The 72,089-nt window shown below is 34.1% G+C and overlaps 1 protein-coding gene across 2 annotated transcripts; it reads right to left on the bottom strand.

Moving 5' to 3' along the window:
* Window positions 1-35,721: 35,721 nt before the first annotated feature.
* LOC149541620 (expansin-A13-like) lies at window positions 35,722-40,969 on the bottom strand. Of its 2 annotated transcripts, none has more exons than XM_089796803.1 (3): window positions 40,728-40,969; window positions 38,072-38,384; window positions 35,722-36,719 (listed from the first exon to the last, which is right to left on the bottom strand). In XM_089796803.1, the coding sequence occupies exons 1-3, from the start codon at window positions 40,891-40,893 to the stop codon at window positions 36,416-36,418; spliced, it is 783 nt and encodes a 260-aa protein (XP_089652929.1). In that variant the 5' UTR covers window positions 40,894-40,969; the 3' UTR covers window positions 35,722-36,415. The 2 variants fall into 2 exon arrangements, with proteins under 2 accessions (XP_089652929.1, XP_089652928.1); XM_089796802.1 differs by having other exon boundaries at window positions 38,072-38,387.
* Between the last annotated feature and the right edge of the window lie 31,120 nt (window positions 40,970-72,089).

Here is a 72,089-nt window from a genome sequence, read left to right on the forward strand (position 1 = left end):
ATCCATCACCTACATCATAATGCAAAAAGCTATTGAGATAGCTGATAATGGATTCTTTGCTTCTCACAATTACATAATAATTTCTATTCAACACTTATCCATAAAATGAGAATTTGCCAGTGCGAACAAGCCTTCAAGCAATTGTGATACTGGTGGCCCCACTATATTGGCTTCTCTTTTGACTATAGCTCCTCAATTATTCAGTGCCTCTTTTCCCTATGTTTTGCTTTTAATTGTTTTCATAAAAATTAAGCTTGTAGAGTCTTCAAGAAACCATTTAGCCAATGGGTGAAAGAATGGAAAAATTATAGAAAAGAGACAGTTCAAAATAATTCACACAATTAAAACTATGCTAGAGTTTGTGTAAACTGATACAACAATTATGTACCCCATTTTCTTCAATACAGATTCTATTCACAAATAAAACTTATCTACATCAATTGTACCCTTGTTTATCCAATGTGCTCACAAGTTTGAACCTCTTCACATTGATGCTGGTGGCATTCATGCCAGATCACTTAATGCTGATAAAGTTACAGACCCTTGCCAATGTAGTCATGGGTTTTGTCTCTTTTAATATGTGTAGAGAATCCTCTTTCATTAGATAACAACACTCTTATGATCTCAAATCAACCTAGACTGCTACTGTTCCCAAATTGGGACTATTTAAATCCGATGTAGAACTAAAACCAAATCTTGAAAAAGAAACCAGTATCATAAAGCATACCCCAATTTCATATTCAAACATTTAACTTCTTGAAACCAATAACCGATACCAAGAATTGACTTGGAGCAAAACAAAATTGAGATCTTTGAAATTGTATTGTAATTGGTGATGACTTCAATCACAACTCTCTTTTAAACTATTGTTAAACCATTTCATACTCATCGTGACCAGCCACCAAGGTAAGAACAGAGAAATTATAGATAGCTTTAGTATCTTCAAACCAAATAGCAATTAGCACAGGTTTTGAATACAATATAGTTCCATAAAATTTGTTTACTCCATCTATGATGATTCAAAAATTTAAGAACATAGAAATGTGCATAAGAACAATGAAGAAACAAAAGATCTGAATAGAATTAAATTCTACCATTATTCCATTCCTGATTACATTGTTTCTCCACTTTCCTTGATTCTCAAATCTTCTCATACTACTACTATTCAGAAAAATTATATATATTCCTCTTGGGTTTCTTTAATTACATATATCTAAAGATATTCAAAAGAAGGTAACCCAATAACTAATTCTTAAAACTAACTTTTAACTTCCCACTCCCAACTCATTATAATTCTAAATATATTAAAGATACTAGTAAAGTATCTTGGAGTTTATTCAAAACTCTTCACTTATAACCCCCAATTACATCATTAAATTAACTATATAAAACTAAGACTCATCCCAACATCATTAAAATAATCATTTAAAGTGCATTAGAATCCCAGATCTTGAAAATAATTGGAATCTCTGGATGCCCCTGTATCATTATGCCTTTTCCTTCTTCCTTGTAGCTCTTGTAGGTCCCTATTTAGCTAGTTTTTCTAGCTTAGCAGTAGGAGGAGTCTGATCTCCTTGTAACCTTGTGAGGTTGAGGAGTAACCTCAACTTTTATACCACCTCTACACTCTTATTGAAAAACATGTGTAGATGAAAATATAAGATTAGGTCTCATTTTGAAGGACATGTGTAGATGAGAGATGGATTGGTGTGAAATCAAAAAAGAAATCATCAAGGATGACCATTCATTTTGGTATGATCGGCACTTCTTAAGAAAAGTGAATAAAGTTTTTGTGGATTTAAGTCCTTGACAACATATATATAGTGCTAGTTACAAGATTTCAACTACTATTTATGTTTCTCTGTGTATATTTTTGAAGTTGGTATTTGAATTGAGGTTGGTGTCTCATGTGGTTGAAGATGGTGTTCCAAAGAGGGTTTGTTCTCTCTAGGAGTTGGTACTCTTGGTGAGTTGGTGCTAAATTTTGTACTGTTCATATAGCACATTCTATACCATCCACTGTACACCAATCTGCATACCCAGACATGAATCATTTATAGTTTGAATCAGCTTACCAATGCAAATTCAATTCCTTGAGTTCTTTTTCACATAAAACAACTTAATTGTTTGTTAAGTCTGAAAATGGATAAGAAAACCTCAAATCAAATTAGATAATGCAGAGCTTGATGATCTTCTTTTAATACCAAATATTCTTGCATTTAAAGTTTAATGAAACTTACATCATCACATACCATTTATTCTCTACTTAACAACATTAAATATGCACATTTCATGGCTTCCAAATAGCCTGATAATATTATGATGGATTGGATTTAAAATCAACTCAATTAAACCATCTTAGAGCTGCCCAAAGTAACTTTTTATAATTCATAGAGGATCAGCTTATAGAGCCCAAAACAAAGCACACTTTCAGATTTATTTAAATCTGAAAGTGACCACCAAAACAAGGACTATAATGACCAAGAAAAGTCTAAGAGAAATACATACCATGAAGCCGTCACCAAGATATAGTTTCAAATTTTTGTAAAACAGGTTTTGTGCATTCAAATTGTGCCTTGGGTGAACAAGAAAATGCCAAGTCAGTTCATGAACCTGCAACAGTTCAGTGCAGCAAGAAACTTAATTAAAATCAGATTTTAATAGAAAAATGTTATGGATCACTTAGAGAAAGAACTGATGCTATTCTTCTCATGTTGTTACATGAATTAGTGATTCTTAGAATTGTTAAGAAGCATTCTAATGTATCAGTTCTTTAGCTCAAAATAGGAAGTCGATAATCCAACTCAAATCAAAATTTTAAAATAATCAAATACCCAATGGATTCTCAACGCTATAAAATCTGCATTTCCAATGAAATTAGTCTATGTAAAAGAACCCGATATATTAATAGGAAGGCTTTGTTAGCGTATTGAGTTTTTCACTGTGAAACTATTCACCAAGAAATTAAACAAGTTCAATAGCTCTGCCACAAATTGGAAAGGACTGAAAATATAAAGAATTCAATGCTGAAACTTCACAGGATAATGGAACTTGTCATTTTAAAACTTGAGAAACCACATGCAGAAGACCTTTTTTATTAACTAAATCTTACTTCCATTACATATTGATTTTTTCCCACAGAGAGAGAACTTTGTTCTCTGCTACAGCCAAGATTGGCTTCACACATCACCACCCATAAATCTATCACAACAAAATACTTTAACTAAGAACATCAAATCAGTTCTTGATAGTCACCCAACTACTATAGCTGAATACTAACCACCATATGGGAAATGCATTTTTCATCTGTTTCATTTTTATATTTTTTCAATTGTATATTTTGAAATTCATCATAATGCCCAACATGGTAAAAAAAATTGTAAGTTGACAAAGCTTGTCACATTTTGATCTTTAGATGTAAATCCTTTTATTTCTTAATGTTTTGATATTTTCAGAAGCGCTCTTATACCATTGCCATTTTGGTAATGAAAGCTATTATGTCATGATCTTTTACTTGAAAGGGGGTTTCTTGAGAAATTCGGTGGTTGCAGCTTGATGGTTGTTATCTTTATGTTTAATGTGGTTTAAGAATTTGAGAAACAAAAGATAAAACTCTAGTTGAAGACCTAGCTAGGAGAGAAACAGGCTACAACTTGTTCAACTATATCATATGTCAGATCAATTTTTGGGAAGAAGTTACAAAAATGAGCAATGTCTAATAGTTGTGAATCTACAATCTATAATGATTCATGCCTTTCATCATCCTCCATCTCCACTAAATTGAAAATAGTTTCAATGATCTTAAATAATAGGGCTTTAGATAGTTATTAAAAAACATATCTTCTTTTCAAGCTTTCTATTATTCTGATGATGGATTCTCAATTTATGCCAGTGCAATACAAGCATCTGATTTGAAATGTCAATGCAAAAAAATTCTTCTCCCTTAACTCTCTGTTATACTGACGATAGAATGTGATTTAAAATGTCAATCTAGAAATGTTTATCTCTGACTCTATATTATACTAATGACAAAATGGGATTTGAAATGTTGATGTAAAAAAATTCTTCTATTCTAACTCTGTATCTTGATGATAGAATCTAAGACAAAAAATTACACATTACTTCATTTTATGTTGCATGAAAGTTGGCCCTACATTAGTGCATTTAGAACTTTTTTGTGATACTGTACAAAATCTGCAATACAGTTACTCCTCTATTTGAGAAGTATTTTCAGAAATCAAAGGTGTTGTTGATGTGGTGACTATGATGAGGGTGCAATAATAATGTGTGGAGCTTGACCAAAGACCAATTTTGCATATAATAATATGAACCATCATCTTCTATTATTTAAGCAGCGCCGAAGGCCAAGCTTAGAGGGATTTATGTTGCTTCACTAATGGCTAAGAAGTATTAGCCATAGATCAAGTTGATAGTGCTAACAGATTTACAACAGTTATTCTAGAAAACAAAATTTTGGAAGCTACAGTTAGTTCATATTTAAATCTCCAGATCTCCCCAAGCTCATCAAGCTCATTAAAAATAAGAGTATTTGGATATCGTGTCTCACCACTACAAACCATTATAATTCTGCCGTTGTACATTAAAATTCCCAAGATCTGATGCAGTTTACCTTGCGTCCTTGGTAGAACCCAGAGATACTTGATATTGCCATCTCTATTCAAATCACAGACAAAGACATATGTCCCATCTTTAGAAACCCAATAGATTTTCTGGTTCTGCATGAAAATAATTGTAAAAAGCCAATTGGCATATAGTCATAAGACCTTCTTTTCTCGAAGGGAGCATCTCTTATTTCCCTTCTCTTATTCACAGATTTATAAATCAGAACAACAAATTTCTTACTTCCGACAAGGTAAAGATTTCCAATTATAAGGGTTACCTGATAGGTTTTTGTCTTGGGATCACAGTTGAGATGAACAGCCACATCATCATTATAATCTTTTATGTAATATGAAAGTTTGGTTTCTCTGTTCAGTCTTACATCTTCAATATAATGGGACTGCATAGTCAGTGGATTGACCACTTGAAGGTTCCCATTTCTCTTACAGCTATACGCCAAGAGGCCTCCATCTCCAGCTCTTAGACACCACTGCAAGTCACTACATCTCCAATCTTCATTAAATATCTGCTTGTACCTTCATCTTCTATTGACATCATAGAAAACAAGACCTTTGGAAGATCCAATGGTTTCATCATAAAGTTCCATCACCAGCCACCTTTGTGCATTGCCCTACTCCCATAGATTGTGAAAGTAAGCAGATCCAAAAATAGTACGTTGCTATGAAGTAGAAACTATTTGCATTTGGAATAGTGTGGAGAGGAAGTTTGCAAAATATCAAGGTCAAGATTTCCTCTAGAATATGACATGGAAAAAAATATTCTTCCCATCTACTCTTTTGTTTGATCCATCATCACTGCTTGATGAAGCCTCCCCTCTATTTTCTATAGCATTGGCCTCATCTATGAAATCTGTATGCTTACTGGTTCCATCTTCAATGTATGAGCCTTCTTCAAGGGTAAGCCAATTGACATATGGTTCAGTTGATCCAAAGTCACCTTCATTTGGTGTAGCCATTGCCTTACCTTTGCTGTATGGAGACTTGCTTAAGCCTTCACCACTCCCCTCATTCTCTTAACTCGAAATGTTATCCAAGAAGATTTTCTTCTTCTTAATATTTTGGATGAACCTTGAATCATCAAGTTCTTCCTTTGAAGCCATCTTTGCACTCAATACCCTAACAAAGTGGTAAATGGACTTTATGAGGCATTTATGTTATAGTGATATCATTTCACTTAAATGACAAAATTTTCATTCTTTTATTTATTTTTGTACAAATATTTGTTTTAGAGGACATTTTTAAAACTTCATTTGAGGTTCAATATGAGATTTTTGGGGAATAAGCTATGTTAAAATGTTTTCTCAAAGCTTCCACATCGTTCCATCATTTTTTTCATAATAACAATTGTGGATCTTAGGTTCATACAAAATTTCTAGATTCAAAAGAGGATGCATGGAAACATATTTGTTTGTGTCTTGGTAGACCTGGAAGCACCTACTAGGATGTCAAGGTAAATGATGAACACCAAAGGCCTACTCTAAAAGTGGATCTCTCCTCTTTAAGAGTGGTCTTAGTCAATAATTCCATATGAATATGTTTTATTTGATTGAATTAATTTATCACTAGTATCGACATGATACCTTCATATCATTTGACTTCTTAATGTGATTCCTTATCTTCTAATTCCTCATATTGGTGCACATCAAACTACAATATTTGCCAATATCTTTCTTAATATAGTAATGGATGACTAAGATCCCAGATAGCAATGGATGACCAAGTTGTTACAGCGAGTATCCACCAATTAGTGCCAAGACTTTTGAGTGCTCTTAAAGGATTTTGATGTGCCTTGTTCTTGTTGACTTGCTATGCCCAATTCAGGCAATATGATTGACATAAGAAAGTAATGCCTAGCTTAAGATGGCTAGAAGTACGAACTACATAGCTATTTATACCATCAACTAAACATGTGGAAATTATACATACCAAACATCTACACCTTCTAGAAATTATAAGATCATTTTAGTTACATTTGAAAACATTAATCAAGAAAAACCATATGTGCAGATATAAACATTAATCACAACATGTCCAATTTATTTGCAGATATATTAACCTGTAAAGAAAGACCACGCTTGACAATATGAACGCTGAACAAAATGAGACAATGGCTACATTGTGGGCTTAGTTTCGAAGAAAACCTAATAAATGTTATTGTCCTTGCAAGAAGTGTAAAGGCTTAAAGACTCGAAGAATTCTAATCACAACAACCCAGAGTCATTGTAGGAAACATGGTCATGTTGAAGGGGGCCACAATTTTTGTCCATTGCTGGATGTGGATTTCCTACTGGAGGAACATGGAGGTGTGAATATCCAAGCTGAGGATAACACTCTCATGGAAGAAGATGATAATGTGCCAGAGGACATGATTGAAGAAGATGGTATTGGGGCAGGTGATGAAGAGGCTCACAATGATGGTACTAGCGAATCTGATAATGATGATGAAGATGGTCTTGATATACCTTTACTTGAGAAGGCACACAAGCCCTTATACGAAGGCTCCCAAACAACTCTACTCTCGGCTATAGTGTTGTTGGCGAACTTAAAGGTTATGAATGGTATATCCAATGTAGCAATGTCACGTATGCTAAGGTATGTCATTTTTGTCATCTTCAATGTTAGCATACAATTACTATTCATTATATTAACAGTGCATATTTGTTGTTGTAGGTTGATTAGTGAGTTTTTGTTACCACCATCAAACATTTTGCCTCGTTCGTACCGAGAATTATCTAACATTATGGATCAGATTGGAATGAAGTATTAAACAATACATGCATGTCCCAATGATCACATTCTATATCATAAACAATATGAATTTGCAGCAGAATGTCCTGATTGTCATAATAGTAGATATCGGTCAGATCAAATAACAAAAAAAGTGCCTCACAAGGTTCTTCAGTACATTCCCATTATTCCACGTCTTTAATGGTTATTCAGGTGCGCTACTTTGGCACAATTTATGGATTACCATGCACGCAATAGAAGTCAGGATGACATTATGCGAATGCCTGCCGATGGTTTTGCATTTAAAGAGATAGAAGAAACATGGTCACACTTTAAAGAAGAACCTCATAATTTGAAGCTTTCATTGGCAGCGGACGGTGTCAATCCATATGGAGATATGAGATCTGTTTACTCAATGTGGCCTATTTTTGTTATTAATAATAACATTCCTCCTTGGATGTCCATAAAGGGGGAGCACATAATGTTGTCAATGATTGTTCCAGGTATTTTTATCATTTTATAGTTATCTAAATTAATTTATAAATAGCGCATGAAAATGGTCATAATAATAATGTAATGTTTATTTTCATTCAATTGCTAGGTAAATACCAAGTGAAAGATATGAACGCGTATATTGAGCCCCTAATTGACGAGTTGTTGAAGTTATGGAATGGCATCACTATGTATGACATCTCTAGACCGATAGGACATCGACAATTTCAATTCCATGCAATACTTGTATGGACAATACATGATGCCCCTATGTTAACTCATTTTTGTGGTATGTTATATTATTAATATCACATATTTTTGGTCTGTTCTAGTGCTTACACATTACTATCAAATGTTTAAGTTGCGCATGATAATTGTACATGATCAACACTTCTACATAATCTTGTAGGTCTTCAGACAAAGGGAAAATTCGCATGTCCAGTTTGTGGTCCGAAGATGAAATCTCGTCATTTGAGAACTTTAAGAAAGCAGGTGTTTGATGAGTTTAGACACTTTCTCCACAATAATCATAGGTATCAAATTTTCAAAAAACATCTTTTCAATGGGAAAGAAGAGACATCATCAAGGCCACGAAGAATGACACCTCATTTATGGAAGTTGGAATATGATCAACTAAATTGTCGAGGTAATATCCGATTTGTCGTCTGAAGTTTAAAATTTGTATTTTGATATTGTCTTATATTTAGTAACATTGTAATTGATGCTTGTGAAGGTCGTCAAGGCATCAATGACCAACTTCCTAGAGGAATGAAAAGTTATCCTACTCAATTTAGTAGGTTACCGTACTACAACGATCTCCCAATTGCGCATTTGTTTGATGCTATGCATATTGGAAAGAATGTAATAGAGACACTATGGAAAATGTTGGATGGAAGGCATGATAGAGAACAAATTGCCAAAATTTGTACCGACATTCATGAATCCAATCATGCACTAAAAGCTTCCATTGAATCAAATAGCAATGGAGACTGCATAAATACAAGCACCCTTCCTTGGTTATTAACAGAGCAACAGAGTGATGCATTAAAAGAAGTCATAAAAAAAAAAAATTTCCAACAGGATTTGCTGCAAATATAAGCACTCTTCTATCAAAGAAAGGTGATTTTGGGCTTGGGTTGAAAACACATGATTGGCATACCTTCGTCAAGGTAAGTCATGTTCTCTATTTACAGTATATTTGTAAGATTGAATGTACTACCTATTGCATTATTTAATAATATATTGAAATGATCATTTTTAATGATTTTAGTTCATCCTACCTCTATCCCTTTCATAACAGTTTGACAACAGTATTAAACAAGTTATATATGATCTTGGAAAATACACGAGGTTAGAAGTGTTTTTTCTTAGATTTGTAGCTTTCTCTTAAATCTATTGTATAATTTTATTTGAAATTTTGTTTATGTGGTTTTGTGTGTTGAATCTCTTTTAGGTGGTTATCATCTAAAGAAATTGACAAAAAAGATATAAAATATTGGAAGAGAAAAATTCCACAGCTTATGTGTGAAATGCAAAAGTGTTTACCTCCAACATTTTTCAATGCTCAAGAACACTACCTCATACATCAAGTTGAGGAGATTGAATTGTGTGGACCTGTACAAGCTAGATCAATGTGGATGGTTGAGAGGCACTTGAAATTTATGAAGGGCTTGGTTCAACAAAGAGCACGTCCTGAGGGTTCTATGATAGAGGGATATATGATATACCAGACCATGGTGTACATTACTGAATATCTTCCAAAGTTTGCAGCAGATATCCATGTAGATCGCATTTGGAATCCCAACTCTATGAAAAATTCGAAGGGGAGTACCTGAGGGGGAAAGGTAGATTGAGGAGGGTGAGAGGTAATTATAAGTTTTTTTTTTGTAGTTTAATAATTATTATTCATCATCAATATATATAAGTTGTTTCTAACTATTATAATTGTCTTCTTTATAGTTGGTCGTGAGTGGGATGCACTACACTTGTATATTGCAAACAATCTTGATTGGATGACGGTATGGATTGAGTAGTCTCAAGAAAATGGTCGCTCATTAACATGGGATAGTGTTGTATCATTCATTAAAGAAACTCATCCTAATGGAGATCCCAATGTTACACAAATGGTACTTGATCTAATATATGGCTTAAGAGATACAAAGGTACGCATAAGATTACTAATCATCACACATAAGTTTAATATCAACTCACAGATCGATGAAAATAATCTTGACATGCTTGAATAATTGTAGGTCAAACACCACAAAGCTATGTACTACCATGGCTATGAATTCTGCACAAAAAAGTCAGATGAAATGAAGAAAACATGTGATTCCAGGATAAGTGTTGTCTTCGCGGTCACCAATATTTCATCTAGAACTGACATACATCCTCAACAATATGAAAATTGATACTATGGCATTTTGGATGATATACTTGAGTGCGACTTTAATTCATTCAAAATAGTTCTATTTGTCGTCAAATGGTTCAGGTTACGACTGAATCAAAATGATCCTGATAGGACTATTATTGAACATGATAGTGGATTTACTATGATTAATACAGGGTCATTTGAGCCAGTCGGAGATGAGCCCTATGTTCTTCCAAGCTAGTGCGAGCAAGTGTTTTATTTTGGTGTTCCACAAAAACCAGGTTGGTCATTTGTTGTTAGACATGACCCAAGAGGAAGGCCGGTAAAGTATAATGTGATCGAAGAAGAATAAATTGAAGAAGCAGAAGAGGAAGTAAATGATTATTAGGAACAACAGTTACCCAGTGGTGAAGATGAAGAAGATGGTGATGATTTTGGTCATGCTAACGATAATGGTGATAATGATGATGATGATGTTGATGATGATCATGATCATGGCGATGATGGTCATGATGATGATGGTGATGAAGATGATGATGATGGCGATGAAGATGGTGATGATGGCGAAGAAGATGGTGGTGGTGACGACGATGATCAAAGTGACAAGTATGATGATGGTGATGATGATGATGATGATGATGACATGGATGAAGATCATGATGATCAATCAAATGTCCAGCTAGGATCAATGTCAACTATGATGGGGTCTTGTATGACCAAACTTTTCTTTCTAAACCATATGTGCACATATAAACATTAAGTAGAACATGTCAATTTTTTTTTAGATATACACATTAGTTACACTAAATATTTAACTTAAGACAAATGATTTACATATACAATCTACTTTATTATTAATATTTTTTTTTGGTAAGTCTATTACTTTAATTTCGCTGCTGATTTCTAAGACTTACTAAATTTTTTCATAGGGCGATATGGATGCACCATCTCAGACACCTTTAGTAGAGGTAAACATTAAATATTGTAAATTTTAATGTTAATATAAACAAATGTCGTATTATTATGTTCTTTTCTTTGTGGCTTTGGAGTTGTTTTGATGAAATTTTACTGATATTTAATGTCACAAATGATAGGAAAAAGCTAGAATGACCGCTGATCAAATGCGATCTGAAATACGGGCTTCATATCTACATAACATCGCCCTTAGTACTGACCCTGTTTTCATCACCCAGAAAATCAAGCAAAGATACACTGATGAACTTGTTAACATTATCATCGAGGGTGACATTAGTGAGGAGAAAGAGGCACTGAGAACAGAATTGGGCCATAGAATCCAATCTTTGCAGGTAAGTAGTAATTCGACTAAAGCAATAAGAGAAGTTCAATAGATATGAATATTTTATACTATCTTATGGATCTTGATCTCTAATTTTATGTGTACGTGTATAGACATTTGTATTTGTGACATCACATGGTGAACATGGTGATGGTCGTTGCGCACAACCTTCGTGTTAGTAGCACTTTGTTTGTTTTCATCAACATTATAATAGTTACTTTTTTTTTGTGGACATTTCTAGCTAGTATCCCATTTGATCTTTATCCATTGCAAATGTCTTTGCTAACAATATTGTATTCCTCAGCTCATGATGACGTGCGGACTCCTCCTTCGGTTGTCGATCCACTATTGCCTACGACATTGTCGGCAACAAGGGCCATGCAAACATCCTCATCTGTACCCACTAGAACTAGTAAAAACTTGTTTTGCTAGATTTTGTAATGTATTTGTACAAGTTGATGAACAACGAAGTAGCATATCAGTGCTTAAATGATGTCTACAAAAGCCTGCATACACACAAACACATGCATACACACACCACGCATACATACATACATACATATATTGTACTATGTAGGCAAGATTTTGTGCTACTTTTTGAATTAATGTCAAATCAAAGCCAAAAAACTTATGAACACACCCCTGCAACTAAGCCACACACTTAGCAATCATAACAGTACCATACGGAACCGTACAACCCAATGTAACAACAAAATTACCAGTAAATCAGAGGTTTTTTATTCGTTTTGTCCAAGTATCGACTACAACCTAATCTGCCTCGCCTTTTGAGATCACACATGATATATATAGAGGCCTATAGGACTGTTGGAACAACCAAGTAGCCATTCCCCAACTTAAAACAAACAATAACAACTCTTAAACAATACCGAGCAACATTTTTAAAAGTTGTCAGCAACTTTTATATGCAACTTTATGCATTTTTGCAAATCTGACTACCTAATGAAAAAACATTTTTGCTGGTCAATTTCTTCAATTTGATTATATCCATAAGTATGCTTTATTTCATTTGGTGTCTACTTTAATTGTCATGATGTTTCAGTTGACAGACTAGCAAAGAGCAGTACTGCTGAAGTTGATCCATTTCCTGGAGCAGTTCATGTGATTAGTACTGGTTCATATGAAGGGACATTATTGCTGAATAAGAAAACTATGTTTCCGTTAAAAGAACGAAAGCTTCTAGGTGCTTTAAAATTGTTTTTATTTAAAGTGTAAATTTAATTTATTTTTATATTACTCATTTTGGACTGATAAATCCTTTATGTTTTAGTAGGTAATAATGTTTTCTTTGATCATCTTTTTCATATGACATTGAGACTATTCGGACCCACCATACGTAAAAGGTACGTAGTTTCATAGCATTTCTACATAATTTTTCTTTTCTTTCATTTACTGTAATATATTAAAGCTATTGATCTAACAATCTATTTGTTTTTAAAAAGGTGGAATTTACAAACCGTGGAATTAAAAAATCAACTCATTGCATCTTTTGACGAGAAATTTGGAAAAGACATGTTTGACAATGGCCTACTTCTCAAAAGAGTAGCAAAGCATTTAAAGACTGTTAGGGATCAATATAGAAGGGATCTTAAGGATAACCCAAAGTACGATCGTCCAACTATGATTCCACCAATGGAGTGGAATGAAATAGTAGAAGATGCAAAGGAGAAAAGGCTATGTGAAGATAGAGGTAATGAAGCAGCACAAGGCAAAAAGAGGTATGTCATGATAGTATTAAGTACATTGTAATCATGCACTAATTATTCATATTTGTAAATATATAATCTAAGATGTTTGAAATTGTTCATAGATTGCAGGACACATCTGTGGCTACAAAAGCGAGACTAGAAAAGTTTGGCCAACACAAACTTGGCTCTGGTGGCTATATGAATCTCCAGTCTCGAGTTGTAAGTAGGAGCAATGATATGAAATAAATTTTTTTAATATAATGTTGAAAACAATTTTGTTTAGTGAAACCATACATACAAAACTGATGATATTAAGCAAAAAATACAAGGCACAGAATTCAATGTGGAGGTCATAGATGAAGATAGAAAACTTGCCTTGAAGGAAGGCTATAAAGTCGTGGCTGCACGCCTACGCGAAGAATCTATAAGCCTTGCCCAAGAATCCAGATCACCAAATGATATCTCATAGGTAAATTGGTTAGATGAAAAGTAAATGAAATTGAATAGTTGATCCTTTTCTTTTTTGGTATTAGTTTTGAACGTAAATTGACTACATAAAAATGTGCATAACATTTTATTGCAACCTTCATATCCTACCACAGAACCTGCTCGTGACGAAGGCCATAATGTGCATTATAGTGGTGGAGGTATTAATTTGCTATTGGAAATTAATTATGCAATCAGAAATATGAAATGTTCTCCTTCCATTTATTCTAACAAATCTAATAGAGTAAATATTGTGATATTGCTATCATGATTTAACTGTGTAGTATTTGAGTCAAATTTATTGACTCATATTTCATGTGCAGTGCTCAAAATGAATCCATCACTCATGATAATATTTTTTTGAATATTTTAGAGCATGTTGAACATCATGTCGAAGGAGTGGAACATGTTCCAAGTGTTCAACATGTTGACATGGCGGCGGATCAAAATGTTAATGTACATGATGTGGCATTGTCAAGTAAGAAAAATGCATGTTATGTTGTACTAGTACTTAATTATAGACTGGTAACAGTTAAAAAAAGAAAAAGAGTATGCCAATTTATCCCATTCACTTGTTCTTGCAGCAGAGCCCCCTTTAGTGCAACAGCCTCCTACTCCTGCAAAGAGAAGGAGCCATCATAATTTGACATTACACGTGCTAGAAGAGGAGGAGAATGATGCAGATATGGATGCTCCTATGAGCGCTTTTCTTAAAAGAGCTCATAAAAACAAAAGGAAGAAATGATGTTTTAAAAATCTTCTTTGATAAACCTTGTTGGATAATGAAAGAACTTTGTTTTAAGTAATTATGTATGAATGATGCGTATTAATACTGATTTTTATCTTATGTTAATGAATATTGTTATGTCTTAATGAAGTCTTGATTAGTATTGTGTATTAATGAATTTTATATCATATTAATGAATGTTATGTGATTGTATTGATTGAATGTTATAGTTCATAAATGGATGAATGAATCAATGAAGTATGTAATTAGATGATAATGGATACTTTAGATTGATGTTAGGGGGAGGGGGGTGAGGCTAGATGAGCTTCCACCTTCACGTGGTTGGCCTTGTTAAGTAGAGAATATTATAGTATTCTTGAAACCAAGTAAAGCTCAAACTAACATAAAATGGACACTTCGCATGTGGTAGGTCTAAAATGATTCACGACTACTGCTACCCATAACATTAATACAACTAATCTCTTACCCAACATTCATATCTAGCCTTAAAGCTAGTAGCCCTCACTAGTCACTAATTTGGATTTCTCTCCAATAGTTCCCAAACAACTATGGAAATTAAAACCTGATTAAGATACCCTTTTGGGATCTATACATCCTCCCTAAGTTTCAATATCAACTCTTTTGGACCATACCCAAGATCCGATACCCCTAGCCTATCCACACTAGGCCTAATTCGCCAATTTTACACAGCAACCCACAACTCCACTGAACCCTACGATTCCAAAGGGTGAAACAGTCCTTCTAGGGGTTGAGAAACAATAGATTTTCAAGATTTTAAGGTTCTACCCTTTACACAACACATTTGCCACCAAACCCTTGGTTTTGGGGTCACTAATCTAGGGCTTGTTCAACAAGACCTCTAACCATATCACCATAACAAAATAATTGCATAAACAATTCATAATTGATCCCCCCATACACATTTGATCACCAAACATCTTCAATCTCAAAGTAAATTACTTTTAATATGACTAGTGTCTATATTGGTATCTACGGAATAGTATAGAAATTGTATGGACAACCAAGAATTGACAATTCAACATTTGTTCATTTTCGTTTTCATATTGGGAATTCAACATCAAAGTGTACTTTTTTGCATTTAAAATTTGAATATGTAATGATAATGTCAGTGATTATCAATCTCATATGATGATGATCATATGCAATATTCGGAAAACAAGTATGATTATGAGATATAGTAATGTGATTATTTGAGTTTTGAAATATTTGACTCTATATTAATGTGACATTACTATTATTATTTACTTTAGTCTTTTAGTTTTACAATATTACTATTTTGTATTTAGTATTAGACTCAGCAAACTATCAAAAAAACAAATTGCAGTCTCCAAATACCCCCCATCTCCCATTTTTGAAAAATTGTCGTACCGGTACCAGTATCAGTACCAGAGACCTCCAAGTCTCCCCATCTCCCGGTGACCTTGTTTTTACCACTTGGTGAACGATAGATCAGAATATATTAGAAGCTCAAATTTCAAATACTGCCGTTAATATGCTGATGCTATTATGACAGATTTTAGTATAACTTATTGTCTTATTTGCTGACTATTTATCAATAGATTGTAGTATAACTTATTGTCTTATTTGCTTACTATCTATCAATTGCAGAGTGCTATGTTGTCATCACAAGTTGTCTCAATAAACCTCCAATAGATACTAGTTGATCTAATAGGTAGCTTGTTCTCAAAATAATAGGCAGGAATATGCTAGAGTTCAGATGTCATTACTTAGAGCTCATATATGTGACAATATGGATTCCAATGCTCTTTTTTTCTTTGATTTTATGCTTTGGTCTAGATAAATGACGTGTTTTTTTCTATTTTCTACTAGTAACATTTAGCCGGATTGATCTAGAAGGAAAGCTTTTCATGGGTTATCGAAAGGCTTCTGATACTATATTAAACCAGGTTGGCTTTCCTGCTTATTGGACTTGCAAAGTAATGAAATGTGAAGTTATGTCATATTTCTTGTCTTAAGTCTGACTGGGTTATATGTTCATTATACAATTTAATCTTTCATATTATTATTTTGTGTGCTTTATTGATGATTACAATAGCATTTGGGTGCTTTTCCAATATTTCTGTTAGAAGAGTAGAGTACATAACAATTTGCTTGATGCATTGATGTCCTCTTTTCTTATTTTAGGAAGTTCAACCATCAACGTCAAGAATTGGGCCTTTTTTTAGTAGCGCCCTTAACTCTCTAAGTACAAAATTTTTTTCAGGCTATACACTTCCTTCAGTCAATGTAAAAGAAGAATCATTTGCAGAGCCTCTAACAGGTCAAGTCAATACTCCAAGCACAAGCTTTAGTTGGTATAAAAGTGACAAAGCTGGAGGAAAATCCAAAGATAGTTCAAGTCAATCCTTGTTGACACCAAAAAAGAAAAAAAGTTGCAATCTTTGTTCCAAGAATAAGAGACTTTGCATGGAGAATGGTGATGCGTTTGAATTGAAGTTGGCATGGGAAGAAGCTTAGGATTTGCTTCATCCTGCTCCAAAAGCTGTACCTAGCATTTTCATGATTGAAGGGCACGAGTTTGAAGAATATGAGGTATGGAGGCTCAGCTAGGATGGGTTTTAAATTTCATTAAACATAGGATGAGAAATTGTATGGACACTCTTGTCAGATCCTTTTATAAATTACTTCAAAATTATTCAATAGAAATAAGTAGAGCTGACTTACTTAGATTCCTTAACATTTCAAACATGTAAATATTTGATTTCAAACGCCCTTGCAATTGCTAAATCTTAAAATCCAAATATAAGCCAATGAAAAAGCTACGAATTCATCTAATGGGGCATCCCTTCTGTGTGAAATCATAATTTTAATCTGCCTCTATATTTCTTGTTTTCTGCCTAATATAGGTGCAACTTTTAAATATAGAGTAATGAGCTGCAACTGCAAGTATTGATCAATGCTTTTATAATAATTTTGAGACTAGAATAAGATGTTTTTATTTAAATTATCAATTCTATTGCATAGTTTTGATTTAGAATAACTAAGACTCAGGATAACAGCAATGATTTGAGCATAGGAGAACTTGGTATATGCCTGGTATGTATGTTAGTGTATAGGAGAACTTGGTGCTTGTTTTGGGAAATCCTTTATAGCAACACATTCTCCTGATTTGTCAATGTTTTCTTTATGTCTAAGGTCATCTGCCACATTTCAAGTTTCAAGCACCAAGATCGTTCTGACCCCTAACTGTGGCCGACCAGAATATTTTATTCGGGAATATATCAAATATATTTTTAGGAAGTAGGCTTGGCATGAGACGTAGTGCAGAGAGAATTTTCTAATTTTGTCCTCTCAATCTATGCATTCTTTTATTTGTTGTAAAGCCAATGTAATTTTGTCCTTGAATCTCCAATGTGCCCCTGATGAGCATGGGATGCTCCTACATCACAAAGAACTTACGAGCTCTTCAATCTTGAAAGGTTTCTTTTCAAGATGAAATTTTCCATCTTCAATTTTACCCATGTCAAGCACATCATTGAATATCTAAATCATGCAAGATGATGAAGCATCCATCATCTAGCCAATACCCAGCACTCTTATTAAAAGGTACTCTTATTTCATGAAAACTAAAATTTAAAAATTGCTTAACGCGATCTGTCTTCTGTGGGTGTTTGGCCTTGTTTTGTTGAAAAGTTTGAATTGCTACACTCTCTTTCAATCTACATTTTGAAAGAGACTCTTCCTGATGCAGAGATACTTCACACAACCTCCAAAAAACTATTTCCATGACAAGGAGCAACTTATAACTTAAGTGAATCTACAAATTGGGGACTTCCCACATGCTAGCTTCTATGCACAGTTCTGAAAACTCAAGCCTATTAATGACCAAACACATTCCAAATTTTCCTTGTATTATCATTAGATGGGTTTATCATAACCACAATCCTATCTTTACCCTACTGTCAAATCTGGACAGCGACTCTATGCATAAATCTTTGTTGCAGAACTTTACTTTGCACATTCTTATATATTAAAATTCAATAGCAACTTTATAAACTTACCTTGGAGATTCCTATACTTCTTCAATTTCATTCCCTATTCATTCTTGGAGGACCTTCACAACAACTTCTATATTGAGGAGAAACTCAACACGTAGAAAATTTAAGGCAATTAAAAATAACTCATTCATCTTGTACTTTGGCAAATAGTTTGTCACCGAGCTCCTGCATCCCATTCAAAGATACAACAATCTGCATGCTCAAAAACAAATATTTTTCATCAAACCCTCAAACAATGTCTTTCAGTTCCATGTAGAAAAATCTAACCATTATCCATTTGGTCAATCTGCACAAACTCGAGACTAATGATATCTAGCCCCGAAACTTGGATTATCTTTTCCAATATGGAAATCTAAGGTAATTAGTTATCTCGACCCTTGATTGAACTTTGGAGTACAATCTCCTTCAACATGCATTTTTGTTTGTAACGACACCATGATTCGACTGCATTTAACTATGTATTTTTTGATCTTGAAATGAGATGAACATGGTTGTGTAGATGACTTGATTATTTATAAATTTGCTAGATTTGATACACACTCTTTGTTGGATTGCAGGAGGCAAAATGGTTTCAAGCAATCTGAGATTGGTCCAATGGAAAGTCAATTGAAGGAAGAAAAATAAACTGGAATTCCTTGTGTCATGGTGGGATCTACAGATCAGACTCTCAGTTAATTAGTTTTTATTGATTTTCCTGTCAAAAAATTCAGATTTCAGGTAGAGAATCTGTAATCTCAAACATAAATTTGAGTGTTATAAAAAATAGTTGTGGAAAGAGTAACTTCAACGATTAGAACCATTTATAGCTTTCTTCATTTGTTCTGGGTAATATAGTTGATGAGGATATAACCTCTTTTTGTGGGTAATGAGGGGATGCATATGCATGTTATTTATTGTGATAGGCAGAGAGCGTTTTCTTTGCTCTTTTTTGCAGTGGAGAACGAACCATTTACTAAACTTCTAGTGGCAAATTTTCATTCCTGGCCTCAGCATGTTCGTGAGAAGAAGATTCAAATTGGTCTTGCTCCAGTTGCTATAGTTAGGATACACAAACAAACAAATGATACCTTGAAGCCTCAAAATGGTCTATCTATATATCCTCTTTGGCCCATAGGTAACTGGCCCACTAGAATAGATTCAATTGGATTTCCAGTTACATTAACTGCAACCAAGGATAGAGAAGCAATGATTAAACCAGTAATTGCAACACCATCCTGAGAAACACAATAAACATATTCAAAGGTTAATTCATTTAATATTCTCACAAAGATTCAGGCTATTATAATAATGATTGGTTGATGTATCAAAAATAATCTCTCAGTCAGAAACTCTTAGAACAAAGCAAGGAACCATTATTTTATTTCTAATCTCATTGTAGCATTCTTTTCTGACTGATCTAATACCTCCATCATTACCGCCACATTGAAACTGGTTCTTTTCCAACTAATCTAACATCCTTGTGGCTTTGAATATGTTAGGAATTCTCATCTACTCTCAACAAGTATTTGAAGGATGTATGAATTTGATGTAATCATCTAAATATCTGTCCTTTATATTGATTCTCATACCCTTGTGTGTATGCCAACTATATTGATCAACATGAAGGGATCTTGCAGATCAATTTGGTAATATGTCAGAGATTCAACACTCTTTATGCAATATTTAATAATGTTCCTGATTTTCGTCATTGCTATGAATAGTATTGTTCTAGCTATGGTTGATAGAATACCTCCTTTAGTTGGTGGTTGTTTGATCTATGATAGTGAATATTCTTCTGAATATAATTGGTAGATATATTCAAATGTCTATAATCTAATCCTATACAAGTGTTGTGCCTTATCTTCTTCTCTGTCTTTGTCAACAGTTGACTTTGATTGCTATTGATTTATTTTCTTTTAATTTTGTCATGATTTCTCCTCTTGTCTGAACATATCTTGGAATCTATGACCTTTTTCTGTACTTCTTCCTTGTGTAAATATTCAACAGTTAAAGTCAAATGGCTAATTGTTCAAATACATAGATCTAATGAATAAAGGGGGACCGAGGTCTAATCTCATATCCTCTCCAAAATGAGATTGAGAAGCTTTATATCTAGTCAATATGGAATGATGAGTCATGTTCCGCATTGATAAGTAGGAGATATTTTCCATAGCAAGTCAAATTGTGATATTGCTATCATGATTTAACTCATGAAGCACAGGTCAATGAGTTTGACTAAAAAAAAATTACACAGTTAAATTCTGATCGTGATATCACAATGTCCCATATTACTAATATCATGGCTACTTAGATTCTTAACAAATATTTCCTAAGGGTAATCATATTAATTCATACTATTTGGTTATTGTGTGTATCAATGTCTCGGTGTGCATTTGTAGTGGTAATCTTACTAGTTAGCAATTTGTATGATGCTTGTTGGTGGAATTATCATGTGGTAATGATTATTCAAAGGGATATCTGTTATATTATTAATTATGTGTATTACTAGGAAATTTATAAGGAGACGTCCAATGTAGATGACTATTTCAACATTGGTATATTGCATCCAGCTAGAAGCCATGTCAGAAATACAACGTTGAACCCTTATTTCAATGTTCATGTCCCATTATCTCAGAATCATTTTTGTCAGTCTTTTCTCTTTATGTGATGTTGCCTAGCCAATTCATATTATGCTTGTTTTATGGAAATATTATCCTTCTTGGAATATTCATGTGTAGGTCTGTGAAGGCTTCCCCAAATTATATTTGAGAGCAAAAGAAAAGTTTTCCAAGCTTTAAAAAAGTGGTCAACCAGAGCCACTTTTTATTCGTCCTTCTACACAACAGTATGCATGTGAAGAGAAGCTTGAAGGCATAGGTTTTGATTTGATTCATGTACCATTTATTTCTAGAAGACAAACGAAATCAGTACTAAAAGGAGTAGAAAGAGACTAGTTTGGTGTTTGGCATGTTTGTTTTTCTATGCACTCATCTAAAGAGGAAATTGTCAAAACATTAATGGTTCTGAATCCCAAAGAAGTCATTTCAACCACTTCCAACTGCAAAGCGACTGAATGCAGTATGTTAGTAAGAAAATTGAAAATACTCAAAAATGGTCTCAAAATGATTCAGGTTTGCAGTCCAGAACTAAAAATACATTCTGTCAAGCTGGTTCAATATCAAGAATCAAACAAGATAGGTTAATGATGTAACTGCATTTCATGTTTCAAATCAATTGAAATTTATTTCAGAATGAGAGAGAAACTCAGATTTGAGAGTAGCTTTAGAAGAGAAGCATTCTCACACACACATGCACTTTTCTTCACCACTTAAACCCATTCCTCTTTTTGGGATAACAAGATACAGTCTTCCGCCATCTCCACCTATGTCTTTTAGTGAGGAGGAGGATATTTTTAGCTCTTCAGAGTGCAAGACTTCAATAAATGATGCAGGACCTCTGTCACCTTCTCATTTGCCACAAGATATTAAGCATTTTATGTGTGGTGGAAAGAAAACATCTCAATTTACAGATTCAGTAAGGGCTAGAAAGCTTGATGATGAATCCAGAAGCTCCACAGATCATGCAGAGGACTGCACACAGTCATCTGGAAGGATAGCTTTGCATATCAATGAGGAAGTGAAGAAGCCACATGTATTAAGTGGCCATTCAGAAGAGAGTGAGCATCCACTTGACTATACTGCCCATCCAAGTCCTAAAAAATATGGTGCAAGTGACAATGAACAAGTAGGCTGCATGCAAATTTACATGATGGAAGAGAGCTTCTTGAGTTTTGATAGCCATTGCAAGCATCCCAGGTCACTTCATGATAATGTTAGAAAAATGTACAGATCATTACATGTACCAATTCCTTAGCCCCTTTTGTCATTATTGGACCTTGCAAATATCACCAAGCGACCTAAAATCCGAAACTCTCAAAGTTAATTAGATGAAAATAAATCACTGTGGCTTCTCATTCAAACTCCTTTCCTGTTCATTTGCTAGATAAAAATTGGACTCTAGATTAAGATAGTAGCATTTCATTCTATTATTCATTATTATAATGATTTTGTAAATTACCTCATTCTATGTACTATGATAATTATATTTTCTTATCAAGAAGGTATTCGTGACACTCAGTTGCTTCAGCTCAGTGGGGCTGGCTGTATACTAGTTGAAACATTATGTGACACACAGTTGCAGCAAGAAGTCTGCTGTTGCCAGCTGGACACAACTATTGTTGTAATTGTCAATGACCATAGCTGCAAAGGATCAGTTACGTATTTATGTTTGGTCTCCTTTTGTGTTCTCTAAAATGTTGTCTGTTATGAGCAAAGTAATTCTCTTCGATGCTATCTAAATACTTAGCTGCTTTTTGGCATGGAAATAAGAAGCTTACTTTGTCTGGCTGAAAAAATTCCTTATCAATCACCTTTATGATGGCAAAACTTTATAAAAAATTTAGTACTGAAGCAAAAGAGGAGCCATTCGAAGTTGGGCTTCTTAATTCATGTTGCTTTTGTAGTGCACAATTCATATCATCTGTGCTTTATGCATTTGATTATTTAACAACAACTGATTCTAATCATGTGCCATGCACATCATTACTTAAAAGGAACCAATCTGAATACTTGTAATTGACAACTTCCCCAATTAAATGCATTTTAACACAACTGCAATGCAATAATTTGCGGACAGATTGTGTCTGAATTCTAGCTAATTGGAAATGCATAGATTGCTAATGATTTGTATGATACTTTGTCTAATACAAGTTGGTTGATGTTCAATCCTGTACATTCTTATGTTTTTTGATTTCCCAAAATAAAGCATGTTCCCCATCTTAATCAGGACCATTGAAATGGTTAGTCCCGCTACACAATTGAGGTCAAAACTTCAAATATTTATACAAATATTCTTGAAATTGAATTTGACATTACTAGATCCAAAGTAGCTTTTGTTCCCATGAGCAAAGTTTTACTTCCCTCATGCTTATGATCTAAAATTTGAATATTCTCATTCAAATGATGAATTGGCAATACAATCTAGGGTGATACTTCATCATGTATATTCTCATTAATCATGTATCATTATATTCTATCTATTTATTTTTAGCTTCAATTTAATACCTTTTTTTCTCTCTCTGAAGCTCTTTTTTTCTTGCCTATAAAAAGACTGTCTTGTAATTTTTAAACGTAAAGAATTAGTTTCTGGCTAGATTGTTATTCATGATCTTTGCCTTTCCACTAGTCTATTGGCAGTTGCTTTGCTAACGTGCTGCTTCAGTGCTTGATATACACAAAACCTCTTGCAGCCTATCTACTCCATGGATCGCATTCTCAAAAATGTATTTTATCATTTCTCAGTAGATTTATCCTTAGACACAGGCATTGCAATATTAGTTGTGGCTTGCAAAAACAATAACCTATACTATTTGTTGGGTCTGCTTAGGTCAGAAGAAAGACTGTTGCTTCATGTGTGAGCTTGAGTTTCTTGTCTCGAGGGTGAGAGGAGGAGATGGTGCCTTATCACCAATTAGAATACTTTCTAGAATTAAAAACATTGGCAATCACCTTGGATATGGAAAACAAGAAGATGCTCATGAGTTTTTAAGGTAACATGAATTGCAAAGTGCTTAGAGTCTTTCAATTTTTAAATCATACCGACATATATCAAGATAGAAATGCTCATAGAAAGGAGTATTTAAGGATATGCTACAAATTATGTGCACACAAAAATTAATCTCCATTGATGTGCTTAAACATACTTACATGGCACACGCATGCATGCTCGCGTGTGCGCGTGCACACACACAGATTGATATCTTATGTTTCTTTTCCCTTTTAGATTTGTAGTTGATACTATGCAGTCGATATGCCTTGGTGAGCTGACTAAAAGAGTCAACTCATTGAGGTGACTAGGTGGGAGTGACTTGGCGAGCTGACCTGGAGAGTTGACCTAGGGGATGGGCTTGGTGAGAAAACTTAAAGAGTTGACTTGGTGAGAGAACTTGAATTGTCGGCTTGGCGAGCAGACTTGGGGACTTGGTGGGACATGTGGGCGAGCTAACTTGGTGGGTTGGCTTGGGGAGCCGACCTTAAAGAGTCAACTTTGTGAGTGTACTCAAACAATCAACTTGGTGACATGACTTGGTGGGCTTGGCGAGCTGACCTGGCGTGCGTACTTGAACAGTAGACTTGGTGAGCTGACTTAAAGAGTCAACTCGTTGAGGTGACTTGGTGGGGGTGACTTGGCGGGCTGACCTAGAGAGTTGACCTAGGGGGAAAACTTGGTGAGTGAACTTAAAGAGTTGACTTGGTGAGCGTACTTGAATTGTCAGCTTGGCGAGCTGACTATGGGAGTCGGCCTGGCAAGCTGATATGGCGAGTCGACCTAAAGTGGCGACTTGGTGGTGCAAGTTGGTGAGCTGACTTATCGAGACCACTTGGTGAGGTGACTTAGCGAAGCGACTTGGTGAGCTGACCTACTAAGTGTACTTAAAGACTGACCTTGATGAGGCGCTTTGGTTGGGTGACTTGATGAGAAAACTTAAAGTGTCAACTTGGCGTGCTGACCAAGTGAGTTTACATGGTGAGCGAGCTTAGAGAAGCAACTCTATGCGGCAAGGTGGTAAAACCACTGGGTGAGTCGACTTTGTGAGCTGACTTAATGAGTCAACTCGTTGAGGTGACTGGGTGGGGGTGACTTGGTGAGCTGACCTAGAGAGTTGGCCTCAGGGGCGGACTTGGTGAGCGAACTTAGAGAGTCGACTTGGTGAGCATACTTCAATTGTCAGCTTGGCGAGCTGACTTGGGGAGTTGGCCTGGCGATCTAACATGGTGAGTGGGCTTAAAGTGGCAACTTGGTGGGGCAAGTTGGCGAGCCAACTTAGCGAGGCCACTTAGAGACGTCACATGACAAGCTGGCTTGGTGAGCAAGATCAATGAGCGGACCTAAAGATTGACCTTGATGAGGCACTTTGGTGGGGTGACTTGATGATCGAACTCAAAGAGTCAACTTGGCGAGCATACTTGCACTAGTGCATTTGGGTTCATTTTTTGACCTTCATTGATCAAATTTTCGACCAAATTTGACCAACCCATTGGTCAAAAATTTTTTGGTCAAAATTTTGACCAACTCACTGGTACATGATTTGTCTCAGTCATATAACTAATTATATATTTTTCATATTAGTTATTGTCAGTGTTTTTCAGGCATTCTATAAAATAGTTCACATGCCTTGCGTATGATATGACATTTTGCATGCATCCTGCACTCTCTCTCATCTAGCTAATGATGGATTATGTAGAGTGATCTGAAACCATGATGCTAAAAAACACACAATCAAATCCAAAATGAACTTGCACTACAAATGGATTGTGGAAATCTGATATTGGTAAAATTGCATGCATGTCTACCAAGATAATCAAAACTTAAACATATATTTGTCCTGGTAGACATGCATGCAAAATTAACAATATCAGATTTCGGCAATCCATTTGTAATGCAAGTTCATTTTGGATTTGACTGTGTGTGTTTTTTAGCATCATGGTTTCAGATCACTCTCCGTAATCCATCATCAGCCGGATGAGAGAGTGCAGGATGCATGCAAAATGTCATATCATACGCAAGGCATGTGACTGTTTTATAGAATGCCTGAAAAAAAATCTACACCTACCTGTTGGTAGAAATTTCTACCTTCATTGGTCAAAATTTTTGACCTTCATTGGTCGAAATTTCTACCTTTTTTGGTCAAAATTTTTTACCTTTATTGGTCGAAAGTTTTGACCTTCATTGGTCAAAATTTCTACCTTTATTGGACGAAATTTTTTTCCATCATTGGTCGAAATTTCTACTTTTATTGGTCAAAATTTTCCAAAATTTTTGACCTTCATTGGTCGAAATTTCTACCTTTATTGGTCGAAATTTCTACCTTTATTGGTTGAAAGTTTTGACCTTTATTGGTCAAAATTTTTGACCTTCATTGGTCAAAATTTCTACCTTTATTGCTCGAAGTTTTTTCCCATCATTGGTCAAAATTTCTACCTTTATTGGTCGAAATTTTCTGCCTTCATTGGTCAAAATTTCGACCAATTCCTGGCAGAACTTGCACCATGGCTATGGAGGTTTTTCGACCAATATGTTGGTCAAAATTTTGACCAACCAGAAGGTTGGTCAAAATTTCAACCGGAAAAATTCTGACCAATGGGTTGGTCAAATTTGGTCGAAGTTTGGTACAAAATTGGGTCAAAATTTCGACCAATAATGGTCGAAAAATGGTCTCAAATGTACTAGTGTCAAGAATAGAGTTGAGAATGAATTTGGTTGAAGATTAAATGTTTAAGATCATATAAAGGAGGAGAATTTACTTCAAATGATTTTGACATGTTTTGTGAAGAAAATGGAATCAAAAGACAGTTATCAGCTCCAAGAACCCCTGAACAGAATGGCATTGTAGAAAGAAGGGATAGGTCAGTTACAGAAGCAAGAAGCGCTGTGTTAGATGAGAATGATGTATCTGAACCATTTTGGAGAGAAGTTTTGAATACAATAGTCTACACTATGAACAAAATGCAAGTCAGGAAAGACACAAACAAGACCCCTTGTGAGCTATGGTTTGGTCACTCACCTACAGTTAAGTATTTCATAATTTTTGGCACTAATTGTTATATCAAAAGAGATGATGATATTGGTAAGTTTGATGCTAGAAGTGACGAGGTATGTTTCTTGGTTATTCGTTGAAAAGAAAGGCTTATAGATGCTATAACCTAAGAATTAAGACTATTATGGAAAGTGCAAATGTGAGAATTGATGAGAAATTCAAGATACAAGAGAGAATATTTTATTACAATTCAGATAATGATGTTGTTACTAAGCCAAGGAATGATGAAATATTTCTTGAGACTAACAATGATTTGTAGAATGAAGGAGAGTCGAGGCAAGAACAAAGCTCAGAACTTTTAGTAGAGCCAAGAGTTGAGATAGCAATTCCTACTTCGAAAAAGAATATGATAAAGAATCATCCATCTGAGTAGGTCATTAGAAGCAAAGATAAAGATGTGATAATAACAAGCAGAGTCATTGAAGAACTATGTTAAGATGATTATTGGAAACAAGCTATGAAAGAGGAATTAGATCAGATATTAAAGAATGAGACATGGGAATTGGTCCCTAGACTAGCAGACAAGAATGTGATAGGAAATAAATGGGTATTTAGGAACAAGATGAATGAACAAGGAGAAGTTGTAAAGAACAAGGCAAGATTGGTATGTAAAGGTTACTCACAACAACAAGGAATAACCTATGATGAGACATGCTCTAGTGGCTAGAATAGAAGCAGAAAGATTATTCTTAGCCTATGCAACACAAAAGAATTCAAACTGTATCAGATGGATGTTAAGTTAGCATTTCTGAATGGAGAACTTGAAGAATAAGTGTACATTAAGTAGCTTGAAGGTTCTCCTTTGATAGATGAAAAGGACATAGTGTGCAAACTGAAGAAAGCATTGTATGGCTTGAAGCAAGCATCTAGAACCTGGTATGCAAGGTTGGACAAACATTTGAGAAAGCTTAGATATAGAAAAGGTATGGAAGATAGTAATCTATATTGGAAAGAAATTGATGACGGTTTGATGATTCTGGTAATATTTGTTGATGATATCATTTTTGGAGGAAATGATGAGGGAAGTGACAATTTTGCTGAAGAGATGAACAAAAAAATTGAGATGAGTATGATAGGAGAAATGAAATATTTTCTAAGATTAAAAATTGTGCAGGATAAAGAAGGAATCTTTATTTCTCAGACTAAGTACTTGAAGGATTTACTAAAAATGTTTGGTTTGGAAACATGCAAACCCATTGGAACACCTATGGTAATTGGACACAAGTTATCTACAAAGGATGAGACACCTATTGTTGAGTAGAAAAAGTACAGATTTATGATTGAAGGATTGCAATATCTGACTCACACACGACTAGATATAGGAAATGCAGTTGGAATTGTTGCAAGATTTCAAGCTGATCCCAGAGAAACACATTATGTAGTAGTCAAAAGGATATTTAGATATCTGAAAGGAACTTCAGAGTTCGGATTGTGGTATGACAGATCTAATGATTTTACTCTATGTGCTTATACTAATGTTGATTGAGCAAGCGGTATGGATGACAAAAAGAGCACTAGTGGTGGAGCCTTCTTTCTTGGAGGAAGATTGGTTTCTTGGCTAAGAAAGAAGAAGGATTGTAAATCTCAAAGTACAGAAAATGCAAAATATGTTGCAGCAACAAACAATTGCAATCAAGTTATTTGGATGAAGCAGATGCTGAAGGATATAAGGATAGAAATTAGTGAACCTATAGTCATACATTGTCACAACACAAGCATGGTAAATATGTCTAAGAATCTAGTGTTGCATTCAAAAACCAAGCACATTTCTATTAAGTATCACATGTTGAGAGAGAAAGTTGCAGAAAGGGAAATTAGATTGGAATATGCGAGCACTAAAGAGCAGATTGCAGATATATTCACTAAGCCTCTTCCCAAAGAGACTTTTGAGTATTTGCAAGGTATGTTAGGGGTTATGCTCCTTCCTACATCAAAGTAGATGATGCAAGAGCACATCAGTCCAGTGTAACCAAGCACCATTGTTGTCTGGACTGAATGCTAATGCTTCCTGTATGGGGGAGTATTTGTGATAAACAGAGTCATCTAGGACTCTTGTTGGATGTTGTTTTGAATAGTGTCTTTGGACACTTGAGCTAGTAAGAATCAGTTGTTGCTGAGTTTGATGGTTGCTAAAACCTTTGACATTGATGTCAATGGGGGAGAAGTTCAGCATGAAAAACATCATGAGAAGATCACGAGGAAGAACATCATGGGGAGAAAGCAAGAAAAAAGAAGTATAGCATGGAATGACAATTTGACAGAAAGCACATTGAGGTATATCAATGGGGGAGAATGATTGATGAAGAGGATTTGAAAAGAAAGATGAACAACGTTTTGTTGGTAGTCTTGGAACTAGATTTTTTCATCTATGTTTCCTTCAATGCCAAAGGGGGCTATTGTTGAGAGATTTTTGGAATCATGAATGCTGATGATATTCCTTTGGGGGAGTATTGTAGATATGTTACTATTGTGTTATGTTACATCTATGACTAAGTTTTTCATTGATGTCACATAGTAGTCTTCTATGGTATCTGACAGAAGAACAACGAAAAGGTCAAGTTGGTATGGATGGCTAGTTGAGTATTTTAACTATCAGAAGTTATGAGAGATACTTCTAAGTATCTAGCATATGTAGTTAACATCAGAAGAAGGAATGATAAGTTTGGAAGAAGCTATGTAAGTTTTAGTGATGTCTATTTTGAGATAGAGTTTATAGAGGCATGTTCTAGTAAACTTGTTATATCTCTTAACAGAGTTGTTATTCTAAGAATCGAGGTTGAGGATGTAAAGAAGAGATGTTGGTGATGATGTGGCTAAGTTCACTCGTCATAATATTGCGTGTACAAAAGGTTATTCAAGTTGCAAGGCAAAAGATTAATGTTATCGCTAAGTGTAATGTGTTCTTAATGTGGTCCTATAATGATTAATTAAGAAGGTCTAACAACCAACTTAGGGAATTTTTTTATGGACTTGGTATAAAGGAAGGACATTTTCCTTTATCATGGAGTATGGTATTGCATGGAATTGTAAGTAGTAGAGAGATTTGAATGCGAAGTTGAGCATAGTAGAGCAGAAGTGAAAGAAACTTCATTGTTAAGGTTTTGTTCAGTGATCTGAGGTTTGATATTTGGATCTGAGCTTCATGACTTGGTCTACAAGGTCTGACAGTGATTGGTTTGGTTAATAGAACAAAGGAACGAAGAACATAATAGTAAATTGCATGTTTGAGTAGTGAGCTCTTCTTGTAGTTGAAATTGCATGTTTGGGCAGTGGGCTCATCTTGCATACATTGTACTACAATTCCTAATAGGGTTGACACAACTCCTAATAGGGTTGGAATCTCCTAACAGGGATTCAGAATCTCCTACTAGGGACTCATATGTACTAAATGTTGTAATAGACTCCAAATAGGGTCCATCCTCTAACAAGGAATATTTATATTATTACATCATCTTGTGGGCATCACTCCCACTGGGGTTTTCCCTCTAATCAAGGGCTTCCCTAGTCAACATATCTGGTGTAGTTGTCTATGTGCATCTTATTATGGTTGTTGTTTATTTTGGTTCAATGGTTAAGTTTATTTAAGGAAGATAAATGTTTTAATTGTCAAATAATTGATTCACACCCCCCCCCCCACCCACCCCCCCCCAAATTATCTTGGTGGACTATTGTTTCAAACAAGTATGCCCTTGACCATAACTCTATATCTAAACCCAACTTAATAAGTAATCTTGGTCCTAACCCTAATCCTATGTTTAACCCTTCACTAAATCCTAACCCAACTCCTAATCGTAAGTCTAATTCTAACCCTAACCATATATACTACTTAATGTAATCATTTCCCCAACTATAATCTCTAAGCCTTAAATCTACCCCTAACCCTAACTCTAAACTTACTCCTAAAATTAACTCTAATTGTAAGTCTAACTCCTTCCAAGTTATTATAACTTTACGACTAACTCTAACTTTAACCCTTATCGCAAACCTAACTTTTGTACCTAACTATAACCCAAACTATAGCTATACCCCTAACTCTAACCCTAAATGTAAGCATATCTTTAACCTTAATAGTAATTCTAACCATAAGTGTACTCCTATCCATTATAATACTTTTAATCCTAAGATTTTCCCTATGTCTTACAGAAAACTTAGCTATAACAATAAATATAATCTAAAACCCTAACCCTAACTCTACTCCTATATATAATTATAATTATAATCCTAAACACCTATATGTTTGACCCTTATCCTAATTATAATGTTAACTCTAACCCTACTCCTAATCGTAAGTATAAACTCTAACCCTCCTTCTAAACATAACTCTTTCCCCAATCATAAGTCCTAAACCTTCAATCTAACCCTAACTATATCAGTAATCTTGGTCCTAACCCTAATCATATTCCTAACGCTTCACTTCTCCTAAGTCTAGAGCCCTAACCCTATCTCTTCTTTTAAGTGCAACACTAATTACAATCCTAACAAATACTCTATCATAAGTGAAACCTTCACTTATCCTAAGTCTGAAACCCTAACCCTAAGTCTAACACTAATTATAATCCTAATAGTTTTGCTATCGTAAGTGTGCCCCTAACCATTACTCTATATCTGATCCTAACTTAATGAGTAATCATGCTCTTAACCCTAATACTTTGTATAAACCTTCACTTATCCTATGTCTCACCCTAATCATAAGGTCCTAATCCTAACCCTACTTCTAATTATATTTGTAATGTTGCCTCTAATTGTAACCCTACTTCTAACCCTAAGAGAAACCCTAACCTTAAATATAAGCCTACCTATCACCTTAAGAATTACCTTATTATATCCCTAACTCTAAGCATAACCCTAACCCTACCCATGTCCACAAACCTATCTCTAACTATAACCCTAATAACATTTTTGATGGTATGTGTAACTGTAATCCTTTCCATAACTTTACTCCTAATCCTAACATGTTTTGTAACAATACCCTTAAAATAAAATAAAAATTAAACACAACATATAGTATTATAAATGAATTTATACCAACTTTAACAAAATATACAACTATAGTTAAAAATTAATTAATAATTTGATACTAACTTTATCAAAATGAAAAAATAAAAATATTAAAAAAAAATTATTGCACAGCGATTGCCACTAGCTTATATATACTTTATATATAATACGTCGAGAGTATCCCAAATTGGAAAAAGTAGCCTTGGAATTTAATAAAAATAGGTGCATCAAGAACAATTACTCTTGGCTTATTATATATATAACTATATATAAGCTAGTGTACATATATATATATATATATGTATGTATGTATGTATGCATGTATGTATGTATGTATGTATCTATGTGTGTGCGTGTGTGTGCATGCGTGCGCGCGTGTCTACACACACACACACACACGTATATACATATACATATATATATGTAGATATGTATATATATATATGTACATATATATATATATATATATATATATATATATATATGTACATATATATATATATATATATATATATATATATGTACATATATATATGTACATATATATATATGTACATATATATGTATGTACATATATATGTACATACATATATATGTACATACATATATATGTACATACATATATATGTACATACATATATATGTACATACATATATATGTACATACATATATATGTACATACATATATATATATATATATGTACATATATATATATATATAAATAATACAATGTGTAACACATACATATGTATGTATGTACATGTGCACACACCCACACACACACACATAGTCGTTAATCAAATTACAATACATTAGGAATATGTAATTATTGGATTTGTTTAATGATAGCTTATAGTGTTTGGGGAAACCACCTATATAACTATTTTATAAAGAGCGAGTAGGCATGGCGAATTTTTATTATTCGGTATAGTGTCATACAAGAATTGGAAGTTGTTAAGAATGTTCCATTAACATCACGTTGAAGACTGAAAACATAGATTCTGTCATCTGAATGACTATTTTAGAATGTGGGGAATTGGAAAGAATTAGAGCAGTTGAATAAATCACGTGAGAAACCTTCAAATAGGGTTTTTCAAATTTGTATGCTCTTTGATAGCTTCCATTTCTTAGATTCAAGTGTTGTGTAATGGTGTTGCTTCCTAAGGGGGAGCAAATGATTCCATTTTCATCTTCTTCTTGCTTGACAAATTTGACTTTGCCCCAAACATGGATAGGAAGTTTTGTTTCAAGAATGATATGTTGAACAAAAAAGTCATTGTGTGGATGCAGAAGCTCCAATCAAAACTTTATTCCATAACATGGGACTAGCTAAAGATTGGGAGTTCCAAAAAATGCTCCATTAGCATTGGAGTAGAGGATAAAGACATTGCTAACAAGAATCAGTACCACATGTTTGAAGTGTTAATGGAAATTTAGATAAATATTTCGAATGTCACGAATTTTGTAAGTAGCCTCAACACTGCCCAAATAACTACATATATATGTGCATGCATACTTACACATATAGCAACACACACACACACACACACACACACACACAACATACATATTCAAAAGCAATAATAATAAAAGAGAAAATAGAAAGAAAGTGAAAAAAAAGAAGTTTAAGAAAAAATGTGTGTGTGTGTGTGTGTGTGTGTGTGAGAGAGAGAGAGAGAGAGAGATTCCTTGATTTTTACTTTTAAATTTTCCTCCCTTCCATGTTTCCTTTCCTCTTTTATTTATTTATTTATTTTTGTTTATTGTTATATTTTATTATGTGTTTATCATTTTTGCTCTCTTTTTTATGTTTGTCATATCTCTTTATTTAGTAAGTTTGCATATTGCTTTTACTTTTATTAGTTTTCTATTTTGTTTTCTTTTATGATATTTGTTTACTAATTTTTATTATGTCTTTTTAAATTTCTTTTTTTCTTTTTTATTCATTCATTTCCAATTTAAATGTCACACACACACACACACACACACTTAGAGTCCTCTTTTTTAATCTTTTGTCATCCTCTTTCCCCTATCTCATTGGGAGAGACGACCCAGAAGCCGTCCACATTCCAATAACCGCTATGTCTACCATTATAGACACCCCCCCCCCCCCCCCCCCCTTGCTCATAAAAAGGCCCAAAAACAAATAGCACATGTATTAATAGTCGATCACGTGTGTACTAATAATTAATCATTTTCTAGCTTTCTTGGTTGTTGATTGGTCCATTTATGCAAAAAGTACTATTTTATTGGCAAGCAACTATTGGAGGGTGAATATAATGGGTTCCAAGCAAATGTGTTAAAATGACACGTCTGGACCACTTGGCACTCTACGAGTTCTATAGAGAACTCCATAAATGTGAAAAAACCAAAAGGTTGGCTTTAAGCTCTTGACTCACCTATAGAGATTCAACGAAAAAAATTTGGCAAATTTTGATGTACAGATTATGAGTTCTAGGTGCCCGAAGTTAGCCTAGGCGGCTACGTATTTCCTCATATTTGGTGTCCTTCCTTGCTAACCTTCTTAAGTCATTGCTTACAAGCTTTGTGTTTACTTTTCCTCTTTGTGACCACAAATTGCCAAATGAGGTTCAAATATTTGATTCAAAAAGCACACATCTTTTTTCCAAAAAAATGTTCTTACACAAACTAACAATAGTCACTATAACTTCTTATGTTTTATAATTATTTTTAAAACAAAACAAATTATGGATGAGAATTAGACCGAACCACGTACAAAACAATGACACATAGCATCGAAGTTCATGCCCATGTATAATAAGGTTGTAGTCAAAGTGATCAATATTGTTAAAGCAAATGTCATTAAAATAAATCAAAGAAATTAAAAGAGTAACTGTGATGTAGATTTCCTAGAAGAAATAAAAGATTTGAAAATAGTCTTTGTTCTGAATTCATTGGTAATCTTCATACATTGAAATAAGAATTATATGTATAATTTGAAGTTTAAAATATTTGAAAACATGAATTCAACAAAATAATATAACTTTAAGAACATTCACTTGAATATGTTAAATAAAATATTTTTTTGAACTTTGTTATAAAAATACTAAAATATTATAGAACCAAAAGTAATAATTTCAATGATGAATGTTCTAGATTGTAGGTTGACATTAGATTACAAATACCAATTGTTGACCTTCAATCATTAGGCATAGAGAAAATGAGATAATTCATATAGAACATAAATAATGAAAAAATATCCTTTCAACTATTGATGCAACTATAATTTGACAATTGTGTCATCCACAGAAGCCCACAAATATAAGTAATACCAAAGGTCACAATAAATATTTGTGTCAAAGTATAGTTTCATGTCTAGGGAAGGAACCAAAAGTATATTCTCTTTATATATCAAAAAGAATCAACATATTAAGATGTATAAAAAATAGTCAATGTAAGGAAATACTAAGAAATGTCTTTCCCATCTTCAAGACACCATCAAAACACCACAATGTTCAGCAAACATTCTCATCAAACGTTGTACAAATAATTTGTCTTCAAGACACCATCCAAACCCCAAAATGTTATATGAACACCCTCATCGAAGTTTAAAAATAATTTAAGAGAAAAAATACTTTAATTCATTTGTAATAAAATGTTACGAAACAATTGTCCTTTCCATCAGCAAAGTACAATTGCAAGTTTTCATCCTTCCCTACTTACCAAATTTTCACTCAGTTCAATAGTGAATGACCTAATTCAACCTAATGGGACACTTACAACCAGCCAAGGTGAGGAATACAGCCAAGGTTCAGTTTATTCCTCACCTTGGTCTAGAGATACAAAAACTTAAACAATATATGAAGTATACGAAACCAAGTCTCCTGATAGGGTCCTCAGAAGTCAAGCCTCCCATGCCAAACTGATATCGGGCTTGCCGGTGAGCCTCTTATTCTCCAAGTTCTTAGTTAAAAGGAACACCCTGTCCATCTTCAAATATCCACTACAAAATAGAATCATAGCTCAAGACCTCTGTATATTTTTGCCTTCACAAAATATCATATAAACATGATTCTGACTAAATAACATACAAAAGTAGTTCCAATAAACAAATAGTTGGTAGTCTGTTGTTAATGATTTTACAATTGTTTTATTTACGAGGACCAGTCCTTTTGTTTTGATTGCTTTAATATCAAAAACAAAAGTAACTCCAATAAAACACCAGTACCCTATCATTTATCTGCATTCTGAATTAGGCTGGTTGCTGTGCAAGCAAGGTCCCGAGAAGATTCCGACATTGTTTTACATTACATTAAAATTGTTTCCCTTTGTACGTCTGGCCAAACTCCCAATCAGAGGGAGCCACGTTGTAAGAAGTAAGAGTCCTGCCATCGCTGGTAGTGACCTCGAAGGACAAAGGCTGCCCCTTAAGATCAGCACTCAAGTGCCAATTCTGTCCCCAGTTCCTGCCCATGGGCAACCACCCAGTCTTTGAACCCTTGATCTTAACACCCATTACAGCCCCATCCCCTGCAACATTACTTATCAGCACCATATAAAAATGGTCCTGCCCATTTATGGTGAATCTCATTCCTCCTTCCTTCACACAGCTTACTCTGCACAAACCGAAATAAAACACAATCAGATACCCCAAACAGAACTTGCCTTTTATAAAGGACGTAAGATTCAGTAAGAAAGTGACAAGGACACAAGTTTTCACAAGGTTAGGCAGTCCCATGGAGCATTGAGATTTTGGTAATAGGGTTTGTAGATAGAAATGTAGAGACAGCAAGGAGACAATCTCTCTGTGCACTGTTCGGCCTTCAGAGATGCAAAAGAATGTGTTTTTAATAGGCTTAAAGTCTATTTTGGAAAGTTGAAAGTTTCTTGATGAATCTATTAGAGATCAAATCTAGTTTCAGGATCATAAAAGACAAACTGGAAATTGCGTACCTAGCGAATTTGACAGAATGAATACCTCTAGGCCTTGACTCCCAGAGAAACAAATTCAGCCTAAAACTTGTACTCTAGTATCAAATAACTAAAAAAAGTCATAAATGATAAAATTCTCTATTAGAAAAACTACCATGATCATAAACTGAAGTAAGAAAGTGATGCACAGAAATCTCTGTACTATAATGCAGTTCAGTGGAGTATTGTAAACTGGATAAGGAAAAGCTAATTAATGAAATATAAATAAGTGAGATTAAGGAAGCAATCTAACAGAAGATCTGATTGGTTCCTCCAAATTCCAAGGCATTTTTTTTTTGTTGAAAGTTAATCTGGATTTGGAAGGTTGATAAAGAGATTATCAGATTTCCAAAATTTATTATAATTACATTATGAGTACTAGATTTGATTGTGCATGTATTTTTTAAAACACTCCTTGATCTGTCATCAAAATGAAAAGAACAAGAAATGTAACCAAAATACATATACGATCAAATCCAGGAACTGTAAAGGTTGAAACAAGTTTATTCCCAACACTTAATCATAAGATTTAAAAGAGTATGTATACAAAACAAATTATTCCCTTATTCCCACAAGGTATATCATATAGTTAACTTGTTTTCTTGCTAGGTGAACTACTTGGCAGGAAGGGTCTAATTGCTAGGATGGCGTCACTAAGGATTCTCAGTACTCTTGAAGAATCGAAGATTGAAACTAGGACAGCAACGGTGAACACCAACCAGTTTATGGTCAGAATATATCATTATTTTTTCTTCTTTTTATAGTTTGGTGAATTTCGTTTTTTTAGCTAAATTTTTAATTCAGCTACCTCGACGAAGTACATTTTTTTGTTAGATACACGCAGCGAATTGTACGTAGTAGAATATGGAGCTCTGTTATAGAACCCTAAATTATTGATCCAAAACGGAAAAAGAAAATAGTTAAAATGCTACAGCTAACAAATTAGACCGCTCCAGAAATAAGAACCCAAAACAATTGAGACTTTTCCCTCTATTACCTTCTGTATTGGACATGCATGTTCCCTATCTTCCACGCAGCGATTTTCTCAAAGGCAGAAACAGGCAAAATGAAGTGCTTTTGCTGGGGGTTGCACCACCCTCCTGCATCTCCTGGGAGGCCATAGTTGGGTGGGCAGAAGTTAGTCGCCGTTACTGTAATTGATGTTCCATGGTGGCAATAAACTAAATCATCCACACATTTCAGTTCAAAACAAGCACCACAGGACTGCCCGCCTAAAAATAGATCACTGCTAAGAGCTGCCGTATTGATTCCATAGCCTTGCCTGTATAAATCTCCATATCCACAGGCACCTGCTGCAAAAAAAAAATATAAAGGAAATTCAATCAAGGAAATAAATTCAATGGAACCCGTGCCAATGACAACAGTGGATTCATGGAACTTCTGGGAAATGAAGATGCAAGGGTACTTACAACAATGCTCAGATTCGATCATTTTAGGTAAATTATGTTTAAAAAATCCATTGATCAGGTACGAGATGAAATTAGGATCATTAATTTTCTCTTGGGACGTTCTATCACTGAGCTATTAGTCAATCTTGGTTCGTATATGTCGTATTTTTCTAACACTTCCTTTTAATTCCTTTTAAGCTACACCATAGGTGCTCAGGGCTGGATCTGCTGACCTGCTGACCCGATTCTGGTATCATGCTAAGTTTTCTCATGGACCAATTAGGAGTTGAACTTGGTATCATTTGTTGCTAGAGTCTTCAGTTCAGATGTCACTCATTTTTTAACAAATTAAAGATGTCTAACAGAAAACTGATCTTTTAACACTGGATTATTCAAGAAAATAAGCCACAACCAAACCACAATGGAGTTCAACAAACCAAAAACCCTGGTCATTAAGAGTGCGGGTAATCAGTTGTGTAGCACCCTATCATGTAAATATGTGGCCATCGGTTTGAATTTCAGTTTGTGAAAAATAACATTATTTTAGAGCCAAACTAGGCGCTTCAAGTACCCAAAAAAAAAGTTTTACAAAGGAATATTGGAGACAATGAGCCACACCACAATAAGAGCCCATCAATAACACGGCTCACAAAGAGAGTCAGCAGAGTATCCCAACATGCAAGCAGTAAGTCTTAGTTTTGAATCCAACTGATCTATGAGAATAATTATAGAACTTGACCTGTAGTACAAAAATGGAGAGAAGCTATTTCAATTTGTAAATATCTGATGCGCTAAGGACAATTACACACAATATTTACTCTTAGGTTCTCAACCAGCCCTAGGGCTTGATTTATATTCGGATTAGAGCCTAACTGCCCATTATTGGAAAACGAGATAAAATTACACAAATTCAGCTTGAAAAACATTGATCTGATAGGAGGAGGTATTTCTATGAACTTGACACCTTGACTGCCATAAAAATAATGTCAAGAAGGTTAAGGGAGGTCATTGGTGCACTTGGTATTTAGGTACAGGACAACTGATAAGGAGAGGAAGTGTATAGGATCAAAAGAAGTCCAGAAGATAATGTTTGGAATGTGATTTATGCACTTGATCTTCAAGCACAGGACAACAACTGATAATGAGCGAGAATTTGATAGATCAAAAAATGAATGCTCAGAAGAAAGTGGTTGGAAGGAGCGAGAATTTGATAGATCAAAAAATGAATGCTCAGAAGAAAGTGGTTGGAAGGTCATTTATTCACTTGCTATTTAGGTACAGGACATCAACTGATAAGGAGAGAGTTTGAAGGATCAAAAGATAAAAGTCAAGAGGATATAGTTGGAAGGTCATTTATGCACATTATAATAAAAACTTTTTCTATTCCATTTGAATCTTAGAATGAGGACGTCAAATAATAAGTGGAAATTTTTTTTTTTAAGGTTCGGAGAACTTCTTTATATAAGAGTCAAGAATTGAGGGATATCTCTTTCGCCAAAATCTATTTAGGAGACAATTCCAGCTTCATTTCTTATAATATCGAAGTCATGCATTCAGCAAAACTTGATCCCTGATGGACTCATTTGAAACTATTCTATTTGAAAACTATATGCTTGATATCAACTCTTTAGATCCAAAATATCAACTGATAAGGAGAGCTAGTTAAATAGTTTGAAAATCTATTTACTGACTTGAGTACCTTGACTGGTAAGGAAAAATGTCTTGAAGGTTTAAGGTCTGAACGACCTCAGCCAACAGAGCTGAACAACCAGAGCATTTAGTCTTTCGACCCAAATAACCTTACTACTCTGATTAAAAACTCACGAATGATAATGAGATGCAGATGTGACTCTAGTCGATTGATTAGCTCAGTGGTGAGAGCATATTCAACTGGGTCGCAAGACAAAATGCTTGACAAAAACAAACGCAAACCTACTCCAATGCTAACCTCCAAACACAAGACAGTTTCTCAACGATAGTTAAGGGGAACAAAACACCAAGAAGATACAAAATGCAGGGTGCAATGAGCATGAACATAGACGAATCGAAGTTTTTGCCTTGTCCTGTCTATTTAGATGCTGGCTATGCTCTGGACTTAAATAATGTGCAGGAGAAAATCGATTTTCATTTCCATACATTTAACATTCTCTCCAATCTAAATGTGGCATGAGTGAAAAAAAACCCCAAATGCATAACCTAAACAAACAGAGCACAACATATGAGAAAAAACAAAGGCGTTTTTACCCATGGTTCCGAGGGCGTCTGAATCTCCGTAGAAAGTTGCAGAAGCCGTTTTCCACCCGTCTTGTTCTCCGCCATAAGAAGCAGACGCCGAAACCCAAATAATTGCCCACACAGAGAATATTATCACAGAAAACGCTCTGTTTACTAAAAACAAAGCAAACCACATTCTCAACTCCTTACTCTGTCTCAGAGGCGCCGCTGCCCACTGAAAATGCTGCTGAGACGCACCAAGAAAGTTCACTAAACTCATTCCTTACGCATTTGTCTTTTTTTATCTGTCCGGAAGTGCACAAGCTCTACCCCACACAGATTGAGCGCTGTTTTCGTCGCGACTCGCGAGCCAGAGGTCGCGTGTTCGAATCTGGGCACAGCCCAATTCCTCTTCCGGGACCGTTAGTTTTTCTTTTCGCTTTATTCGAGGGTCCCGCGCCTGTGAGAATGTCTGCGATACCTTGCTGTGACCCTGTAAATTTAAAATCAATTACACGTAGAACATTTTAAGTTTTGATTTGCACGATTATTCACGACATGTGAACCCACTTCGGTGGGTTGCCGTGGAAAAAAATGGTTTCTTTTTTGGCTTGAATTTCTTTGCTCTTCAGCTGTCATGATAAATCATTCCGCAACTGTACGACAGATTCTGTGTGTTTTTGGTGTCGACGTGCCAAGAGCATCCGAAGTTTTGAGTCTAGTAATTTGTTCATTATGAAGAAATAATTTTCTATGTTCATATCTTCAATAACAGGCATATCAGCTTAGGCGATCCATTTTCATGGTAAGCAATCAATTCAGGACATTTTGGATTTGGAAATAAAAATTATGACTTTTCAATTATTTAATATAAAAATTAGAATATAAAATAGAATTCGAAAGAATGTAGCTATTTGTATATCTTTATTATGTAGTTATTTTGTATATCTTAAATAAAGATAAATTAATATAGATATTTTGAATAAACTATCTAAAATTATGTGAGACATATATATTAACATGATTTTATTTTCTTCTTTTTTTTTTGATGGAGGGTTCAAACCTGCGAGGCAGTCCAGTGAGGCACAAGCTTGCGAGCTACCAACCAGCGAAGGCCACCATTAACAGTTTTAGGTACCCGATACAGGCCCACACGTGCCTGAATACTGAACACCTCTTCGGCTAAGAGCTAAGGACTGAGGAGCATCCACGCTGCCAAATTCGCCCAAGGCACGATCCCGGCCTCATCCCTTATGATGTCTATGGACCTTACACTCAGCAAGACTTGATCCCTGGTGGGATCTTTGTGAGCCATTCAACTTCACCAGTAGACCAAAGACCCGTTGACATTTTTTTTTTTTAATCTATTTTAAAATTATTTAAGTTTATATAAATTATATTTACTATATACATGTTTAAATCTTCATTATTTTTCTTTTTAATTATTTTTATTTCTAAAATTTGAATATTTACATATAATTTTTTAATTTAAATTTCAAACTCATTATTATTATTGAAAAAAATAAAAATAAGAAGTTGAACAATATATTTTATAACTTGTTTTTTTACATCTATCAACAATGCTTATAAAGTATTTGCTAGAGAATATAATTATGAATTTTTCTTAAATTATAATAATAGTAATAATTGAAAATGTATTAGCAACCATACCATCATTATATTCCACCCCTTTATAATGCCTTTAGAGATCAATATGATATTTTTTTAAATGTATATTCATTTAAATAAATAAGAAGTTTTCTCTAAGAATTGAATTAGTAGGCTATTATAAATGAATTGAGTTAAAAATAGAACAAATAAATGTAAAATAAAGAGAAGTTAGTGATAAATTAAGTTTTTAATAAATGACAATGATGGAATAACTTTTAGTCATTGTGTCCTTGCTTCTTCACGATGAAATTAAGATCTTCCATGTGCAATAAATAAAAAGTGCCCTTGCTTGTTGACTAGAAATTAAGGTCTTCCATGTGCAATAACTAATCATATATACTTGTGTGATTTTTACCTTCTCTTAATGATTTAGTCCTCATACAATTATCTTGTAAATGAAGTCAATGATTTTGCTTATTATTTTCTATATAATTCACAATCAAATAAGAGAGTAAACAAATTTACTAAGATGTGTTATTTTCCTACTTTTTAAATGAAACTTGCTTGAATAATAAATAAATTGTGGAATAATAAATAGTTATACTTAAAAGTGATATTGATTCATTTTATGAGAATAAATTTAAAAAGTTAAGAAAATAAAATGCTTGTATATGCATTGTTTGGAATGGTACTAAATTTCTCATAAGATATATAAATCCATATCAATCTTTTTATCAAATAATTTTTACTTAATTATACATATATATATATATATATATATATATATATATATATATATATATATATATATATATATATATATATATAATTCAGAAACACTATACATTATCACAAAAACCAATTATCTAACAAAATTATAAATAATATTTTTCTAACTTTAAAAAAAAAATCATCTATTTTAAACTTAAAATCTTAAAAAAAAACCTCACAAAGTAAATTTAAAAATACAAAAGTTTTTTTTGTCTAAATTGGTGAGCACTGAATATTAATCCTTGTTTCCACAATATTTGATGATCTCGTTCCTCACTACAATAAATTTGAAACAAAATTATAGTAGGAAAAAATCAATTCAAAACTGACCGAGCATAAGGAAATATTTTATTTTTTTATTAAATTGAAATAAGCAAGCATGATTATTTATAACAAAAAGCTGGCTCTCACATCAGATCCATCAGCAAAACATGATCTTCATGAAAACTTTTTCTTCCTGTATGCAATTGAAGTTTAATTTGTTAATTGGCAATTTTCCCCTTTAACTAGAAGATGCTACACATATCAATCAGCCTTAAAATATGCTCATCAAAGTTGGTTGTGATTGAAGAATTATGACATGTTTTGTTCTCAACTTCCATTCAATCATTCCTCTTTCTGAAACTGCTTTACTGCTTTATTTATGGGGTCTTTTCAGTGCTAGAAGATATTATTTTCCTTCAATCATGTTCCATGTTCACATTCAAACTTTTTCAATATTCTTTTATGGTACATTTAACTTTCCAGTCTCAATTTCTGTTTAAACTTTACTTTAGTGATAGCTTTACTGAGATTGTTTGGTGTGGTACATTTAAACCATTAGTCTTATTTTCTATTTTAACTTTATTTTAGTTATAGCTTGAAATGAGAATGTATTTAGAAATAATAAGGTCTAGTTTTTAATCTAGAATTTGGTGTCTTTGATTAAAGGAGGTTGGTATTTCTTATTAAGATGGTTATTTGCTGTGAGGTTTGCTGTTTTTTATGGGTTGAAGTGTACAAAAGTTATAAGTTTTTAATACAAAATTAATGTTTTATGAATGTTTTCATTCTTAAGTATTTTCAAATAGATCATATCTTCTTACTTGCAGGATCTTGCATGTGGGGTTAATTGAGCATCTTTGAAAATATAACTATTGCATAAAATCATGTTTTGTAGAGTAAAAGATTGTTGATATATAAATTCACCCCACCCCTTCTTTCGCTATAATCTTGTGCTCTTCACCTGCACAATAATATGTTAGCATATTAACATGGACATCGTCAAATATTTTGCCTTTTACTTACAAGCCATCATTATCATAGATGTAGTCATAAAATGTTGTCACTTCATCAATAAAGGCAAATTTCATCTCCACTTACATAATGTGTGCAAAAAAAGACAAATGTGTCACAATTCAAAGCATGGAAAAATACCAATGAACTTGCGATATTAAAGATGTTTGTGTTGCCAATAGGGAAAACAACCTAATAGCCGCCCAGACTAGCTTCATGCATCTACAATTCCTAATCCATATGTCGAAATTTGTCTATTTTTTTGGTGAACCTCCGTAGGTGAGTGAAGAGCTTAAAATTAACATTTCAGCTTTCTGACAAATATGGAGCTCTTTGTAGAACTCGTAGTGCGAGGTGGTCTAAAAGTGTCATTTTAAAACATTTGCCGAATAACTGCCACAAAGACCTCCCAATAGCCGTTATAGTACTTTTGGCTCAAATGAACCAATCAACAATCAAGAAAACTAAAAAATGAAAAAAAGCCAACAGCTATTAGTGTTCAGCTAGGGACATTGCATACATGAACAACAACTAGCTTGTATAGATTATATAATAATAATAATAATAATATAGTTGGGAGATTTAATGTTTCGAGGAGGGTCTGTCTTAGCTCACGGTGGCAGCATTATCTCCACCGCTTTCGACTTTTCAGGTTGGTTTGTTGTCTTATCAAATTACGGTAAAAATAGGAGAATTGCTTTCGGTAAGGGACAATTCCTTGTGTTCCAGAGAGGATAAGGAGAAACGGTCCCTGCTTCAGAGGGGAAAGTACGGTCTTGTAAAGAATATTTTAAAATACGCCCGAGACTGTAGAGAAGTGGTCGACACAATGGTAGAAAAACTCTTCATCAGCGTGGTCCGGATTTATGAGGAAACCAATTTCGCCATGTTATATCAATTCAAGAATATGGTGGTGGAAGAGATCAATGGGATGACTTAAACATCACACCCTAAGCTTCATTTCCAAACTAAAAGTGTTAAATAGTCAATGTTAACTTATTTTCTTCAAGCTTAATTTTCTCCTTAATGTGTGATGCTTAAAGTTGGCCTAGAATTTTCACACAGATCCAACACTTGTCAACAGTATAAGTGATTCCAAATTGTAGACAAGAATATGGAATTTGTCAAGGTTAGTTTCTCTATTTAATTTGTTTAATGAGTAATACTTTCTGGATTTGATTGTGTAGACTTTTTTTATCATCAACGTTTCGGATCATACTACATGATCCATCATCAGGATGTAGGAGAACATTTCAACAGTATAAGTGATTCCAAATTGTAGACAAGAATCTCCTACTTATCAATTGATGAGCTTAAGGGGCTTTCTAATGAATGGTTCATAAGGCACAACACTTGGTGAAGGTTTTGCAAACAGGGTTGCAAGCTTTGGGTTTAACCATGGAGGAAACTCCGTAGTAAAGAGCGCTCAAGCTGGAGTAGTACTAAGATGGGTGACCTCCCGGGAAGTCTCGATGCTTCACCCCTGTGAGCATCACCTAGATCCAATGAGTACTAAGTGTTCCATTTATTCTCACGAGAGATGGATTCATGTTGAATCACTACTCATGAAACATGGGTCAATGAGTTTGACTCAAAAATCACACAGTTAAATCTTGACAGCAATATCACAATTTGACTAGCTATGGAAATTATCTCCTACTTAACAATTGATGAGCTTAAGGGGCTTTCTAATGAATGGTTCATAAGGCACAACACTTGGTGAAGGTTTTGCAAATGGGGTTGCAAGCTTTGGGTTTAACCATGGAGGAAACTTCGTAGTTAAGCACGCTTAGGCTGGAGTAGTACTAGGATGGGTGACCTCTCGGGAAGTCCCGGTGCTTCACCCCTATGAGCATCACCTAGATCCAATGAGTACTAAGTGTTCCATTTATTCTCATGAGAGATGCATTCATGTTGAATCACGACTCATGAAACATGGGTCAATGAGTTTGACTCAAAAATCACACAGTTAACTCCTAATAGCAATATCACAATTTGATTAGCTGTGGAAATTATCTCCTACTTATCGAGGTTAGGTTCTTTGTTTAATTTGTTTAATGAGTAATACTTTCTGGATTTGATTGTGTAGACTTTTTTATGTTCTTCGTGTTCTCCTGCATCCTGATGATGGATCATGTAGTATGATCCGAAACGTTGATGATAAAAAAAGTCTACACAATCAAATCGAGAAAGTATTACTCATTCTCATAGATTGTGGAAATCTAATAGATCTAATTTGTTTAAGTCACTTAGAGACAGAACTTTGTTGATGTAAATCAAAAAGTGTTGCAAATAAATGGTGTTGCAAGGACTACCTATTCACATTTTTTTAATCTTATCAAATTATATGAAAAAAGTAAGTGCGAAAAATGTAAAGAATGTAATTCTATTTTAAATATTCATTTTAGAATGATAATGATGTACAAAATATAATAAAATTAAAAAAAGGAAATAATGTAGAAATAATAAAATATCTAACTATAAAAAAGAGTTATTGAAGGAATTAATTTAATACAAATAGAAATTCAATAAAATGATTTTTAAAAAATTAAGTAAATAAATAAATAAAATTTAATTTTTTCCTTAAATAATCTAATATAAGCTAATTTGAGTTAATTAAAAAAAATATCTATAATTTTAAGTGTAAATTTACTTGTTCTAAGAGATAATAATCAACAAAATCAATTTTGACATTATTTTTATTTGGAAAAGGGATTGTACTATCTTTAACCCTAATTTAAAGCTTGTGAACACCAACTCCTATTCTAATTGAACTCCAATGCCAACCCTAATAGTCATTCAAATGTAACCCTGACATGAAGCCTGGCTACAATTTTCAAATCAATTTTGGTCGTATAATGATGCCAAAACATTAAGAGGTCCCCATTCTTGTTTAAAACTTTGAAACATAAATTTTTTTATGAATTTTCTGAAACCTTTTGAAACAAAATATTATAGACTTGGAAAAAATGAAATAAATCAATTTGTATAATATAGATGACAACTAATAGTGAGACATTAACTTATATTTGAAGTCCACAAATAAAATTGTTTAAAGGTAAACTACTTTAAAGTTACAACTATAGATGAAATAAAAAATTCTCACCTCATCAGATTGGGTTGTAAAAAAAAGTGTTGTCAAACGACTTAACATGAATTGAAGACACTCCCCGTTTGAATGTGTGGATATCACACAAGGTTATTTGTATACTTGCTATTGGATTTTCATGTGCTCCAATATACATTACTATTGGCAAAACCATTGCACCTTTTTTGGTGTAAGTGCTAGTGTTAATAGACAGGGACTCATACACCTCTTTATCACCTCTCAAATGCATATCACTCATAAGCAAAGGATATATAATAGTAATAAATGTGCATATGCATATGCACATTATGCACATGCACACACACATAAAGTCATTTTAGTTAAACTTAAACTTTATACATGTATATTGTATGATTATCCTTTAGATTTAACATAATATAAGCTAATTATACTATATATACATATATAAAATCATTTAAATTAATTTATAGATATAAAGATTAAGATTTGTTTATGAAATTAGGCAAGAGCCTACAACACAACAGTAAATTGTGAGACTCTTATTTGGGAGGTCTTGGGTTTGAGTCTACTTAACTTTTTTTAAAAAAAAAATTATTGATAAATGACCTAAGCCTTGTATATTATATTAATTAAATAGAAAAGATACAATATAGTTGCTTCATTCAAATAGACACTGGTAGAAAAGAATGGAGAAGGAAACTTCCAGTCTTGCCTAGGACTATAGTCTTTTATTATTACATGTTTAAAAGGGGCATACTCAAATTTCAAAATCTATCTTTTTTCTTTATAATTTTTAAATACATATGAATAGAAAATATTCTCATCAAAAGTTGTCGAAACTAGGATCTTAATATAGGGTACCTTTGAAAAATAAATAATAATAATAATTAATCATGGCACATAATAATAGTTAATCTTGGCTTTGGTCTCTTACCCATAAAAAAATAGATTTGTTTATGAAATTATAAGATAATATTTAGTGGAGAATGGAAATGTAAAGATGTATGTTAATCAATATGTTAAAACACAAAGAAATGATGTTAAAAAGAAAAAGAATATTTTATAGATATGTCATGTTCCTGAATAGAAATAAATGTATTTAATTATTTTTGTGTAATGGGCCGATTGTTTAATTTAACTCGGACCCAAATTTAATTTTTGTCATAGTAGACTGTGTCGCCGTCGGCTATTTGTACACCCTCGAAAAGCTTTTTCTGATGGGTATTTAAGCATGGCTCGTAGTAGTCAATAGGTATGTTTTTGGCTTTCATTTCTCTGTTCTGCGGATTCCTGTTGGAGTTTGACATTGTTTGCCATTTTGGAAGTGAAAGACCTTCCCTATTTGGCTTGCCCGATTTCAGTGGGAATCAACCCTCACCCTATTCCGTTAGTGTTCATTTGGTTTGTATCCAACAATTGGAGTGCTCTCATTATTTGCAAATTCTCAACTGGTAAATATCTCTACATGCTTGTACGGGTATTATTTGGTGTTCTTGTGTTTACCATTGAATTAAATATTTTTAGTATTTGTGTGTTCGTACACATTGATCAACCTTCCATACTCACTTCCTAACCATACAACCCAAAATTCCTAGTCCCCGTTCTCATCATACGACTGCACTCTACCACTGTACGGCTCCCCATTTGCCTCCCACTTCACCATACAGATTCATAAGCAATAATACTATACGACATTTGTGAGATCCTCCCATACTCTACCATACGGACTCAAGCCATGTACATATTTCAACTTCATCTTTCGTACGACCTTCACATTTGGTGTACTTTCGTACGACCTTCACATTTGATGTACAGACATTTTCTTATCCATACAGACTCCCTTTGAGTTCCACCATACAGATTTTAATCAACAGGCTCTAGACTCCCACTGTACGACCATCTGTGCTCTGTCTTCGCACCCCATTTGCTTTCTTCTACTTGTTTCTCTGCATAAAACTATATGGCTCCATTGTCTAGGCAATCTCTGGGTAACACAGCAACTCAGGAACATTACAGTGGTATCAGAGCAATCGATCCTACCAACTTGTGATTGGTGAATGCGAGTTTATAGCCGGAAACGAAGGACACATTATGTTGATCGAATGGCTGAAGAACAGGAACGGGAATGAGAATCGACAGGTGCCGAACTCATTGCACTTCTGTGGGATCTTGCATGGAACCAGGCACCGATCATTGATACTCAGCGGCTTATGGAAGAAACTCTCAAAAAGTTGGTGAAAAACAAAATTTTTGGAGAACTGAATGGACATAGCGCAAATTCGGTGGTAGGCAGATCACACCCTCACACTGCACACTCTCGACCATCCATGCCGACTTTCCCACCACGAACTGAGACACATCATGGAGAGAGACTTCCAACCTTTGAGGAAATATGAGAGGATTGGCGGAATGCAAATCTTGAAGAAGACATCTCCTACAAGGATTACACAAATCTAAGAATGAGATACACAGGAGGTGGAAACAGAGGAGGATATTTTAACGATGACCTAAGGAGAAAATTGAGTAAGGTGAACCTGTCTCCATTTGACAATTCAGGCTCCATTTTAGGGTAGGCATGGGTAATGAAAGCCAACACCTACTTCGAGCTAAATCCTATGCCCAAAGAAGAAGCAATTAAATTTGTTGTGTTACACTTGGAGGGCGTTGCACATGAATGGTGGCACCACGACACTATCACTCTTGGGCATGATCAAATAAAGACTTATGCTGAGTTCATGGAGAGACTAATTGAACGATTTGATGGAAAAGACCCCGAGCTCAATTTTAAAGATATGGCACAGCTGAGGCAAACGGGATCAGTAGATCAGTTCATCGTAGAGTTTCAGAGACTTTCTGTGTTGGTGACAGACATTTCTGAATGAAGGCGGGTCATTCTCTTTATGGATGGATTGGCAAAACCACTGAAATTTTGGGTGAAAGGATTCAACCCATCAACCTTGATGGAAGCAATTAGTAAGGCACGAAGCATGGCATCGTCGTTAGCATCATCCTCATCCTCTCGGATTCATTCACATCTAAAACCACTGACGTTCTCGAGGGACAAACCTCCACCCAAGAAGCCATCATTGGATGAAGCATCTTGACAAGAACTCTGAAGAAAGAAGTTATGTTTTAATTGCAAGGGGCCTTGGGAACCTCGCCACCAATGTCTCAGGAAAGGGAAAATTCATTACATCGAAGTGATGTCTGATGAAGAAGATGAGCAGGATTGAGAGGAAACACCAGTAGAAGACATCCAGCCTAGCGGTGACATTGACATAGCCAACTTCAACCATACAGAGAGGATTGCCACTTTAATAAAACATGGAGGATCCATTTCCTTGGTTGGCAGTCTGAGGTGCACAGTTTTCCATGTGCGAGGTACCCTTCAGGGACAAAGGATCACAGTGATGCTGGATAGCGGAGCTACATTGAATTTCATAAATTCATCTTTAGTACAACGAAGAAATCTTTTGATGGAAGCACACGTGGGCTTTCAGGTCAAAGTTGGAGGGACTATCCTGCCCTACATGCACCTAGTTCCTTAGTTGAGCATCACAATGGCAAATCACACAGTGACAGAGGACTTTTTCATAGTGGATCTAGCTGACATGGAGGTCATCCTTGGCATACAGTGGATGGAGACACTTGATGAATACACTCAGAGTTTCAAGCGAATGGACTTCACTTTCGTGGCTGATGGGAAGAAGGTGGTCCTCCAAGGGATGGCAAATGAAGGACCGAAGGAAGTGTTTGCGCATCGGATGGAGGCAATCCTATGACATGATGATGTTGCGTGGGTTGCACAATGTTTCATCTCGGTGGAATCTATTAAGGGGCACCGAACACCTCCACAGGATAAAGAGCTTCAGGATGTTTTAAGTAAGAATGAAAGGGTTTTCATAGATATTCCTCCTGGCATACTGCCACATGGAGGATTTGAACATACAATAGAGTTGGAACCAAGAGCGAAACCTATTATAACCACACCGTATCGCCACCCGAAGAAGTTCAAAGATGAAATCGAACGGACGATCCAAGAGTTACTTGATAAGGGATGGATCCATCCCAGTTTTAGCCTGTTCGCATCATCAGTGGTGTTGGTCAAGAAGAAGGATGAAACGTTGCGTATGTGTGTGGACTATCACGCACTGAACAAGAGAACAATAAAGAACAGATACCCCATTCTGAGGATATATGAGCTGCTAGATGAACTATATGGTGCAGTCTATTTCTCAAAAATAGATCTCCATTTTGGATACCATTAGATCTGAATGAGGGAAGAGGATGTGGAGAAAACAGCCTTCCATTGCCATTATGGACACTATGAGTTCCTGGTCATGCCGTTCAAGCTGACCAATGCACCTGCTACATTCTAGTCATGCATGAACCACATCTTTAACAAGAAGTTGTGTAAGTATTTGTTGGTGTTCTTTGATGATCTTCTCATTTATAGCAGGATGTGGGAGGAGCACCTAAAACATTTGAACGAGGTTCTGAGTATCATGGAAGAACAATCCTTGTTCACTAAACAATTCAAACGTGAGTTCGAAATGATGGAGATATTGTACTTGGGGCATGTTGTTAGTCAATATGGGGTTCAAGTGCATTAGGAGAAGATCTAGGCTATCCTCGATTGGCCTCCCCCAAAATCACTCACGGATCTGTGAGGGTTCTTTGAATTGTGCAGCTACTATAGGAGATTTGTCAAGGGTTTTTCTCAGCTTAGCGCACCTTTAACAAATCTGGCGAAGAAAAGGGCTTTCCAGTGGAATGAAGAAGTGCAACTCAAATTTGATAGGTTAAAAGAGGCCATGAGCACTTGTCCAGTGTTGGCATTGCCCGACTTCACCAGACCATTCATTTTGGAATGCGACGCGTCACGAGAAGGCATTGGAGCAGTTTTGATGCAGGACATACACCCCATCGCGTATGAGAGCAGGAAGCTTACACCAACCGAGCACCTGTATTCCATCTATGATAAGGAAATGTTGGCCATTGTTCACGCACTGACCAAGTTTCAAGAGTACCTGGTTGGTGCCAAGTTTGTTGTCCGTATGGATCACAACAGTCTGAAATATTTCCTGGAGCAGCGGGATCTGAATGAACAACAAAAAATGGGTAAGAAAGGTTCAATCTTTTGATTTTGATATTGAATATGTAAAGGGGAAAAATAATGTTGTTGTAGATGCCTTGTCCCGAAGACCCACCATCTGCTCACTAGAGAAAATCTCAGCCGACTGGAAGGCACAATTGCTGGTGGAATATTCTAAGAATACTTTTTTCTTGTGAGATAATGGATGGTCACATCCACGATGATCGTTATAAGGTGGTGAATGATATCATTTATTATAAGGATAGGGTCTACCTAGTGCCTAAATCAAAGTTGAAGAAAAAGATCCTGAAGCACATGCATGACTCCCCTTTGGCTGGTCATCTTGGCTTCCTAAAAACTTACAGAAGTATGAGGGAGAGGTTCTCATGGAAGGGATTGAAAGGGGATGTATTGCAGCATGTCAGAGCATGTACTATTTGCCAATAGAACAAATCTGAACACACTCTTCCTGCTGGATTGCTACAGCCTCTGCCGATTCTCGAACATAAGTGGGAAAGTATATCCATGGATTTCATAATAGGTCTTCCCAAGGTGAATGGAAGGGATTGCATCTTTGTGGTAGTTGATTGATTGACAAAGTATGCTCACTTCTTCACCATCGCTTTGGACCTTCAGGCTAAATAGATCTATAAGAAATGATAATATTGAGCAAGGAACGAGAAGCAATCCAAGTAAGTTAAGTGTGAAACAATATTACCATAAGATAAGCAAACTCCAAGAGCATACACCAAGATGGTTCAACAATGGAGACAAGGATTTATAAGGGGAAAGCAAATAAAACCCCTTGTGAGTATTATGAATGAAGGCAAATGCCTAGAGAAGAGAGAGAGAGAGTGTTGGAGCAAAAGTAGCTCAATACAATAACATCAAGTGCTAAGAGTGTGTTGAAGAAAGAAGGAGGAGCATCTCTTATATAGAGATGAGAGAGGAGTTGCATTTGTAACTCCCATTTCTATGAATGCCACATTCATAATAGGTGTGTGCAAAGTGTCACAATCCTCTTAAGGAGGATAAACTAAATAAAGAAATAAACAAGAGTTGTCCTTACATGTGGAATAAAGGACAAACAATGACATGTCCTCCACATGTGTACAAGAGGACAAACTACATTTAGGGACCCTTGGAATATCCCAATTAATATATCCAAGGAAATATTAACCTTTCTAACAAGATCGCCGATCTATTTTTTAGAGAAGTCTTCTTCCTACACGGGTTACCCTGAAACATCGTCAGCGACTGGGGTAGATGCTTCATCAGTATCTTTTGGACATAACTGTTTCAGATGGAAGGAACTAAACTATCACCAAGCACAAGTTACCACCCATAGATAGATGGCCAAATTAAAATTGTGAACAAATGGCTCGAAGGTTATCTACGTAACTACATCTCGGCACAACAACACGCGTGGGTGAAATGATCCACCTCAGAGAATACTGCTACAATACCACTTATCACATGTCGATCAGAATGACATCGTTCAAGGCTCTATATGGGCATGAACCACTCTCCTTCCTCAATACAGTGTTGAGCGACAGTCACACTCCAAAGGCGAAGGATTGGCTTTAGGAAGGATAGGACATTTTGAAGAGTTTGAAAGAAAACCTGCAGCAGGCACAAAACTGACAAAAGCTATATGTTGACAGACATCGATTAGAGAGGAGTTTTGAAGTGGGATATTTGGTCTATCTCCGACTACAACCTTACCGATAGTCCTCACTGAAGGGAACAGGGAAGGAGAAACTAAAGCCCTGGTTTTATGGTCCCTACCACGTGATCTGTCACATTGGTGAGGTAGCATATGAACTGGAGCTTCCCGAAGATAGTCGCATTCATAATGTCTTCCACGTTTCTTGTCTGAAGAAGGCTATCGAGAAAAACATCTCCGTCATTACAGATCTTCCACCACTCAATGAGGAGGGGAAACTCATCTTGGAAGCTGCTGAGGTTCTCAAAGTATTCAAAAAAGTCTTACGTAACCAAATGGTGAGAGAATACCTGGTATGTTGGTGGCATCTATCATTGGATGATGCAACGTGGAAAGGTGAACACATCCTTTAGCATCCGGCACTGCATTTACTTGAGGACAAGCAAATTTTGGGACAGGAGGACTGTAATGTTCCTGAACAGAAATAAATCTATTTAATTATTTTTGTGTAACGGGCTGATTGTTTAAATTAACTCAGACCCAAATTTAATTTTTTTCATAGTAGAGTGTGTTTCCATCAGCTATTTGTACACCCTCGAAAAGCTTTTTCTGATGGGTATTTAAGCACGGCTCGTAGTAGTCGATAGGTATATTTTTGGATTTCATTTCTCTGTTCTACAGATTCTTGTTGGAGTTCGACATTGTTTGCCATTTCGAAAGTGAAAGACCTTCGCTATTTGGCTTGCCCTATTTCGGTGGGAATCAACCCTCACCCTATTCCATTGGTGTCCATTTGGTTTGTATCTGATAATTGGAGTGCTCTCATTATTTGCAAATTCTCAACTGGTAAATATCTCTACAGGCTTGTATGGGTATTATTTGGTGTTCCTATGTTTACCATTGAATTAAATATTTTTAGTATTTGTGTGTCTGTGTACATTGATCAACCTTCCATACTCACTTCCTAACAGTACAGCCCAAAATTCCTAGTCCCTGCTCTCACCGTACAGTTGCACTGTACCACCGTACAACTCCCCATTTGCCTCCCACTTCACCATACGAACTCATAATCAATCATACCGTACAACCTTTGTGATATCCTCCCATACTCTACCGTATGGACTCAAGCCATGTATGGATTTCAACTTCATCTTCTGTACAACCTTCACATTTGATGTACTTCCGTACGACCTTCACATTTGATGTACGAACATTTTCTTATCCGTACAGACTCCCTTTGAGTTCCACCATATAGATTTTAATCAGCAAGCTCTAGACTCCCACTATACGGCCATCTGTGCTCTGTCTCCACACCCCATTTGCTTTCTTCTAATTGTTTCTCTGCATAAAACCGTATGGCTCCATTGTCTGGGCAATCTCTGGGTAACACAACGACTCAGGAAAATTATAAGATCATTTAAATTTAATAATAATTTTTTAAAAATATATTATTTAAATGAATAATTTATTATTATTATTATAATAGATTCATTTTTTTGCTTATTTAACGTGACTTATTGGAATCATGATTCTAGTGTTTATTTAGAACATCGTGTGTGACACAAAATATTGAAGCAAAAATAAATTGCTAGGATGAATTAGAAAGCACTAGAAATCGTTTGCATGGATAATGAAAAGGTTATGACAAGAACACTGTGTTTTTATATAAAAATAAGTCATCCTCCCATTTTGTGATCACAATTTACATCTTTGGATGAAGTAAGAGTTCTTTGAGTTAATCTTTTTATAAATAATGTAAATATAATTAAAATGGTCAATCAATGTATTAATAAATTACTTCTAGATAAAGATTAAAGCATTAAGTAATTAGAGAGGAATACAATATCTTTTTAAATTCATAATGATTTAATAACTTTGACTATACATTTTATTAGTTGATGTGTGCAATATTTGGCTATGGAGATAATCACCCAAGATCTAGGAACCAAATAGAAAACACAATAGCAGGAGAGAATAATTATGGAAAGAATAAATTGTACTGTTATCAATAATGCAATACAATGAACCAAGTAAATCAACTCGGTTGGATCAATTGAAATGATCAACTGAATGAACATTACATAGGATACCCCTTGGTTGTATAGCCAAGGTGAGTACAAAGGATTGAATGAGACAATGAAAAGTGTTGGTGTCTCATTGCATGATAATCAAAAGATAAATTTTCACCCATCTAAGGTGGAATCACATGTCCACTAAAGGTAGATCATCCTTCAATGTGTAATAAAGTATGTGTAATGGAGGTAGAGAGTGATAAAGGAATAAGTGCACTAAAGGTGAATTCAATGTACATAAAGTGGAATATTATAATGTGATAACATAAACTAAATTAGAAATGATCCTAAAATATCTTATGTGATCCCTAAGTAATTTTAAATAAAACTTGTAATTAACACCTAGGTGTGAAATAACCAAGATAAAAAAATTAATTACTCCAACAATACCCCTTGAGTCCAAATTAGGAAGAATATACAACAACTAATAAAGCAAGATGGATCTTAGATACTAGGCCATGTTATGTACCCATGTAAAATGCAAATGCAAGCTTTCAGAAGAGGGGAAAGGGAGAAACCCACATGGTAGAAAACTCCCCTCCAATACACAATGCTCTTGATGATATGTCAAAAGAAAAAAACATCATATGATTAAAAAGTCCCCCAATAAGAGAGAAGAAGAGAGACCATAAAGCCCCTCCCCAATATAGAATCTCCTGCAAAGATGGCTAGGGATGACAATCGACACTCCTCGATAGTAAGAAATATAGCCAATTATGCACCAAAAATGTCAAAGTGTGACCAAAATCAATATCAATGTTGATGAAGAACTTATGATGAATCACTCATTAAGATATGATATAGGTAAAACATGGATACATCTACTTCAACATCAATTAGATACTTGCCATTAGAAGATCAATTCATCCCGTGTCGATTGGAGTCACAAAACAAGTCCCATAAGATACTTCCTAACCAACTGAGTACATGAGGATTACATCAAGTATGTCATCAATGATAAAGTACAAAGAAGGATGACAATTTATATTAGTGCAAACAATAGTGAAATGGTTTGATGACTTTGACTATGCATTTTACTGGTAGATATGTTGTGAAAAATTAAAATCCATATTGTAAAAACATATACATGTTTAAGAAATGTGACAAAAAAATCTAGAAAATGTTGTTGGGCCCTAAAAAACATCATGCCATGCATCTTAGCTTAGGTTGTGTAAGGAAGTAAGGTGTGTAGAAAGACTTCCTACACTAATCTTATAGGGGGGTATATTGTGCAAACTTGTAATCTTTACAAATACAACTTGAATGGAAACAAATAAAAAATTATATACAAAAATATAACACAATTTGAGGTTTTACATGAGGAGAACCCTTTTGTGAAAAATACACCACACTACAAATGTAGAACAACTTGTATTAATTACCAACAACCAATATTACAATATAATTGTTAGATCTTGTTTATAATATGAGCATCAACAATATATATAATTCTATGTAATTATTCTCACAACATAGTAATTCCTATAAATACTCACAAAAATCATACTCCATCACACAAGCACCAATATATAGAAGATGATCAAATTAGAAACTATCACATGGTTTTGGAAAACCATGAGAAAAGTCTAAAGAATTATGAGACCTAAATGGTCAAGGCATAGATTCCAACATTGCTCTTGGTGTTAATCTTGAAAATAAATTCCAACATAATAATGCCTATAAATACTAAATACTCATAAAACTTGTGCTCTACTCCATCCCAACTACCAATAAATACAAGATGATTGAATTAGAAATCGTTAGATGGTTTTGGAAAATATTGAGAAAAGTTGAGAGAAATACGAGACTGAAATGGTCTAGGTAGAAATTCCAACATTCCTCTTATTGTTGATCTTGAAAAGCATAACAGGTATTGCATCAAGGTGAAAGGAGGTTTCCATATCAAGAAGTATCTAATAACAATTAATTTGCAAAGAGAAATTTTAGAATGCCAGTAGTTGAGTAAAACATGTGATGCATCCTAATCTTTGGATTGTATCATATTATAAAATCTAATTCATGAATTTAACTTCATCATAAAAACATAATACTAAATGAAAACAAATAGATAAACTAAAATGATATGATAATAGTTATTTTATGGATAATGTAAAATGAAAATGGACTACATAAAGTAAATTAAAATATACAATATAAAAACACAAAATAATAATAATTTTACCCCTTTTTATAAAATAATTTAATATATTTATTTTTAAATTAGAATACATAATGATTTTGTTCCAAAAGAGATGTGATTAAAAAAAGTAACCACTCATAGTATGGTACAATCCTAGATGAAAAGCCTTGTAATAATGATCAATAGTTAGTTATAAGAATAAAGTCATTTTAAACTTCAATTGTGTTATAATGATCACCAAAGAAAGTATACTGATGTGTGATGTTTTTTAAATAAATAAAAAAACTAAAATGATTATCTCCATTTCAACTTCTTTTTTTAATTTATAATTTTTATGATATCATTATTCCGAGTAATAAGAATTTGATAAGAAAAACTTTTGAAGTAAGGTGACAATGCTAGAGCATGTTTACAACTTGAGTTGCTTTTGGATATTTTTGTCAATTTAAATGGAAAAGAAATTTAAAAGTTGAAGTATATGTTGTTCTTCTTTACTTTTTATGTGATAGTTTATATAATAGTGTAGTGTTTAATTTAAACATTTATGTGTAAGAGTTAATTTTTAATGCATTAGATATTAATATTATACAATAAAAAGGTGGGTGGAGGTAGCTATATCTTAAAATCTAAATAAGGTTGAGTATTAAATATATATCTAAAGAGAAAAGATACCAAATTTGTGTACATTTAGATACTTCAACATAACATTTACTAAACTCTGTCACTAACTAGTTATACATATTGAATGAGATGATGAAAAGTGTTGTTGTCTCATTGCATGATAATCAAAAGATAACATATCACCCATCTAAGGTGGAGTCACATGTCCACCAAAGGTAGATCATCCTTCAATGTCTAATAAAGTATGTGCAATGGAGGTATAGAATGATAAAGTGATAAGTGCACTAAAGGTGAATTCAATGTACATAAAGTAGAATATTATAATGCGATAACACAACCTAATTGGAAATGATCCTAAAATATCCAATGTAATTCCTAAGTAAGTTTAAGTAAAACTTTTAATTAACACCTACGTGTGAAATAACCAAGATAAAATACTTAATTACTCCAAAAATACCCATTGAGTGCAACTTAGGAAGAATATACAATAACTAATAATGCAAGATGGATTCTAGATACTAGGGCATGCTATGTACCCATGCAAAATGCAAATGAAAGCTTTCACAAGAGGGGAAAGTGAGAAATCCAAATGGTAGAAAACTCAACTCCAAAATAAAGATGAGATACACAATGCTCTTGATGATATGTGAGAAGGAAAAAACCTTATATGAGGAAAAAGTCCCTCAATAAGGTAGAAGAAGAGAGGCAATAAAACCCCACCTCAATATAGAATCTCATGTAAAGATGGCTAGGGATGACAACCAACACTCCTTGATAGGAAGAAATATAGCCAATGATGCACCAAAAATGTCAAAGTATGACCAAAATCGATACCAATATTGATGAAGAACTTATGATGAATCACTCATTAAAATACGATAGAGATAAAACATGGATACATCTACTTCAACATCGATTAGATACTTTCCAATTTAAGATCGACACATCCTATGTCAATTGGAGTCATGAAACAAGTCTCATAGGTTACTTCCTAATCAATTGAGTACATTAGGATTACATCAAGTGTGTTATCAATGATAAAGTACAAAGAAGGATGACACTTTATATCAATGCAAAAAATAGTGAAATGGTTTGATGACTTTGACTATGCATTTTATTAGTAGATATGTTGTGAAAAATTAAAATCCATATTATAAAAACATATACATGGTTAAGAAATGTGACAAAAAAATCTAGAAAATGGTGATGGGCCCTAAACAGCATCATGTCATGTATCTTAGCTTAGGTTGTGTAAGGAAGTAAGATGTGTAGAAAGACTTCCTACACTAATCTTATAGGGGGGTATATTATATGCAAACTTGTGATCTTTAAAAATACAACTTGAATGGAAACACATAAACAAATGTATAAAAAAATATACTACAGTTTGAGGTTTTACATGAGGAAAACCCTTTTGTGAAAAAAATCCCACATTCCAAATGTAGAATAACTTGTATTAATTACCAACAACCAATATTACAATATAATTTTGATAAGCCATGTTTATAATATGAGTATCAACTATATATAGAATTCTATGTCATTATTCTCACAACATATTAATTCCTATAAATACTCACAGACTCCATCACACAAACACCAATATATAGAAGATGATCAAATTAGAAACTATCACATGGTTTTGGAAAACCATGATAAAAGTCTAAAGAGATATGAGACCTAAATGCTCAAGGCATAAATTCCAACATTGCTCTTGGTGTTGATCTTGAAAATAATTTCCAACATAATAATGCATATAGATACTAAATACTCATAAAACTCATGCTGTACTCCATCCGAACTACCAATACATAGAATATGATCAAATTAGAAATTGTCAGATGATTTTGAAAAATATTGAGAAAAGTCAAGATAAATACGAGACTGAAATGGTCTGGACACAAATTCCAACATTCCTCTCATTGTTGATCTTGAAAAGCATAACGCGTATTGCATCAAGGTGATATGAGGATCAATATCAAAGAGTATATAATAACAATTAAATTCCAAAGAGACATTTAAGAATTCAAGTTTGGAATTTAAAAATTACTTGAGTAAAACATGTGATGCATCTTAATCCATGGATTGGATCATATTAGAAAATCTAATTCATGAATTTAACTTCATCATACAACATAATACCTAATGAAAACAAAACAGATAAACCAAAATGATATGATAAAAGTTATTTTATAGATAATGTAAAATTAAAATGGACTACATAAAATAAATTAAAATATGCAATATAAAAACACTATATATATATATATATTCCCCTTTTTACAAAAGAATTCATTATATTTATTTTTAAATTTGAATACATATTTTTAGATGTGATTAAAAAAATTGACAACTCATGGTATGGTACAATCCTAGATGAAAAGCCTTGTAATAATGATCAATAGTTAGTTATAATAATAAAGTCATTTTAAACTTCAATTGTGTTATAATGACGAACAAAGAAATTATAATGGTGTGTGATTGTCATATAAACAATAAAAATTAAAAAGATTATCTACATCTTAATTTATTTTTTAATATATAATTCGTATGATATCGTCATAGTGAGAAATGAGATTTTGATAAGAAAAACTTCTAAATTAAGGTGGAAATGCTAGAGCATGTTTAACAATTGAGTTGCTTTTGGATATTTTTGTCAATTTAAATGGAAAAGAATTGTAAAAGTTGAAGTATATATTTTTCTTCTTTAGTTTGTATGTGATCGTTTATGTAATAGTTTATTGTTTAAATTAAACATTTATGTGTAAGAGATAATTGTGTTCCTAAAGAAATATGATTAAAAAAATTGACCGCTCATGGTATGGTACAATCCTAGATGAAAAGCCATGTAATAATGATCAATAGTTAGTTATAAAAATAAAGTCATTTTAAACTTCAATTGTATTATAATGACCAACAAAGAAAATATATTGGTGTGTGATTGTTTTATAAACAATAAAAGTTAAAAAGATTATCTACATCTCAATGTATTTTTAACTATATAATTCGTATGATATCATCATTGTGAGTAATAAGAATTTGATAAGAAAATAATTCTAAATTAAGGTGGAAATGCTAGAGCATGTTTAGCAATTGAGTTGCTTTTGGATTTTTTTTCAATTTAAATGGAAAAGAAATTTAAAAGTTGAAGCATATGTTTTTCTTCTTTACTTTTTATGTGATCATTTATGTAATAGTTTAGTGGTTAAATTAAACATTTATGTGTAAGAGATAAGTTTTTATGCATTAGATATTAATATATAAATTTATACAATAAAAATATGGGTGAAGGTAGCCACATCAAAAAAATAGACAAGGTTGAGTGTTGAATATATATTTAAAAATGAAAAAAATTATATAATTTGTGACATTTAGATACTTAAACATAACATTTACTAAGCTTTGTCACCAATTAGTTATACCTAAACTAATTTACACCACCACAAACCACCCTAGAGATCATCCAAAGCTATAGAAAAAAATGTATACTAGCACTAGTGTTATTTCATGCTTTCGAAAAAATTAAAATAATGAAGCAAGATCATCTTGTTAGTCAATAAGAAAGCTTTGTTCAAAGTGATAGGAGCCTTTCTTGACTTGTAATAATGAGTGATAAAGGATCTTCTTGTGGTCATAATGTTTCACTCTAGGAAATTAGTCATGGAGAAGTGTTTTGAAGGCATTAAGAAAATGTAGTGCAATGTGATATGAGACTTTCTTGACTTGCAATAATGAGTGATAGAGTATCTTCTTATGGTCATAATGTTTGACTCTAGGATATTTGTCTTTAATAAGTGTTTTGAATAGTAGAATGCGATGCCAATTGAGATTGTTTGATTGGAGAATGTCTTGATAATGTTTTGCGACCATTTTTATTCATCTAGGGTTGTAAATTGAGGTCATAATACTTTTTTAAAAATTCCCTAATTAGTTTCAAAATCTATATGCAGTTAGATTATAAAGATGATAATTAGCATCACTTTAGTTATTATTAAATAATTTTCAATTTTAATGCCCATATATATAAGTGTGCAAAATAACCCAAATGACAAGTAAAAAAAAGTCAAAATTGCCAAAAAGGGGTAATTTTAGATTTTCTAGTTAAAAGTAATTAGTTTTCATTTTTAGAGATAGAATGGAATGATAATTTAAGGAGGTTTTATAATATTCTAACATTTTCTTTAATAATGATCATTAATTGTGTGTTGAGAAAGTTTCAAATGTATTAATAAGAAACAAACACATCTTCAATACTCATGGCTACTTTAGAAAAAACACATTCTTCTTTAACTTCACATTTCATTACAAATATACACCAATGCCCCTCCCCCTATCATTTCCATGCACCTAAATGTTATGTAAGTCCAATTACAACCTCTTTTTTCTAGTACACAAATTATTCCCGAGGAAAGAAAAGTAAAAGCTAGAGATATCTCATACACTATCAACTTCGTTTACACACACTTCACTTGGATAAAGTCTTTACAATAAGCTCCCAAGTTATAACCTTTCTCATAAATGTTTAAGCTTTCTTATAGGAAATTTATGTTTATTTGGTAAGGATCATTGTAGGAACATCTTATTATTGTATGTTGTCTTCTAACCAAAGTGTTCTCCAACTACAAAATACTTTTTCATCACTCTTCATCACCAGAGCACAAAGGTTTATACTTATAGTTTATTGTTGACAAGACTTGAATGTTTGTAATTTATTTCATGCCTCTAAATCATCTTAGTGGAATTAAGGTTTCTCTACTATACACAAGTTATACTGCTTCATAACACGTCCTAAGAAATGGGGAAACTATTATATGTTATGACCCTACACCATCCCATGCCTAGACAAAGAAAAAGACGAAATCAAGAAAATTGGAAAAAGGTGAATAAGTGGTTGATATTGAACAACACTTTATCATGGAACGTGTAAGATATGAGGATATTGAATGATTGGTTGTTATTGAACAACACTTAATCATAGAGTGTGTAAAATATGAGGATACTCATATATATTTTGAAAACAACTTGGGTAATTTTAATGAACTATTTGAGGATGCAAGGCTTCACAAAACAAATTTATTAGTCATGATTCATAAGAAAAGTAGTGACATAAAAAAATTAAAATGTTTTTAATTTTATCTTAGGATTGTTTAGACTACTCAATCTCATCAACTTATTATGATTCCTTCATTAATTTAATCTCCTTGTTTGAACCATTAACAAATATCAATCCAAAGTGACATGACCTTCCCTTTAAACCATTATAAATAAATCTCATCAACTTATTAAGATTCCTTCATTAATTTAATCTCCTTGTTTGACCAATTAACAAATTTCAATCCAAGGTGACATGAGCTTCCCTTTAAACCACTATAAATATATAAATATCCCCTCCCCAACACTCATAGGTACCAGAAGGAAAAACATTCATGTCTTATAGAACACTCCTTTATGCACTTAACCTTAACACACCATCATGAGTTATCCTCCTGGAACCATTCACACAAGAAAGTCATCCTTTTCAAGCTTTCTCTTTTGAAAGCACGCCTTCATGCACCATTCTCATATCAATCAACTACAATGAATCATTCTTACTAAACTTTAAAACACTTGGGAAACCTTGGTCAATCATAACAACTCAATGTTTCATGGGCAATATATTTTTATTACTTACATGATCAAAATATTATTTATTATAGATGCATTTTTAAGTTTAATTAATGTGACTTATTGGAATCATGGTTCTAGAATTCATTTGGAACATTAAGTATGACACAAAATGTTGAAGCAAAAAAATAAAAATAAAAATGCATTGATGAATTTGAGCACTAGAAATCATTTAAGTGTACACTAAAAAGATTATGTCTACTTGACATTAAGACTAGATTTTATAAAAATATGGCATCATCCCATTTTGTGATCATAATTTAGATTGTGTGATGACTTGTAAGAGTTATTTGTGTTAATATATTCAAAATTAATGTAGATTTAATTAATTAATGATCAATCAATGTAGTAAATTGCTTAGATAAATATTAAAACATTAAGTAATCAAAGAAGAATAAAAAATTTATTCATCCATAATGCTATGATGACTTTGACTATGCATTTTATCAGTCTATGTGTTGTGATGGAAAATTAAAATTAAGATTATGGACACCAATACAAGGTTAAACTAAATGTGACAAAACAATTTAGAAAATGATATGGGCCATAAACAACATCATGTCTTGCATCTTTTCTTAGATTGTGTAAGCAAGTAAGTTGTCTAGAAAGATATCCTTTACTAATCCTCTAGGGGAGTATACTATGCAAAATTATGATATTTAAAAGTACAAGTTGAATAGAAACAAATAAAAACATATAAAACAATATACCACAATATGAGGGTTTGTGTGACGAAAACCCAATTAGAAGAATTTTTTTACATTCAGATGTAGAATCACTTGTATTTATTACCAACAACTAAGATCATAAAATAATCAATAGACTACACTCATAATAGGAGTACCACCTACTGCTTATAGTATGAGTATATCACCTATATATAAAATTATATATTCTCACTCTACAAGTTTTCAATCCAACTTCATGAAGCCAAGATCATCTACATCCAAAGATAGCCTGCCATTGGGAAGAATAGAATAACAAAACAAGGGTTTTGGCTCTGAAAATATGAAAGATTATATTAGTAGATCAAACAAATTAATAAAAGATACAATGATCAATATTTTAAAAAGGAGATTGGGGTAACCTAAAATAAGAAATCCTAAAAAGAAAATATTTAATAATTAGTATAATTATTAAATGTCACTAATGCATAAAATGATATCTTAAGAGAGAAGTAAGGGTAACTTAAAGATCAAGTCAAGATGACTTAATAATTAAGTTATTGATTTATTCTAACACCCTCCTTAAAATGAGAAATAATGTATGAAAAGTAGGGAAACTACAATATTGAAAGTAAACTTGGGTCTTGACAACATGGCCTAATGAGGTACTCAACCATAATGAAATCTTAGTAAAGTGGAGAAATAGGGAAAACCATAAGGAAAAACTCTAAAAAATTAGTGAAGGACCACAAAATCCTTTGAACCAGATAATGACCTAGAAAATAGGAACATAAGAATGATCATGAAAAATACCATTGGAGCATAAAGAAGTAGTATAATATTGTTGAAAAGCAATTGTTAATCTAAAGAACCTCTACTAAAATAGAACATGATCAAGTAGAGAAGACTATAATCTGTGTGAGTGCCCTCAAATGACACTACCCAAATCAAGAGGCAAATAAAAGAAAATAACTGAACTCAAAGATACAGATGACATAAAACACCAAAGCTTGAAGAATTGATGAATCAAACATGGAACATGACTAGATAGAGTAAAATTTAATTTGTATTGGATCCCTCATATGACATTACTCAAATCAAGATGCAAAACAAAGGAAAAAAATTAAACTCAAAGATACAAATGGTTTAACACACCAAATCCTAAAATGGTGATCAATTGAACATGGAAGGTTGCCTCCAAAATAGGATTGAAAGAGTGTCCATATGGTAAATGATCCATCTCACCAAAATGCATAGGTACCTAACCACTACATCTTCCTAGTACATAGAAACACATATGGTATACATAGCTCACTTCAACAAACCAAGGAAGCATTAGAACCAACAGGTGAAACCCACACTAATGTAGACAAGGGAGAGGTGAGAGGCAACTAAAAATTAAGCTAACAGAAACTACATGTCAAGGAACTAGGAACAAAATGATGCACATAAAATACATAATAGTGTCATGAGGTGAGCAATATCTAAATAAAAATGATGAGGGTAATATCATGAAAGGAACACCCATGTGACAAAGGTAGATGACAAAAAAAGGCAAACACCAACCCCACAAGGAACTTTATCAATATAGTGTGTGTAAAATAAGGCACAAGATGTGGTAGATCTAAAGAATACAAGACATAGTGGTACTTTATCTCAGTGTGTTTGCATAAGAATGCTTTAAAATATATCTAAAAACCTCAAAAGAGACATAATGTCAGTAAAATAGAAAGAACTGTATATGCTACTTTAGTATGTTAGAAACACTAAATTAAAACAATAAAAAAGTATTTGCATATTAATTTAACATAACTTCATGAGAGACAAAGTGAAGTCCTCAAATGAGAATATGAGCCATGGATAGGCTCTCTTAATGAGGATGATCACTTGATGTAGAGGTGTGTCTAATAGCTAAGATGGCTTGATTATGTATGTATGCTCAAATGCTCAAATGGGCTTCAATGGACGATTTTTGATAGATTTTGGTGAATGGATTTGATGTAAAAAATGGCTTCTCAAAATGACATTATGGCTTTACTAGAAAAAATGGCTTGGGAGAGTATTCCTTAAATAGGCAAAGGGCTTGAGGGATCAAGGGCTAGGATGCAAGGATGGGAGAAAGCTTATGGAAGGTTTAGATTGAATGAGAGGAGAGCACATGGATTGTGCTTCCTTACAGCCAATTAGGGAGTGACACATGTCACAGGGTCATTGGTTAGAGCAAGAGGGGTTGAGGGGTCAACAAAAGAGGCTCAAAGCTCATAAAGACCCTCATAATGGCTTGTAAGAGCAATGAATGGGCTTGTAAGAGTCATTTATGGCTTTGTGGGCTTCATAAAGTTTTATGGTTGGGATATTTGTGAGAGAGTTGAGATATTTTGACTTGGGTTGGATTAAAAAAGTCTTAAGCTTGACTTAGGAATGTGAAAATGATTAAGGCTTGGATTATGCTTGGGTTAAGATTAGATTAGACTTGTTAGAGATGGGCAAGTGGATGGCATTTAATGAAGGTGGGTGAAGGAGGAGATATTTTTTGGCTTTGGCTTGGGTTAGCAAGTCTTAACCCATGTTTAGGGAATATGACAAGGTTAGGGGGGGATTAAGATTAGGGTCAAAGATAAGGTTTGACATCTTCTAGAAGAGTCTAGGCTTTGGATGAGGATGAAGACTTTCTAGAAGAGTCTAGAACTTCCTAGGATGAGGATAAATAAGGTTTTTAGGAAATAAATAAAGTTTTATTTATTTCAAGGGTTTAGGTTGAGGAGATATTTATTAAAATATTTTTAATAAACATGAGGATTAATATTTAATCTTAATTAAATATTTTGAGTTGGGATTAGGGGTAGGAAATGATGAGATTAGTCTTTAATCGAAATTAAAGAAGGATTAGAAGATTTTGGAAGAGGTTAGTGGTCTTAAGGAAATTGGCCAAGTTTTGGGCAAAAAAAATTTAATTATTTATTTTGGGATTTTCGGTCAATTTATTAATTAAATAATTAATATATAAGGAAATAATGTTTAAACAAGATTTAAACATTTTTGGAAGGGATTCTTTAATTAAATATTTTAAATTAAGATAAAGGGATTTAATGACATAAAAATAAATAATTAATTAATTAATAAATGATGATGTCTTCAGGGACTTTTTTAAGAAAATAAAAATACTTTATTTTCTAAAGAATTTTTAGGTGTCTACATTTTGCCCCTCTTTGACATATTGTTGAGATAACACTATTTCAAAGAAGTTTGAATATAAATGACACGAGGAAGATGTTTTAGTAGCAAAGTTGCCCCAGTCTTGGATAAGAAGGAGAGACTAGACTATGAGATGCCCCCTCAAGAAGGCGGCGGGGAGAGAAAATGAGGCTCGACGACTTCTTGAAAAATACAAGAATTCAGGATAAGTAAGGAGACTCAGATTGGCAAAGAGAAGGGGTTGAATTAGCTCAAACTCTCACTATGGGAGAATGATAAAGGAGAATCAGATGCACAAGATGAAGCAAGCTTAAGACTTTAGGGAAGGTGGAGGATGAAGGAGCAGAGCGCTATAAAAAGGAATCTAGGATAGGGAGATGGATGAGGGGATTATAAAGCTGATGCAACAGGATTTCAAAGAGTCAAATTGGCAGAAGATGGGTTTCAAAGATCCCTAGGACTAGGATTGTGGATCTTGAAAGATGAGGCTTGGTGGATTGATTGGATTGGTGGATCCCTAAGACTAGGATTGTGGATCTCTAAAGCTAAAAGTGAAGATTGATTCAAAGAGATATTGATGCATAAGCTGGGGTAGGAGAGACAGATGCTGGATATGGATGGGGGATAATGGAGATGAAGGGAATCCATTGAATCTTTTTGAGCAGGGGGATACTTCAAAGAGAAGTACCACCATGTAGTTGAGCACTATATTTTCTATAGGACTGTTGGTTAATTGCCAAGGTTACCAAGAACATCAAGGCTGTGTCACTAATCGTCCAGAGGACTGACGGACTAACTCAAAACAAACACACAAGGATTGTCCCAACATCACACATGAAACTCAGAGGAAATAGTGTGGAACTGACACTGGGTAACCCATAAGCAAAAAAGAAACAAATGAAAGACTTGATCAAAACCGTACGCTCAGAGTGCCCCATTCGTAGCTTACCATGATATGGAAGATCATGGCAACCTTGAGGAGGGAAAAAAAAGATTGCTTGAAAAAGATACTTCAAGACCCAAAAGGGAAGATTCCAAATCAAAAGAAAGTGAAAATCCAAAAGAGAACCATTTCCCAACGAGATGGGTAGGATGAGGTACTAACAGACCAAGATCAGACATGAGGAAAGCTATATCCTGCAAGGATCTATTGGAGAGCACCTAAGCTGCTAGATTTGGATGAGTGATGCATCTAGCAAGCTGAACTAAGAAGGATAACACTTTGGTGACAGGAGATCTAGCTAAAGGATGCATTGGAATAGCTAACCAAGATTTGTGCAATGTGTGCAAGATGCTAATCAAGGATGAACTGACACAAAAGCTGGATAGATACAATGGTACTAAGCTAAAGAGGATGTACAAGCTGATGGACCAAGATATGGTACAAATGTACAAGTTGTTTTGGACAAGATTGGATGTACAAGCTATGATACAAGGTATGATACAAGCGTTGGATACAAGATTATTTACAAACTGTACAGGAGCTCCGGATGATAAGATAGCAGGATGGCTCAAGTTGGTGCAAGATGCAGAAGCTAAGGATGAGGTGATAGTGGAAGATATGGATTTGGCAGGATGCATCCAATGATGATGATAGATGTGCGACTAAGGATGGGGACAATGCTAAGATTAGTGGTAGCTAAGCTAATAGATGACGCTAGAGTGAATGACTAATGAGAGGATGATACTGGATTTGCATGAGGATAGCCTAGAGCGAGATACCAATGACAAGGGAGGATGGACAAGACAAGATCTCCAAGGAATACAGTGCTCCTAGTCAGAAGATGACATGCGAAAGGAGGGCTTACGATGGATGTGATAGGATTGAAGCTAGGATGGAAAAGCTGAAGGCACTAGGGAGATGGATGATAGCGAGGATGATGGTGTGAGGTTGCAGAAGATAAGTGGATAGTGATAGATAAAAGCTAGAGGATGAAAGATGGGTGGATAAATTGGAAGATGGAGCTGGATGGCAAGATGTGACCAAAAGAATGAGGATGATAGGCTAAGCTAGGGATGGTTGGATTACGCATGACGCTTGTTTGCCAAGTTTTCATCATGGTACTTGTCCAAGGCGCTTGAATTGCCAAGTTTTCACTAGTGGATGCTTTATTTTTCTTTATTTTTTTGACTTTTTGACTTTGGACTTAGCTGGAATGATTTTGGCTTTCTTCAGCTATTTTTGGCTTTCTTGAGATTTTTCACTAGCTGTTGGAATGTTCAATTTTGTTGCTAGCTGTTGGTACACCAAATGTGTGATTTATGCAATAGATCAGATAAGAGGGGATTGATGGCAGGAGATGGAGGGATGAAAAGGCTGAAAAGGATCATGAGATGGGGATGCTTGTAGGATCAACATTGGCACATGTTGGGACAGGTGTGAAAAGAGCATATGGGGGATAGATGGTAGATGCGGGCTTGATGGAGGATTTGTGGAAGTGCGCTTGGGGATATAGGCACCCAAGATGGAGTTAGGAGATGGGGGACATGAATCATTGGATGGGGGATTAACAATGGTGGATGCCATTATGCATTGGGTTTCAAATTTTTTTGTCGGGATCCACATGGTTTTGGATTTTCTTTTCATAGGCTTTTGCATTGTTTTGCATTTTTTGATTGGATTTTGCCTTTTTGGAGTATGTCTTTTAGAATAGACATATGATTGCCTAGGATGTGGATTTTTAGCTTTATGCATTTTGAAGTTGGCATTCACATTGTTGTGGTAAGCTTTGGGAAGATGGTTAGGAGAAGATTTGTGAGATGGAGAGGATATGGAAGAGCATGTAGGGGGATGACGATGGATGATGTGCCCTGATATGTGCCTTTGTTGATCTTGCATAGGAATGGAGGGAATAGGATTTTTATGATGGTTGATAGGAGGATGGAGGATGGTAGATTTTGGGACATAGGGACCCAAAATGGATTTAGCGAATGAAGGAGGGATATGACAGGTTGTTTTGGGTTGCAAAGATGGTGGAGGGAGGATGACATAAGATTTCTTGAAGGAGTGATGGGAGGCTGGCATGGTGGGCCTGGAGATAGGCTACTTTAGCATGTTAGAAACACTAAATTAAAACAATCAAAAAGCATTTGCATACTAATTTAACATAACTTCATGAGAGACAAAGTGAAGTCCTCAAATGAGAATATGAGCCATGTATAGGATCTCTCAATGAGGATGATCACTTGATATAGAGGTGTGTCTAATAGCTAAGATGGCTTGATTATGTATGTATGCTCAAATGCTCAAATGGACTTCAATAGAAGATTTTTTATAGATTTTGGTGAATGGATTTGATGTAAAAAATGGCTTCTCAAAATGGCATTATGGCTTTACTTTCTAAATTGTGTTAAAATGGCTTGGGAGAGTATTCCTTAAATAGGCAAAGGGCTTGAGGGATCAAGGGCTAGGATGCAAGGATGGGAGAAAGCTTATGGAAGGTTTAGATTGAATGAGAGGACAACACATGGATTGTGCTTCCTTATAGCCAATCAGGGAGTGACACATGTCACAGGGTCATTGGTTAGAGCAAGAGGGGTTGAGGGG

This window comes from Cupressus sempervirens, chromosome 8 (genome assembly GCF_028749045.1).
Source record: "Cupressus sempervirens isolate cs-2001-9-10 chromosome 8, ASM2874904v1, whole genome shotgun sequence".
Classification (NCBI taxonomy): domain Eukaryota; kingdom Viridiplantae; phylum Streptophyta; class Pinopsida; order Cupressales; family Cupressaceae; genus Cupressus; species Cupressus sempervirens.

Coding starts and splice junctions, on each gene's coding strand:
- LOC149541620 (XM_089796802.1), bottom strand. CDS start 40,893: ATGTGGTTTGCTTTGTTTTTAGTAAACAGAGCGTTTTCTGTGATAATA. Junction 38,388..40,727: donor AGACGCCCTCGGAACCATGG/GTAAAAACGCCT, acceptor TTTTTTTTGCAG/CAGGTGCCTGTGGATATGGA. Junction 36,720..38,071: donor ATGCATGTCCAATACAGAAG/GTAATAGAGGGA, acceptor CGGTTTGTGCAG/AGTAAGCTGTGTGAAGGAAG.